General features: G+C 32.4%; 3 protein-coding genes across 5 annotated transcripts; 2 read left to right on the top strand and 1 right to left on the bottom strand.

Annotated features, from left to right (window-relative positions):
* Window positions 1–4,352: 4,352 nt before the first annotated feature.
* Window positions 4,353–14,519, top strand: LOC139512931 (uncharacterized). Of its 3 annotated transcripts, none has more exons than XM_071300914.1 (4): window positions 4,353–4,617; window positions 10,462–10,651; window positions 12,479–12,643; window positions 13,704–14,519. In XM_071300914.1, exons 2-4 carry the CDS (start codon window positions 10,597–10,599, stop codon window positions 14,075–14,077), a joined length of 594 nt encoding a protein of 197 aa, XP_071157015.1. In that variant the 5' UTR covers window positions 4,353–4,617; window positions 10,462–10,596; the 3' UTR covers window positions 14,078–14,519. The 3 variants fall into 3 exon arrangements, with proteins under 3 accessions (XP_071157015.1, XP_071157016.1, XP_071157017.1); XM_071300915.1 differs by having other exon boundaries at window positions 4,354–4,617; window positions 10,532–10,651; XM_071300916.1 differs by lacking the exon at window positions 4,353–4,617 and adding an exon at window positions 8,614–8,701 and having other exon boundaries at window positions 10,532–10,651.
* Window positions 14,520–15,875: 1,356 nt separating this feature from the next.
* LOC139512930 (aspartate aminotransferase-like) lies at window positions 15,876–28,711 on the bottom strand. Its single transcript, XM_071300913.1, has 12 exons — window positions 28,342–28,711; window positions 27,197–27,331; window positions 26,564–26,691; window positions 26,156–26,219; window positions 24,952–24,991; window positions 21,899–21,989; window positions 21,572–21,637; window positions 20,961–21,074; window positions 19,781–19,863; window positions 17,510–17,663; window positions 16,797–16,973; window positions 15,876–16,203 (listed from the first exon to the last, which is right to left on the bottom strand). The coding sequence occupies exons 1-12, from the start codon at window positions 28,541–28,543 to the stop codon at window positions 16,147–16,149; spliced, it is 1,311 nt and encodes a 436-aa protein (XP_071157014.1). The 5' UTR covers window positions 28,544–28,711; the 3' UTR covers window positions 15,876–16,146.
* On the top strand, window positions 21,318–37,704 carry LOC139512932 (uncharacterized). Its single transcript, XM_071300917.1, has 4 exons — window positions 21,318–21,390; window positions 34,814–34,933; window positions 35,813–35,956; window positions 37,399–37,704. Exons 2-4 carry the CDS (start codon window positions 34,894–34,896, stop codon window positions 37,638–37,640), a joined length of 426 nt encoding a protein of 141 aa, XP_071157018.1. The 5' UTR covers window positions 21,318–21,390; window positions 34,814–34,893; the 3' UTR covers window positions 37,641–37,704.
* Window positions 37,705–60,948: the final 23,244 nt, after the last annotated feature.

Raw genomic sequence — 60,948 nt, 5'->3', positions numbered from 1 at the left:
GTCAGGAATTACTCTGAAATTTACATTTGCCCAAAAAAGTCACCCTAGTTCAGTTTAACAGTATTTATTAATGAAAAATTACAAAAATAAAGTATTTCAATGTTACATGAAGATCAAATATGAGATTCGAAAACAAGTTTGGATTTTTTTTATAATTCTGTCTCCGTAACCCTAGTAATCAATACTGTAATGTTAGAACTTCATTACTATATAGTCTAAGTATGGTTATATAACATCTCAAATGTAATGTAAACTGAAGGTTACAATAAAGTTAATATTTTAACAATGGCGACAATGGTAGCCTTTTTGGTTCCTGCGTTTTCACTATAAAGAGCCGTTGATAAAACCTTTATAATTCTGGATTATCAACACCTTATTATAAAACTGCAAAACACATATGGTGCCGCAGCTTTTTTATATAGATAGATGGCATTTTAAGGGTGCTCAACGGTTATGGAATTTTCGAAATAGTATGAATGAAGAACACAACTTTCTTTATTTAGCACAGACAATATTTCTCGTCACAAAGAGTTTCCATCAAATTTATCGCTTTTTCTAAACCAAAGGCCAACACTTTCCCTAATTCAGTTTTGTTTTCTAATTACCAAGGCAGCCACAAATAAATTTACGTCTACCTAATATCTTGGGCGTAAAATCTAGGTGGCGCCAGTCATCTATATTTACTTCATTTTAACCATGACCATGTTCTAGAAAGAATTAAAACAACAAAAATACCGAACTTCAAGGATATTTAAATCTAAAAGTCAAAACAAAACAAAACAAAACAGACAGACAGACAGACATAAAAAATAAACATGACAAAATAGGGGTTAAGTAGCAAACAGTATGTTATAATCCTAATATCATAAAACAAACAAATATAAAATCAAAGAAAAAGAAAAAGGCATATAGACAAAGCACATAAAAAAATGAAAGACAAGAAATTATACTAGGTCAGGCTTGTCAACATAACTTTCTCTTGATAAAGACAATTCTAAGAAATTGATCATCTATTGAAAGCAAACATGCATGAATAGTCTAAACCTAAATTTTGAATATTTCGTTTATACATAGATATAGGAAGATGTGGTGTGAGTGCCAATGAGACAACTCTCCATACAAATAACAATTTAAAAAGTAAACCATTATAGGTTAAAGTACGGCCTTCAACACGGAGCCTTAGCTCACACCGAACAACAAGCTATAAAGGGCCCCAAAATTACTAGTGTAAAACCATTCAAACGGGAAAACCAACGGTCTAATCTATATAAACAAAACGAGAAACGAGAAACACGTATATATTACATAAACAAACGACAACTACTGTACATCAGATTCCTGACTTAGGACAGGTGCAAACATTTGCAGCGGGATTAAACGTTTTAATGGATCCAAACCTTCTCCCTTTTTCTGAAACAATAGCATAACATCACAACAAAGAAAAACATACGATAAAATATCAATTGGCAGACTTAACTCAATACGTATGAATTTGATAGAAGTCATTTGTTTTTAGCCGAAGATCCTCATAAAACTAATTCAAGTTAATTGCTTGTATGCAATTATAAGCATGTAGGTTCTATGTGAACCATTTTGCCGCAGTGATTCGTTAGAGATAATGACAAATATAATTTATTAATGTACCCCGCAAACGGAATACACGTGATGATGCATTTGTACGTTATTGCACTGGCACATGATGATTGAAGCTAGAGCAATTAGATGATAAGACAAATAGTTGTATAAGTTAACGGTTTGGTCTGGCAATAATGATATCATATCTTAAAGGAGAATAGAAATAAAAGGTATATTCAACAGCAATAAGTCAAAAATGAATTAACAACGCCGTGGCAAAAACAAATAGCAACAAACAACAAACAACAGTCTACAAATTACAACATAGAAAACTATAAACTAATACACAAATGAGTTATATCAATAGATTAAATATTAATTGTTACTTAAATCTTATCTTACCCGAGATAAATCGTAGACCGTCAACGTTCATAACCTTTGAACTTGACCGACTAAATTTTTGTTTAAATGAAAAAACATGTTTCATGATAAAGAATGGACAATACTAGTAGCGGTGTCACATAGATATTGTAACATTACAAAGCACTATGAACAACACTTAAAACCAACACAGGTTCCGCAGGAATAACAAAACCTCTTTCAAACAAAACTTGTGATGATCTCGGGTACTTAGGAGATGTATACTCAATGTGCAGCAGCTGCTTGAAAGTTGCTGCATAGAAATGTAAAGTTGTACAATTGGGAAGCCAAAATCATCTCTTTTGTCATTAATTAACGTACAAAGGGAGGAAACTCAACATCTCTTCTTTCCACACCAAATATAAAAGTAAAACCATGCACTAGTTCAGGACATACCTAAAAATATAACTACTATTTAGAATGGAATATGTCAATATACAACAACCTGAACAAAGAGAAAAAAAACAACCCAAGGTCAACAATGGCGAGTTAATATTCTGGGAGACATGGTTTGTTATGAAAACTAAACTGCTTGGATACTTTAACCTTAATGTTTAGTATTTCGTTATACTTATTTAGTCGATGGAATTCATCTGTTTTTAGTCGAAGATCCTCCTATCTTTCAAGTTATGTTCTCCCACCTTCTGATAACCAAAAGTAAATTCAATTTTATTAATCAATAATAAGCTATGTGAACCAGTTTGCGACGAATGAAGTTAGTCACTAAATATAGCTACATGTACATTGTAATTCATTCATGTTCCGCTGTTGGACTGTTGCTTCATAGATTTGAAAGTTTTTAAATCATCTGTTTTGTCGTAATATTATGTTTTCAAAGTCCAATATCTAGATGGGAGTCAATGGAGGAGGCAGCCTTAACCACATTATTTGTAAAAATGAAATGTTATAATTTACAAAGATAAATAGAAGAACACTATAACACTATATACACTTATGACGATAAACAACGTCAGTACCTATAATCTACACTTCAAAAACAGCGTGTATTATTTGTAAAATTGATACAGAATAGTTATCAAGGAAGGACTTGGTATCTTTCAATGAATTTATTTTAGAAAATAGACGAGATATTCTGTGACTTCACCCGGGTTCATTAATTTTATGCTAAGACATTAGAGATGTTTGATAAAGTCTGAGTAGCAGCTGTAGGCTTATGAAAACTGAACGAATTCGGAAATGTATATTCCATATGCAGGTGAAGTTGGTGTATGGTTACTAAGGTGTGGAGAATTTGTAATTTCAGAATTAAAATCGTATCGTTTGTCATTGATTCCCGTACTGAGATGACCGCTCGTATCACATTCAAGGTATAAGTCTAAAAATTACGGGGAGGAAAACGTGTCCTTTGTTTCTTTGTCCGAGGGTTGGGGAGGGGGTTATATTGATGGAAACTAATCAGAAATGTGTGTAATGCAAATGAAGGAACAACATCAGTGAATCTGAATATGAAAATAATTCATCAGTGTTCTATGATTTTCTTGTATTTTGACAAGTGTCTGAAGGAACTCTGATTGATATGAAAATAAGAAGAGGCCAGCAGGTAGGAAATGTTTTAATACGTCAGTGGAAAGATACCAAGATGCTGTGCGCGCTCACGGATAGTTTCATAATAACCGTGAATCCAGTTTTTGATTGCCGATAATTTTAAAGGTGTATTTGGAAGACCGATTAATATAACGTTTGTCAAACGTGACTTATGTTACTGAGGTTTACAACAAGGTTAAGATCTGGCCTTTGTTAGTCTTGTATTATTTTAATTTTAGTTTCTTGTGTACAATTTGGAAATTAGTATGGCGTTCATTATCACTGAACTAGTATATATTTGTTTAGGGGCCAGTTGAAGGACGCCTCCGGGTGCGGGAATTTCTCGCTACATTGAAGACCTGTTGGTGACCTTCTGCTGTTGTTTTTTTCTATGGTCGGGTTGTTGTCTCTTTGGCACATTCCCCATTTCCATTCTCAATTTTATTACAATGTTTCTTACCATTTCCCCTTCTGTCCAAAAAGTATCATTCAATTGTACATGTTTTATGTTGTATAGGTCATCCAGTGGTTTATCATAGTATGAAAACTTAATGCAATATCTGTACCTCTCACTATATCATTTAGGATACATATAGATATAAGATAAAGATAGAAAAATGAAAAAAAAAAAGAAAAAAAAGAACAGCCACATTTTCTTCTTTTGTCAAATACTGTACTAATGTAAAATATCTGTATGTCATAATAACCTAATTCCTTCATAATATTTTTTGTGCGTTAGTGTTTACACAATAAGCAATGTATAGTTATCAAAGGTACCAGGATTATAATTTAGTACGCCAATATACTCGTAAACAAAATATCATATACCTTTATTGTAAACGCTTAAAACATACAGTTTACCTGTAGAGGGAAATGATAGGAATTAGAACGTCGAAAATACATAATCTGACACAGATACAAAGGGTACGTCACCCTTTTTATTTTGAACTATTAAGTGTGCGTCATTAGTTTTATATTGGTCATTCATTTGTGTACACCCTTTCAATAACCGATACGGTGGATGGATAGCTAATAGAGCTACACAGTATGTATTGGCCGACTTAATTTTCAATCAAGGTAGGTATCTGTTTTGTTGATTGCAATATCATATGAAATATGTAGTGACCTATTTATATATGATCATATATGTTTTACTATATATATGACACTTTATACGAGTGTGTATTGCTTGTTGATATTTAGTTGTCGTCGCTGTAAACGGCTTTACATTGATAAATATGTTCTTAAAACACATGTATATGTTTAATTGCATTATTATTTATACAGTATGATGTATACACATTACAGTGTGTACTGTGATACACATCTCGGTTTGTTTGTTTGTCATGTTGAGGTAAACAAATGATGACGCAATGGAGATGTGGTGTAAATCTTATATAGCCTAAATGCAGTACAGGAAAGCACCAGACTAAGGTTCGGCTTCCAGTATGATTTATATCTTAAGAAGGACAGTTTATACTTAATAGTTTGTTCTACCCCCGTTTTCCCATTTCATTTTTTTTTAATTTCAAATTTATCTAGCCCTATTAACGTCATGACAAGTAGCATCACATTTCTTTCATTCATAAAACTTTTATTACGAAAGAGATTAATATTTATTGGAAACTTTAATGCATTACTTTATAATAGTCTTTCCTTGTTATTTCCTCTAATTATGTGACCACTTCTGAAAATTATTACTCTTCAGGTGTACATGACAATGTCCATATTTCCACTTACTATGTTGGCATGACACGGGTTATGTTCTTCTCATATATGTTATGATGGTATGATACTAAACGCCTAACGGGAAGGATTGTGCCTGATGTACATATGATGAAATCATAATCTTTCAGTCAGTTTAATTGAAGTTTGGAGCTGGCATGTCAGTTAACTGCTAGTAGTCTGTTGTTGTTTATGTATTATTGTCATTTTGTTTATTTTCTTTGGTTACATCTTCTGACATCAGACTCGGACTTCTCTTGAACTGAATTTTAATGTACGTATTGTTATGCGTTTACTTTTCTACATTGGTTAGAGGTATAGGGGGAGGGTTGAGATCTCACAAACATGTTTAACCCCGCCGCATTTTTGCGCCTGTCCCAAGTCAGGAGCCTCTGGCCTTTGTTAGTCTTGTATTATTTTAATTTTAGTTTCTTGTGTACAATTTGGAAATTAGTATGGCGTTCATTATCACTGAACTAGTATATATTTGTTTAGGGGCCAGCTGAAGGACGCCTCCGGGTGCGGGAATTACTCGCTACATTGAAGACCTGTTGGTGACCTTCTGCTGTTGTTTTTTATTTGGTCGGGTTGTTGTCTCTTTGACACATTCCCCAATTCAATTCTCAATTTTAAGTTCAAGTTCAAAAATGTTATTGTCAATCACAGACGTATTTTCCAACAATTATTTATATCAAGATAGATTTGTGCAAATGATTATAATGGCTTGATTGCTATTACATCTCTGGATAAAACGAAAAGAAAAGAAAAGGATGTATTTGATAATTATATGTTTTACATTGACAAATACATGAAATACAGTGATCCAAAACATTTAGAAAACTAGATTCAAATATTCTATTTGCTGGTGTTGTAATAAGCACCTAATAACAAGCACAATTTGACATTGAAGGTTGCATGACAACCACCTTTATTATAAAAGAATGATTAAAATGTTCTTATCTTGAACTTTATATTTTTATGAATCATCATTCAACAGCATACATAACAGAGTTAATAAGGGGTAAGAGTATGTTTTACATAACAGAGTTAATAAGGGGTAAGAGTATGTTTTACATAACAGAGTTAATAAGGGGTAAGAGTATGTTTTATCGATGTTTGAATTTCATAAAAATCATTTACGAAGATACAAATCATGGTTAAACACAGAAACTTTGGAATTACAAGTATTTCTAAAGGTGTGACACTGGGTTTATTGAAGGGACAAATTTATGTTTGCATCACGTGTCATGCAACTCTACAACAGGGGTGCGCTCAGTTGGCGAGTTCCAGACGATCGGAATACACGGAATCAACCGGAAACTCAATAAAACAAGACAGAACTGTGTTCTGAACGAGTTCCAAGTGTGCCGAACAAATAGTAGGTGCAGACAGAATTCAAAATGGCGGAGAAGGGAATTATAAGATAAAATACAAAATCTTTAGCTTTCCGTGATATAAAAACTGCAAATTAATAATCTGTTCAATCAAGAATTTGTTTAGTAGGACTATACAAATCATTGGTTCAATGTATTTCAACGAACTTGATCATAAAAGCATTATTTTTAGGGAAATATGCAATAAAGCTATCTTTTTCTGTAGGTATAACACTTTAAAGTGGCCGTCTTATGTCTTTATCTTATAAATGATAATCCTGACAACTTTGAAATCAGTCTTATTTATTTGGACACTAAAAAATGTAATGTTTTGTTCGGAAAGGCCAAAAGATTCAGCCTGCGGAAAAAGGGAAGCAAGTTGCAATTATGTCTTGCCACTCCAAAATTAAAAAAATATTTATTATCATTTCCAGAGACATGTCTCCGTCATTTCTTATTTTTTGTTATATTGTTATAAATAATAATCTACGCAATCTACAATGCTAACTTATTCACTTCATTTTTTTTTTATAATACATAGATACTAGCAGGTCGAGTTTAGTTTTCGATATGCCGAGTTTGTTCCTTTAGGCCAAGGTAGCAATACACAGTTAGGAGTTTAGTTTCGCATGTTGGCCCCTTTGGATTTTTCAAATAGGAAAGTTATTGTGTTATACAATTCATTTTGAGACAGTTAAGTACTAATTTAGCCTTCAAAGATGGTTTATAAGAGCATCAATATTGTTTTCAACATCTTTCATGGGCTATTTTCAGTTTGACAATCCGTATTTTTATAGCTTGACCGGCCATCGGTCCAGAAATTAATGTAATGTTTATAAACACTTTTTTTCTACACGAAGTTTTTGACGCAATTTTACAAAAAAATGAGACGAAAGACATATGATTTTCATTGGATTTACTGAATGATATATGTACACAGTTTCAGAAAAGGTATTACTTCAAGCGATTGAAATTCTACTTTTAGCCAAATTTTGGGGAAATATGTGACATCTTTTCCCCCCTTTTTGCAATATTTATAGCAAATAAGTGCAGATTGTTGCCATGGATACACACAAAAGAAATTATATTTTACCATTTTATATACTTGATATAAAATCTATGGATGATTCTGATTACATACATATGCACATATATGACATAAACAGTAAGCTTAGTATTGCAAGAAAGCAATGAAAAGGGGATGGTAAAATTTATGAGTGCAAATTTTAATATTTTTTCCTAACTGTTTATTGCTACCCAAGTTAATAGCAGTGAGGTACATCCTGTTTCAATTCGTTCGATTGACGTCTGGATTCAGGACAGACGGGACCTGTTCAGAACATGCCAACCGAGCGAACCCTAAGTCAAACTATATCAATTATCCCAATTGGGAATAAGACACGAATGGTACCTTAACAGGCTACAAGCAATGTTTTGATACAGATCGATAATATTGGTCAATTCGTCCGAGGTGGTAATATATGTACATGTGTAGTGCAATTGATGTAGTGTCCTCGTGACTTTGTTGTTGCAGTTTGTTTTTTTGCTCAGGAAACACTTACACATCACCATGTCAATGAAGCTCGTATAAAGTGATATATGCATACATTTAGAAACCAGATTAGTAGCCTTGTCTTTAATTTTGCTTATTGTTTCTATTATCGATTTTGATATTTTGACGCAGTGTGAATTTGCATTGCGGGTAATGCATGTATACACGGTATACTAGGAGACTCTTACTGTCTTCGCACATATTCTTGCTCCATTTGTAGTTTATACTGATTCCTCTGACATTTGAGTTCTCCATTGATTTATATTTATTCAAAATACTTGTGAACTTTCAACAAATATAACTTTTTATAGATATTTAGGAAAAACGACACTTTCCTTGATTGCGAAGTTGTGCATACCACAAAGAACAATTTTTCCATTCGATAGGAATATAATCAAAACAAAACGTCATTTCCGGTGTTAAGTACAACAAATAACTGCTAAATATATACATTGTGTGGTAAATTAGAGCTTTTATTCTAATGAAAAGTAACATTGTTACGTTTAAAAAAGTAATTATATTTCACACATAGAAAATACATAATTCTTTTTCATATTTATTTTTTTCTTAAACAATTATTAATATGTGAAGTGAATCAATAACGTCAGCAAAAGGAAAAATTACATTTCGTATATTGTACTTCCGGGTAAGTTGCTTTTCTAATGTGCGACGTATTATGAAATTTAAATGTGTGAATCATGATCGAATTTTATTTGAAATATTAGGTGGTTAAGTTTTGAAACTGTTTTATTTAACATTTAATAATACGTAAAAATATAGTAGTTGTATGCACCAAAACGATTTTATCAACATTCCTGCAAAACCTAACTTCAAAGACCAAAATGATACTAAAAAAATATTTCCATGTCCAGTATGTTGTCACCATAGACCAATTTCCAAACAATAATGTTTTTGAGAATTTAATTGGTAAAACCAAAATTTTGAGAACGTTAATGCTACTTATTAGTCCTTTAAGTTTTAAACTCTCTTAGTCAGTAGTCAGCACTTCGGTGTTGACATGAATATCAATTATGTGGTCATTTTTATAAATTTCCTGTTGACAAAACATTAAATTTACCAAAAACTAAGGATTTTCTTATCCCACGAATAGATAACCTTAGCCGTATTTGGCACAATTTTTTGGAATTTTGAATCCTCAATGCTCTTCAACTTCGTACTTGTCTGGCTTTATAAATATTTTGATGTGAGCGTCACTGATGAGTCTTATGTAGACGAAACGCGCATCTGGCGTACTAAATTATAATCCTGGTACCTTTGATAACTATTTAAACCACTGGGGTGATGCCACTGCTGGTGGACGTATCGACCCCGAGGGTATCACCAGCCCAGTAGTCGACACTTCGGTGTTGACATGAATATCAATTATGTGGTCATTTTTATAAATTTCCTGTTGACAAAACATTGAATTTACCGAAAAACTAAGGATTTTCTTATCCCAGGAATAGATAACCTTAGCCGTATTTGGCACAATTTTTGGGAATTTTGGACCCTCAATGCTCTTCAACTTCGTACTTGTTTGGCTTTATAAATATTTTGATTTGAGCGTCACTGATGAGTCTTATGTAGACGAAACGCGCGTCTGGCGTACTAAATTATAATCCTGGTACCTTTGATAACTATTTAAACTACTGGGTCGATGCCACTGCTGGTGGACGTTTCGTCCCCGAGGGTATCACCAGCCCAGAAGTCAGCACTTCGGTGTTGACATGAATATCAATTATGTTGTCATTTTTATAAATTTCCTGTTGACAAAACATTGAATTTACCGAAAACTAAGGATTTTCTTATCCCAGGAATTGCTACCTTAGTCGTATTTGGCACCATTTTTTGGAAATTTGGACCCTCAATGCCCTTCAACTTCGTACTTTTTGGCTTTATAAATATTTTGAGATGAGCGTCACTGATGAGTCTTATGTAGACGAAACGTGCGTCTGGTGTACTAAATTATAATCCTGGTACCTTTAACTATTATATATTTGCAAAAGAGGGACGAAAGATACCAAAGGGACAGTCAAACTCATAAATCGAAAATAAACTGACGACGTCTGGCTTAAAATGAAAACAAACAGACAAACAATAGAACACATGACACAACATAGAAAACTAAAGAATATGCAACACGAACCCCAAATGAATATCTATATACAAAGTTTCTCAAAAACTGCCTATCGTTGACCAAACGTTATATACATATTCTCTTTATATGTGAATACCCCTGCCATTTTCGTAATGCAATTATATGCTTTTCAGTATTTGAAGGTCTACATGGTATAGTATTTTTTAAACAGAGAAATCAACGTTTGAAATTCTTCTTTAACAGCTATCTGAAAATGGTATAAGTGTGTCAAGTATCAGACAAAATGGTGCCTCCTGAGTTGAAAGATCATGTCAATAGAAAACACAACTGCTCAAACGACTACTGCGCACGCACCCACATCAAGTAGGTATTAAATTGTTCGAGTTAAAAATACTAGGCGATTACAAATGAAACAAACTGAGCGTAAGAAATAAAAGTCTAGAACGACACTTTGAACGAAAATTACTTCTTTCTAAGTTCTTAGTCCTCACTATTTCTATTTTTGTTAACTTTTACAATATGACATAGATTCGAACAATGTTTTTTTATGGGGGCAGCATTATTGTTTTATTTGATTAAAGTTGTCTATAAGTTCCTATGTTTTTTATTCTTACCCATTGCATGCAAAATTGCATCTAAAAATATCAAACTTTTCCCGACCATTGACAAATCAACGAAGTCAACGGAATTTCCAACCCCAATGTATTTATCAGAATTGGATAGAAACTCACCCAAATCATATTATGGACATGCAGGTGATACTTTAACTACTTTTACCTTAACTAATTTTGTTTTTGTTGCTGCTGTTAAAGTATCATGATAATGCACACAATTTAAGAGACTCGGCTATATTGTTCATAACAATAGGTATTAACTTTAGAATTTGCCGACGAATGTTTAATCAATATATCAGATAGTATAAAATATCTATATTAATATGAAAGAAACTTTTATAATTAAATATCAAGTTTCAACTCAAAAACACAACCAAAGCGCCGTCGATTTTGTGAACCAGAAGTAGAGACATCACTTAAGGATATTCACACAATTAATAATTGTTGAAATAAAATGATGGAGAGAGAAATCAATATCAATAACTCAAGAGAGAGAGAGAGAGAAATCATTACCAAAAGTACAAAAAAAATATTTATAAAACAATAAATGAAAATTAACGAGAAAAAGTAAAATCACAAAAATACTGAACTCCGAGGAAAATTCAAAACGGAAAGTCCATAATAAAATGACAAAATCAAAAGCTCAAAAATAAAGGCAACCGCTGTTCGAAATTCATAAATCGATTGAACACATTAAACGAATGGAGAACATCTGCCATATTCTTGACTCTAATGTAGAAAATAGTGGATTAAATCTGGTTTTATAGCTAGCTAAAGCTCTAACTTGTATGACAGTCGCATCATATTTCATTATATTGAAAACGATGGGTGAACAAAACAAATATGTAACAAAGAAGCAAACACAAGCATATAGATAAAGCACAGTAGAAATAACAGGCAAGAATAAACAAATTTACTATAAAACAATAACACAATGACGAGCTGTAGAAGTACACAGCCCCGTCATATGTATCAAAGAAACAAAAAAGGCAAATAGACAATGCACAAGGGCAAAAATGAAAGACAAGAATACAAAATAAAATACAATAGCCTAGTGACGGGATGTATCAGTACAGAGCAATGTCATATGTATCAAGAAAACACAAAACGGCATACAGACAAAGCATACTAGCAAAATTGAAAATCAAGAATACAAAAATTATCACAAAACAATAACACAATGACGGGATGTATGAGTACACGTCATATATATATATATATATATATATATCACTTAAAGCAGAATAAACAGTAAAAGTAATATTCATAAAGACAAATAAAAGAATACTACAACACGTTATTAAGTTGAAAAATAACGTTAGTATCCAGAATCTTTACTTCAAGACCGTCGTTTATTATTTGTGAAGTTGATACGAAATATTTATCAATAAAGTCTTAGTACCTTCCGATGAACTTTATCACATTATTTGACATATCCCTGGTTCGTCAACTTTCTCCTCAGACACTGGTGACGTTTTTCAAGCAACATGAACCTGAAAATCTGCGGATGACCGAAGGTCATGCGAAATGCTCACTCTTAAGTTCAAATGATTGAATTTATGAAATATGTTTTCAGATACCAAAGCACCAGGTTCCATTGGGATCGATAAAGCATCACAAGAAGCTATTAATTTTGTCCTGTGGGGAGCTTCTGGATTAGCTGTGATAATTTTATTCATTCGGCTGATCATATCCGTCATCCATAGATTTCGTCGACGACATAATGAAGGTGTGCCTTTCTGTAAGTCTTTTAAAGTGTCTTCTCTCGAATAAAGCGGTGATATTACAATGAACAATATTTATCTAAGAGAACATATCGCTTTATAAACTAAACAAACACTGAAAGCAGAATAGTTGTATTTCATATATGAATCAAACACGTATGAAAACTAAGACAATACAATTACAATTTGAACATTGGACTGCCATTCTCAGTTTTATCAAGAAGTTCAATCTTATTTATTATAATTCTTATGTCTTAGTTTTCATATATTTGCGTTTACAAAAGGAAGGTTAACACCTGGGATTATAATTATCCTGTCTTTTATACGACCCGAACACAACAAAAGCCTTCAACAGCCATAACCGTCTTAGTTTAATTTTGTCTGCATAACCTTATTTCATACCACCACTTAATTTTGTCAATTTTTACTTCATTCTAATATAAAAGTAAAAGATGAAGTATAATTGTAAATGAGACAAAAATCCACCACAGATCAAAGAACGAGGACATACACTGAAATAGGTCACTATATGGCACAATGCATACTGTATAGTCAGCTATAAAATGCAACGACATGACAAAATGAAAAACAATTGAAAAGAAAAACGAACGGATAATATAAGCTTTATATCACAAAAGGAAACACAAATTACAAGTCAACACCTACAATAACCGCCGAATAACATGTTCCTTACAAGAGACAAACACATAAAGTATACGGCAGTGTTTAATATGTTTATGATTGCTCAATCCTTCCTAATCATTGACGGAAGTGTAACAGAACGACATTAGAACAAACAGTAAAATCATATTGAAAAGAATGTACTCGTCTGATCGACCAAAATATATATAACAGAGTATTGTAAGAGTAACTGCAGTTACTGTACGCTAGTTTGAAAATTAATTTAACCAAATACTAGTAAATAAAATGCGTTTTCTGAGAATAAAATTAAGATTTACCTTATACAAATGTGTTATTTTCAAAAATATTTCCATGTACCAAATCACTGCATTCTCGACAGATAGTGTAATGGTGTCAACTATTGTGCATCATATTAATTATTTTGAAATATTCAAGGGGGAAATAACAGCAGGTGTACATTACAAGAAGCCCCGCCTCCAAACTATTCAGATGTATCTATTCGTACACTGCCTCCGACATACAGCCAGGGTTGTAGAATAACACATTATCACCCTTCTACAGGAAATGTGTCACAACAGACGACATCGACTGGAAATGACGTATCGGTGAACGAATCATATGCAAGTTACATTGCTGACACTGATTTTACTGTTCCACCTTCAAATGACGATAATGGGAATAACGACGATGTGTTCGATGCTCCTACAAACACAAATTTCGAAACGGAAAACTCTGTTTCTCAAACACAATTGTCCAATGACAATTATAGCGACAACAGACAGTCTCGAACACATATCGAAAACGATTGAAAAGACAAATGACGATATATGTGAAAGCAATGACTTTGATATGTGAATGAGATCGCATAGAATAGCTACTATATAGCAAAATTACTATGAACGGGTTTTGTTGTCAAAGACTCGTAACAAAAGGACGACATTGAAGAATTCATTCCATGGATATAATCCGATATTCAACCAGCTTAAGCCAACAACATAGAAACACATGCCATAGATTTCTTGCCCTAACTATTTATATGATAGGTCATGCAGCATTGACGACGTGTAGTCGTTAAATTGTGTACTTTTTGCAGATTTTTAGATTTTTAAGAGTATTTGTTTCGTGTTTATTGTGTATTTGAGTCAGCATACATTTTTATACAATTTTATGTTATTTATCAAAAGCTTGTGTACGTATAATATTATGTTTGTTTACTGTATGTAGTATTAACAAAAAACTACGTTACTTTCATTCGTGATTTTATATCTGAATGTATAGTTCATATTATGAAGAAATAACATTTTGTAATTTCATAAAATTGAGAATGGAAATGGGGAATGTGTCAAAGAGACAACAACCCGCCCAAATAAAAAACAACAGCAGAGGGTCACCAACAGGTCTTCAATGTAGCGAGAAATTCCCGCACCCGGAGGCGTCCTTCAGCTGGCCCCTAAACAAATATATACTAGTCCAGTGATAATGAACGCCATACTAATTTCCAAATTGTACACAAGAAACTAAAATTAAAATAATACAAGACTAACAAAGGCCAGAGGCTCCTGACTTGGGACAGGCGCAAAAATGTATGTTTACTTTACAACCTGTATTTTGAGCATCATTTAGAGCATTGATAATTTAAAGCTTTGAACAACATGTAACATTTATTCGTGTATTGATTGCATGATATACTCATCACACAGCTTAAGATAAATATTGGTACTTAAAATCGCTGTGCTTATTGGTTAACCGCCGTGCTATAACCTTATGTTGTTTCTGTAGAATTGATACAAACAAGACGATCAAATATGATAACATTTGTTAAAGAGAAAATAATACTGATTAAAGATAATATAAAAACAAAAAAATAACCTCTTTCTTGAATCTATACTAGTATACATCATTGGACCATAATGTGTATGGCTCATTCATGCATTGTCTGCTGCTATAAAACAAAGCCATTTCAGCATCTAATTTGTGCATTCAGTTTTGACTTTTTATTAGAATTGACTTGACTAATTTGAACATCATGATATCAATGTTTATGATATTGTCTGACCACAACTTAGACCTTTTAACTCGGATTTGGAAAAAAATATACGAGGAGTTAAAACTCTAACGGGGTCTCTTGTTTTAATTTGTTAGAGTATAAGTTTTGTCATCCACCTTCAGAATAAACCATCTTTGGAATTTCAAATTGGTTTACAGGAGACTTTAAAGTAAAAGTAAAAATACTGAACTCCGGGGAAAATTCAAAACGGAAATTCCCTAATCAAATGGCAAAATTAAATGATAAAACACATCAACCGAATGGACAACAACTGCCATATTCCTGACTTGGTACAGGCATTTTCAAATGTAGAAATGGTGGATTGAACCTTGTTTTACAGCGCTAAACCTCTTACTTGTATGATAGTCGCATCCAATTCCATTATTTTTACAACAATGCGTGAACAAAACAGACATAATAGGTGAAATTTTCAAAACAGGGGTACAGCAGACATTAGATAAATTAATTTACAAAAAAATAAACACAAACTCAGCCAAATTTTCTTTTTCAAATCAGGATTGGCTAAAAAATAAAGATTTTTTTTGTGCAAATCAGATTAATTTGAATTTTTGTCATTTAATGCAACAAGTCAGATTTATTATTCGTGCAAACAACATCAAATCATGTATAAAAGAAATGAGGAACCGCATAATTGACATTGAGACAAAAACAAAAAAAAGATCAAGTAAAGGGTGTAAATAAATACACGTCGAATATTTTTAACTAAAGCAAATGTATATATATAAACATATCGGTATTGTTATGATTAATCCTTCTTCAAGCAGAAACAATGTTTATTCGGAATAACTTAAAGGAAATACGTGTAATGGATCATCGTATATTGTTTACATGTTGTTCGGAATGTTTCATAACCCAGGTCTTCAAAGCCTACAAAGAAAAGTATTACAAAGTAAATAGCATGCGTCTTCATGGTTACCGAAACATTCATCAAAGCTTACAAGTTCTTATTAAATGAACAACACATATGAAAAAAAACCAATAGCCATTTAAAAAGTTTGGTTAATGTAAACCAAAATACTTATTAATCTTTTATAGTTAAGTCGTCAGTTTAAAAAGTTTTATATTAGAAGACATTTGTACGAAGTGACTTAATACACCAGCGTACTACCATCTAAAAGTACCTTTATCATGAACTCACCATGTTTTCCATGGAAAGAAAGACTTTTCCTCAGAAACACAAAACTGTCATGACAGTCGTTGCTTTTTTTTATTAATTTAATGCAATATTTTGTTGCCTGTTGAAAAGCGTATCCCGTGTTTTAATTTTGTTTTCATTAACTGTCTTATTGTAGCCCTATAATAAATTCTTACGGTAAAGAAGGACATTTGAGGAAAAATGAAAATCCTTTAATATCAATGTGAACATTACTACCGTAGATATTCTTTTTGGCATTGTAAATCTAAACAATTAAAAGAGATTAATACTATATTAAACAGGATGCAACCATGTTTATCCTTACTTGTATTCCATCATAAACAGGTGTGCAATACTCCTGCACAAACTTTTCCGGAAGTGGTTTTTCCAGACCTAGTTTTCTACTAGCCTGTAACGCTCCTTTTCCATCAAATGGTACATAGCAAAGTCTTGTCGTCAGCTCTTCCACCGGTCTCAGAAAAGCAGGACCGCCAGCCATTACCTAGATTAACCATTAAACAATTGCATATTGTTAAATTGTGATAATGATGTTGAAACAGATATTTCGCTTAGAATACTTCAATTCATTCTAACTCATAGAAAAGCATGATAAAAACATAAAATTTTGTGAAGAAAATGATAACATTACAGGACTTGAGTAACACTAAGGTAACCATTAGGGGCACCAGAACAATGTGCTTACAATATTGGAGAATACGAGAACATTGACAATTCTGTATAGGTGTTTGACTATTCATACTTCTTCTCTTGTGCATCATGTTTTCCGTGTTTATTTGCCTGAGTTTTTGATTGCACTTCGGTATTTTCCCAAATTGCGTCAGTATTTTATACCAAATATATAAAGTATTAATTTCAGAACACGACGTGTTGGTCACAAGTAAAACATGTATGATAATTGCAGTTGTATTCGGCAATGTTACAAGGACAGGCAAGGAGGTTGACGAGATTACATTACCTAGAAGGATTGTTTGTGTGTGCTCCACCATCATTTATGTTCATAATTTAGAATTGACTTACCACAACGGAACATTCGGCAGTCATAGCTTTACACATCTGTTCACACGTAGTAATTCCACGTTTGTTCAACAAAGGTCTCATAATTTCAAAATCAGGGAATATGTAGTATCCACTTTTAGGCACGACACATCTCACGCCAACAGATGTTAATTCCCTTGAAAAATTAGAATTTTCAATAGATGCTATAAAATCAACCAGACTATAGTTCAACAAGTGGTAAACAGTTGAAACCAAATTTACTAGTACTTAGACATTATTTTATAGGCAACGTTATTAATGCCAGTGATTACACATTAACATGGTATTTTATTTTAATAGATTACCTTGCTGTATTTGGCAAAACTTTTAGGAATTTTGGTTCTCAATGCTCTTCAACTTCGTACTTTATTTGGCCTTTTTAACTTTTTTGGATTCAAGCATAACTGCTGATTCTTTTGTAGACGAAATGCGCGTCTGACGAAAATATAAAGTTTAGTCCTGGTATCTATGATGAGTTAATTTAGATGTAAATGCATAATTTGAATCTGAATCTTCGTCCTTTCCGTTACGTTAATTTCTACCATCAGGTAATTTGTATTTTACTAGTGCTTTTCGCAGAGATTTGAAATGTCACATCCCTCCTTTATTTTGTTAACACACTGTTGCCAATATGATGAAATTCTATGCGACTGTCCTACAAATTAGAGGTTTAGCTAGCTCTAAAATCAAGTTTAATCCATCATTTTCAACATAAAGAAATGCCTGTACCAAGTTAAAATGTTGCATTTGTTTTTCATTTGTTTTCCATTCGTTTGATGTGTTTGAGCTTTTGATATTGCCATTTGACAAAGTACAGTGGAGATCACATCTAACTTCTCATTAGGACTGTCAGAATTATCTGTCATAGAACTGATCTAAACTGTCCTATACCATTGCCCTATGTGCCATAAGGCATAGCAAAGACTAAGTAAGTAAGTAAGTAAACTGTCCTAGAACAGTTCTACCCTAGAACTGTTATAAGTAGAACTGTCAAAATCAGTTCTAGGTAGAACCGATCAAATCAGTTCTAAGTAGAACTGACCAAATCAGTTCTAGGTTAAACTGTCAGGATCAGTCCTAGGCTAGAACTGTCCAAATCAGTTCTCGTCGTAGAACTATCAGCAAAACTGACTAAATCAGTTCTAATCGTAGAACTGTCAGCAGAACTGTCTAAAACTGTTCTAGGCGTAAAACTGACCAAACCAGTCAGGATTGTAGAAATATAATTTTTTAATATATATTCTATTCGTTTGACTTAACTTCTTGTAAGACGAGGAGTTTTTAAAACTGTTCTATGGATTGAACTGACTATGAATCAATTCTAGCCGTAGAACTGACCAAATCAATTCTAATCGAAGAAATGTTGTAGTCGTAGACCTGTTCTAGTCGTAGAACTGTGTAAATCAGTTCTAGGTAGAACTGACCTAATCAGGTCTAGGTCAGAACTGTTTTAGCTAGAACTGCCTGAAAGGTGTTAAGATGGCATTCTACATACTGTTCTAGAACAGTTCTCCTGACAGATTCTGACAGATTTGGTGAAAGGTTATCTCCACGGTTCTTCCGGTATTGAATTTTCCTTGGAGTTCGGTGTTTTTTTTTGTTATTTTACTTTTTGATAAGTAATGTGGTGTGCGTTAAGGTAGAAAGACTCATTGCTATACATGTACTAAATTATTCAACTGGAGGCTCGTAGTAGTTAAATGAATGTCATTCCTTTTACCGTTTCACATATGATATCGTGATTTGGTTCACCGCTATGGAATTTCACGCTATGGAGTTTCAGCATATAGCAAATCATCATGTTAAATGATCTTTTAAAACGATTAATTTGTAGTTGTCACAACCAAGTTATATATTCTCCATTTAAAAATAAATCAATGCAAATTATAAACAGACTGATATATGGACTGTTTACAATTCATAATCTTGAATTCATGACCGATGTTGTTGGGAAAGTCGGGTTGCTCAGTTTCGTTTTACTTTTGTTTTTCAGCCGTCATAGTGTTATCTTAAAATTGAAACACATCAACAGGTCAATTACCAACGCGTTTAGAGACATGGTCAATAATGTAGTTACCCTTGTCTTTACTCATTACAATTAAACTGAAAAATGATGCATCAGATTTCTGTTTTCAATATATTTTTTAAATCTTGATATTTTATTGTAATATAACTTTGATTTTCTTGTACAATTTGCTTCGATGAAATTCCGTGTCAAAATTAGCTTACGACATGTATTAATGCTTTAATTACCGTTGACAATAGTTTCCTACGGTCATCATAATCCTTGAACAATGCTTCGTGTAACTGTCTATTGCATCAAGATCTTGAAACATCTAAAATTTAAAATAAATGAAATTACTACCTTTATTGTAAAATACAATATACAAAATATCTTCAAATGTACTAGATTTCTCTTTGCGTCTCATCTAGCAGATTAATGGTACATGTCGATATCGGTTTTAGTTAACCCATATATTTAATTGTTTCAAGCCGAAATGAACGAAATGAAATACTGATAAATGACTGCAATAGTTATCAAAGGTACCAGGATTATAATTTAATATCCTAAAGTTGTGCCAAATACGGCTAAGATAATCTATGTCTGGGATAAGAAAAACCTTAAAGTTAGTTTTGTAAACAGGAAATTTATAAAATTGACCATATATAATGGTTTACTTTTATATATTGTTATGTGGATGGAGAGTTGTCTCATTGGCACTCATACAACATCTTCCTATATCTACATATAATTGATATTCATGTCAAGTGCTGACTACTCGGCTGGTGATACCCTCGGAGACGAAACATCCTCCAATCGAATATCATGATAGATGGACATTGGCAATATGTATATATTTTAATACTTATTTAAGGTTGGTTTATTCAAAAGATAATGAAAATGATACTAAATATGTTTCGTGCGTCTGACGAGCTTTTCGTATTTACGTTTGAAAAGAACTCTCAAACCTAAATATTTGGATCCCAGGGATGTTCATTGTAAAAATACGCAGATACGTTGGGAGTTATATGATTCAAGTATATTTCAAGAATAGTCAAATTCAATCAAGGTCAATTTTGACTAAGAGAATTGTAACTTTAGTTTCTATACGAACTCTTAACGGGGAATTTTAGAAATGTACGTTATAAATTAGGCCAGCATCGTTACTCTGACTGCTGAGGTAATGATACCCTATCGAACTAATTATCTTCATAATGATGGTCTATAAATCAAACCGCAAACAGTCGGAAGCATTCGAATAAAAACTATTTTTCTGCACACATTCTTATGTAAACTCTGTTCAATTTTGATTTTAATTTGTTGTAAATTATTCATTATATAACAGTTAAACTTATATGCTAGTTTACCTTAAAGTTTAATAACTATTTACGAACACTATTTAACTAAAATAACCAAAACTATAAATACTACCTTTGTTATAGCATACTGCATTGGAGCTGGACAACAGCTGTATGTGTGGCTGGCAGCACTACGTACAGCTTTCTTTAAGGATGAAAGCTCTGTAGGGAAAACATGATAACCAACCTACGAAAGACATACATTTTAATATGATATTATTCCTTGGGTTTATCTATAATCATTGACACATTATAACTTGTTCATCTAACTACATTTTTGTCTGGAATCAATGCCGTACTGAATACAAACAATGAAGGATAGTATTTCCAATGACTTCTGTGAAACATTAACGCTGCAGTTCCATTTTGTCATCGGAACAGAAACTTTTTTTTCGTGTAAGACTGTGTTTAATTTTGTATCAGCGAATCAAAAATGTAACCTCACAAGTGAATGTAAAAATAAAATAGGTCAAGCTGTCAACCTATATTACCATTACAAACAGGTATGTACAATGTATATAAACTTTATTTACAAATCATTAAATAAACTTGCATGTTGTTTAATGGTAGGAATATAAAAGATTCAGTATAATCCTTGCTTTTCGAAAATATCGACATACCATCCTAACACATATATTGAAATACGTGATTTGAATACATACTTTTATATACTGGTTAACTTACTCGCCATCCTCCAGCACTGGCCCATTTGGACAAACCAGTACTTAATATTGTACCCTCAGGATAATACTAAAAAATAAACAATATTCAATGTTAAGGTAAGATCTGAATGTGTGTTATGGTTTGAATCAAGCGGAATTATATAATGGTTTTGTGCAATAGAGATAAAGCACAGTCACCAAAAAGTGCAATTAAGTTAAACCAAAAATAGACTAGAAGTATTCTTTTGAAAGTAATAATGTATCTTAACAACATTTGACAGGGCACTGTGACATATAAATGACAACTGTGTAAGGTTATTTAACAGCACATTAGACACATCAGTCGTACCTTTAAAATGGAGGTGTGATCTTGATGATAATGAAGTCGACCGTAAATCTCATCACTCAACACAAGTATGTTATGTAGACGGAAACAATCGCTGTAATAAAAAAAAATACATGTGTCAAAATAATTAATGAAAGTTTAAATTTTACTTTTATAGTCAAATGTGTAATTCATTTTCATAGCATGTTACAGTGGCGGATCCAGAACTTTTCCTAAGGGGGGGGGGGGGGGGGGGGGGGGCTGACTGACCTAAAAGGGGGGCCGCTCCAGTCATGCTTCAATGATTCCCTATATAATTAACCAAATTTTTCCCATCAAACGGGGGGGGGGGGGCAGCCCCACCCCACCCCCCCTTGGATCCGCCTGTGTGTTAAGTTTGATATATTTATAGTAGTTATTGACTCAATAGTTGTTTACATCTACATCATTTTCGACTATAGTATATAGTTAAACTTATCCCATTTGCAATCATACCACTCCTACGTACATAAAAGCATTATGTAGATTATGATGCGAGTTTGTCTCATGCAAAATCTAGAAACAGAAAAGTTTTGAGTAAAAATGAAACAAAAATATTATTTTAACTGAAAATTTCACGAATGTGTCGCCCCCTGCAATCAAATACTCTTTAAAATTAATTATCAAAATGTCAGACCATTCAGCAGTGCTGCTAGAGTGTTTTTTGTGTACCCGTGTACAGATAAATTCATTTAACTGAAAGTTCAAACAAAGCCATCACGTCCAGCTACTAGATTTCTACTACTGCCTTACTATACAGTCAATTAACAGTGAATTGACTTTGTCACACAGATGTTGGTAAAGTTTGGTATACAACTTTGGCATGTTGAACTACAACTGAAAAAAATATCTCCCTTATTGTATCCCACATAGGGGCATAAGTTGTCCGTCCGTCCATTCGGTCGTCTGTCCGTTCGTTCGTTCGCTTGTCTTTCGCGCTCCAGGTTAAAGTTACGGTAGATTTCGGTGAAGTTGAAGTCCAATCAACTTGAAACACATGTTCTCCATGAATCGATATTTTTAATGCCCGCGTCACACTGTCCCGATTTTTACGCCGATGGCAACACGATTATGGAAATTTTCAAAATCGGGACTGATCGTATCCAGATCGGGCTATTCGTAGTGCAATCTTTAATCATCGTAGAACCATCGGCCACTTTTTCTAGCCTTCGGGGACAACTTCGGGAAGGGTTCTAAATTTTTTAACATGTTAAAAAATCCCCGAAGGTGCGTCCGATGTTGAGGGTTCGTATTGAGTTCGTATCACCATCCTCACCATCGTAATGTAACCGGGAATGCATCTTTGAACATCGTATTGCATTCGTGTTTCTATCGTTTCCATCGGGCAGTTTTGACATTACGATGTCTACACGAATGAATCATGAAGCTACCTGAAGGTCTTACGATGACAACACGACTTCGTGAAGACCTCATAATCCCGTCGTGTTGCCATCGAATAAAAGTACGAAGGCGACAAGATGGAACTACGATGGCAATATTTCAAGCTAAATGTAAGTTAATTTTCGCGCTAAAATACATTTTAAGTGCCATGCGCGATATGCACTGGTCAGTCTAATACGACAGTTCAGAAAGACGTTCACAAAACATGGAGCTCATATCATATGATTCTATGAGAACAAGAAAGGCGACAGCGTTGTTTCTATTAATTCAAATGGAACAAGAAGAGCAGCTATAACAGGCTCAGGATTTACTTTTACAAGTAAAATATTATTTTTTGTCAATTTTTCATATCAAGTAACATAATGAAAATCATAAACGCGCCTCGTACACCAACACTGCAGGTACACGTATATAGGGAAACCATCTTTTTCTTCATTATTCTGAATTTTTATGTATCGTCTGAGTTGTTGTCACACGAATGTTTACTCCATAACCATTTTGTTTTCTATATGTCATATTTTGCCGCATTTGTTGCTTTCCCCACATCCTTCCTTTTGTCTATATTATTAATATGATATTCTCCTGGAAAGAGCTCTTTTTGAATAAAAGCCATCAACGAACACCCATTACCTTACCTTTAAGATAGATCAGTAAACATGGGATGATGGGCATAATTATTGGTGATTATTCAGACTAGTGCACACATTTTACAGTTCAAACAAGGCAATGCCGAGCGTGGCATCCCCTCGTATGTAACACATTGGGGACAAATATGGACACTATATTTGTATATGACACATGCAGAAAATGGTAAACTGAATATCCATATTTGATACATAAACTATTTTTTTAGAAATCAACCAAAACATTCAGCAACTGGAAATACCTTTAATATTATCTTTAGAACCAACGTCTTTTAGACATCGTATGGCCATCGCGCCATCATCGTAATCCATCGTGTAGCCTTCATTTTTGGTATTTTAACGAGATCGGGACCAACATCGTACGAACTTACAATTTTCGCATTCGGGTTTCCATCGTATATAAAAATCGGGACAGTGTGACGCGGGCATAATGTAATGCCAAATTCGAGATTTTATCGAAAATTTCACGGTCCACTGAACATAGACAATGATAGTGCGAGTGGGGCATCCGTGTATTATGGACATATTCTTGTTTTTATTTATAATTTGACGAACCAAAGTTAAATGCAAAATGTTAACAAAATCTGTGACATTTAAAAATAAATCGATGTCGTATGATTACCAATGAGACAACTTTTCATCAGAGAGCAAATAACTCAGAAGATAAGCAATTATAGGTCACTGTACGGCTTTCAATAATGAGCAAACTCCATACCGTATACGAGATGTAAAAAGCCATTTACTATACTTTTTCCTTAAATTAACTGTGTCCCATTTCTATTGGTTATTTGCAAATTCACATAAATGTGTCGAACTTAAAAATATTGTAAATATTGACGTAGACCAAAGCTATATGTACGACTCCGTTATACGTCTGTCTTTTGATTTACATGTATCAATATAAAGAAAGTACATGTTTCAAAACAAATGATATAATGTCACATTGGTCCATTGAAATAGTTTCTTTTGTCTCTTTTTTTCCAACATACATACCTTAATTTTTTAAGTTCTTCTCTTGTATAACTGGTTCCTGCTAAAATACGAAATTGCTTATGACATGAACCCAATTAAATAATACACACTTGTTACATGTATCCGTTCAAACATACGTTATTTGGTGTATTCGTGTACTAGTATCCAGAATATGACGATGGTTTACAATACAATGTTTTCACATGCGTTATTGGTAATAAAAAAATGAATGTGCACTTTTGTTGACCCTAAAAGTATACTTGTTTGTTATTTGTGTAAAGGCATTATATCCTACAAAAAAACATAGATTTTGAAGAAAATGATATTTATAATGTGACGATGATATTCTCGGTTATCAACCAGTATTTACGAGTATTCAAGAGATATAAAGAACCAGAGGTAGAGGACGAACGTCAATGAGAAATGCATCTGTGGAAAATTTGACATCAAGAATTTAAGCATTATTATAGATGAATTTTGCAGTTTTACCAAACAGCTTTCCTTCTCAATTGAACGCAGGTTTAATCTACAATCATATTTTCTTAAAATAAAAGTGTTTTATATATTTGATAGTCGATCTGGTATTATTTAAAACAAAATGTGAATACAGGTGGTACGGTAGTATTTCCTGGTCCATAAGGGATAATGATAGCCTTTTTAGAATGTTCACCAGTTTCTAACACTGCCAAAACTTCTACAATCACAGTTATTAAACTGAAGTACTTTCATTTCTATTAAGAAATGAATTTGAATGTGTATCATGAACGATTACTTTTTTCTTCTATTTTTAAAAACCTAAGGCCACTAATGCATTTAGGTCTTTTATCGTGCAGTGAATACAAAATTTAAAAATATTCTGAAAAAGTCATTTTGATCTCTATGTAAAGTTCTTTCATATTTTTCTACATCTGATTCATCCCTCAGTTTGGGAAAATATGTTTCGTTGATACTGTACTTTTTGTCCAATTACACTGTTCAGATACATTGACTTAGGTAGGGTACACAAAGGAGTACCCTAAATTCTGGAATGCAAATACTACCGTGCTACCTATAGACTTTAAGTCATAATATGGTTGTTATTATGTGCATAGTTAAGATGTGTAATCCATTCGTTTAATGTGTTTGAGCTTTTGATTTTGTCATTGGATTAGGGACTTTCCGTTTTGAATTTTACTCAGAGTTCAGTATTTTTGTGACTTTACCTTCTACTAAGATGCTAACTTACATGGATTATCTGGATTGTTCATAATGATTATTCTGTTTTTATGAATTTCATTTTCTCTAACGACCTAAAAATGAAAAAGAATGTAACAGTTCAGTTCACGATCACTTGTACTGGCTTCTAAATATTAAATATTAAAAACAATCGGCAAACTTCACAATTTACATTTTTTTAAATTGCAGTGCCGAGAGTTGAAAAATCGTATCTGATAAGTTAACATTGTATTTTTTTTATGTTTAAGATTTCTTACTATTTGCGGTATTTTATCCAAACTGTTTTTAAAAAAGCGAAGCGAGGAAACATGATCTGTATTTTAATCAGTTTTCATTTATTGGCATAATATTTCAACGATTTCATGTAACACGAGGAGGGAAATCAATATGTTCATGAAATATATCTAATAATTGATACCTTTTCGATATCCTCTGGTGTTATCTTCCATTCTTTGTCTAAAGTTGTGTTCACAATGATTGGTTTATGGTAAGACAGTTTTGCTTGGGGATGGTATGTTGTCCAAGACGGCGATATTATCAATACGTCTACAAATTCATTCTATATTAATGACATTAATATTAAAAATTAATGATTTGCACATTTATGTTGGTTACACAATATTTTTAAAATACTTCCTTAAACTAAGTCTTGCGTAATCAAGAATCATAAAATTTACTAGGTTTGCCATTTTTCTTGAATTTGGTGTTTGAACGATAATAAAAAATAATAAAAGAGTCTTCTTCAAAAAAATTCTTCAACGCGAGATCTAGTTTCGATACAATTTGTTATTTTAACTTCATTTGTTGGGAATTAATGATTCATGTGAGAAATGTTATCAATTATTTAAATGAAAGAGATCTGCATATTAACAAATTGTCATGCTTCATGTTGACAGTCACCCAATCTCTTCATTTCACTGTGATGCATTTGAGAAAAAAAAATCCGTCAGAAAAAGACCAGTCTCCACTTTTAACGTGAAATAGTCCTTTTTTCCATTACTTAAACATGGTAAACAACTTAATGATATGCAGCGAGTTATTACTACCCTACCTCCGTTAAATATTTGTAGCAGGAGAAATATTAGTTCTTTACTTCCAGGCGCAACGATAATATTGTCTGGGTCAATATCTAAATCTTCGAAGTGTTTATGGAATTTTGCTATCGATTGACGGAGTTCCAATGTTCCTGAAATTAAAAATCATAAAACCTACCAGTCATGTTCGTTTTGTTATGTTTCAACAAAATGGACTATAAATGACATACGAATTCAGGATGCCCATTCGAGGTCCTTTTTTTTTGTTTTATCTTAACTGTAAACATACTAGTTATATGTACCATAGCGGGTTATATGGACCATGTTTTGTTTCTTGTCTTTGTTACATGTATTACGTATCTATTTTTCCGAAGCAGAGCAGTACAGTGAAACCTGTTTAAACCGAACCTGTTCGGGACTTAATTTTTTGTTCGATTTTTGCCGATGTTCGGTTTTATCAGGTTCCACAACGTATACAATTTGATATGACGGGGCTTAAGAATATGTTTGGTACACAGTTTTCTTGTTTATGCAGGATTTGGTTAGCCAGGTTTCACTGTTATACTTTTTTTTGTTAGTGTGGTCTGTTGTACAGTCAAAATGTTCTGGCAAATACCTTGTGTTCATATTTTATCATGTTTTCGCGCCATGCACATAAACAACATTCTATTTCGCAAGCGTACAGTATACATGTATGTTAGTAACTCATCTTTCTTTCAAATCATCTACACGTATTTACTTTCTTATGGATACCAGTTGATAACTATTTCTTAAACCTGTCTTTGTTTGATTTAGTATGTGTACCCGATTAACGGCAAGGACGTAATAAACCTAAACGTGATAAAGTTATATATTGACTTTTGTATAAAGGACAAAGATAAGTGAATTGATATGTATACGGTATAAAAACCTGATAAACTGTATGTATTGGTAACTAAGTTGGCTATTCAGTTCAGAAGTACTCGACGTTCACTAGATACAATGATAGTAGAAGCTCACATACTTATTGAATAAACAACAGACAAGTTATGTAATGTATATACCGGTATACCGGCTAAAATAATGCCTCTCAATGTATGAAAGTAATTTTTTCATATGAGTTTGAAGTAAAATTTAAAAAAAAATAATATATTAAGTTATAACAAAAGTGTGTTATGTTTACCTGCAACTGGTAAATAAGCATTTTCTCCTGCATACTCCTTTAGGGCCTCAACAGCTGTTTCAATGACAGGAAATGGTGACTGACCGAAAGCAAAGTGATATATGGTTTCTCCTGCAGCTAATCTTTTCCGAATTTCTTCATTTAAAGACAGATTTGACGCTGGAGAATAATTCTGTAGGTCGGGTCGTACAAGATCGTCCATTGTTGTCACTTTCGCCTCCGTGGTCACTATATTGATTGTAAAGTGTGCTATGTATTCACACAAATCTTTATCTGACACTTGAAGTTGAACTGTTTAAATCTTAGTTAAGAAAAGATTTGTAATTTGAGCTTTAACTATCTATTGAAAAGTACATGAAGTACACACACTATACAATTCTATTTTTAACATAAAAACCTTTTGCATGATACGATGCATATTGTCATCGTATTAACATGATTAATGCGTAATCATGGTAATGCAGAATAAGCTACATTCAGGTCTAAAGAACATATAGTGCATAACTAATGAAAGGAAATCGATTTGTTTGCAGCTCGATTTAATACATCATGACTATTTCCATGCGGCAATGTTTTAATGATCTTCAATTCCAGACAAGTAATAAGCATGTGGTTTTTTTTGTGTCGGTTTCGAACATTGTGAGAGGATCTGAGAGAATATTTATATAAACATTGATAAATAAATTGACACTATATTATCAAAACGATGTATTGAACTAGTTCACTTTTGGTTAAGTATTGTATAGTTTTGAATATTACAGACACAAATTATGTACTTACACGGTACATGTACTACAATCTAACGATAATTATAGTTTGCACAAGGTCATGTATTTTTCTGACTGTCTATAACACCTTTCACTAAATCCATTGGACGTTGGATGAATACTGATTGAGATTTTGGTCTCAGATACATGATTTTTTATTAGTTGTTCATGGCTTTGCACTAGCTGTCAGTAACTGCGAGTACTTCCAGATCTGTACCTATAGTGTCTTCTTGTTTTTGGGATGTACAAGTACCAGTCCACTTTGTGTTAACGTTAGACGTATTTTTTTTTTTTTTTTGTATCCATCTGATGAGTTTAGCCTTTTTGAACTGATTTCTATAGTTTGTTCTTATGTTGTACTGAAACACAACTTTCACAGGTTAAGGGGAAGGTTGAGCGCTCACACAACATATTAAACGCCGCCACACTCTGTATGTACCTGTCCCAAGTGTCAGGACCCAATAGTTCGTTGGTTGTTGTTGGTTCATGTCTGTCATAATTGTTTTTCGTAAACTGTTTTGTTATGATTTATGCCGTTAGTTTTCTCAATTGAATTGTTTCACTTTTTCATGTCGGGGCTTTTTATAGTGACCACACAGTTTGTCTTTTTCTTGTTATTGACGGCCTTACGGTTTGCCTTTAATTGCTTACATCCACATCATTTGCACTGTGTAGGATATTTGTCTCATTGGCAATTATACTACATCCCCTTATTTTTTAAACTTCTTACCAGGCCTTATCCTATAGAAGCAACGAAATATGTTCATTTCACCGAAGACCGTTAGGTCATTTTAGATACTTGTTTGGTTTTATTTAGAAGTTCTATGGACGTTAACCCACATTCTGTTTTTTTTCTGTCAGAAGATGATTAGATGATAGAAGAAATATTAAAGAAAGTGTAGTGTTTTCGAAAAGAAAGTATCTATCAGGATTTTTAGGAATAAACAAGAATGATTGTGTCCATAGTACTCGGATGACCAACTCGCACTATCTTGTTCAGTGGATCGTGATATTGAGGTAAAACTCTAATTTGGCATTAAAATTAGAAAGATCATATCACAGGGAACATGTGTACTGACGTCGCGTACGGTGTTGGTGATAATACGGGTTTTGCTTTCAAGTTCGCCTTTATTGCATTTGTTAGAAGTTTCGGAATTGATAACTATATAAATGTATATATCAAAATGTGCGTAATTAAAAGTAGAAATGGAATATTCCTTAAAATCAATACTTTTATTCATTTTGTTACTCGAATGATCCCTAATAACACTGATTTTGAGCGTGTAGACAAGTAACACCGCGACATATGATCAGCGTTGCTTTGAAGTTATTCTTGTCATTTTTTAAACTTATTAAAAAAAAGTTGTACACCTAGCAAGAGTAGTCTTTGGTGTTAATGGTGTATGTTTTATTTATGACGTCATCGTTAACTGGACGAGTCTGACCAGGACGAAAAGTTCACTTTGTTTTGTGGCCAAGCCGAAAATTGAAAAAAATATGGATAGGGGTGAAGTTAAGAGTGATTTTTAAAGGTAATTCAAATAGATTATTCCGAAAACGATATATCTTTTTATTCCGTATATTAATAAGGAAAAAAAAATAAAAAGTTGTGTTACAATATTTCAAAAGATCGTGGCAGAATTAATGATTTTTTGAAATTTGTATTTCTGTCACAAAACCCAAATCTCGCATATTTTTTAGAGCTCTTCAAAATTCGAACGAATGCTGCAGGTCCAAACCACAATTTACATATCCACCCTTCCTGTGTCAAAATTATACAATAAATATACAACTTTCTATGTCTTCAATAAGTAAGTATTGTTTAAATTATGTCCTAAATTGTTCATTTTATTAAATCCGTTGAAATGTCTCACTCGCCGTTTTCTGACGTTTTGGTGTATTTGTTAAGTGTCTTATGAAAAGTAATAGGCAGTTGCAGTCTTTTCTACGATATGAAATTTTATTCAAACGAGAAAACTTTTTTTCTAAGTGTATGAAAAAAAATATTGTGTCGAAGTTTCAAGAGAAAATATTGAAAAAAAAATAAACGCGATCTTTTTGTTTTTGTCTAGTCAAATTGTCACAAAACGCCGTTTTTTAAATTTTTGTTACAAGTATGATAAGTCCTATTATACAGTTTTGGTGGGAAGAAAATTTGAAATTATAATAGTACAAAAAATACTATATAACATTAAAATCTACTGTTCAGGTTTTTGTTTTTTTAACCCATTTTCGATCACATGTCGGAAGTATTAACGACACAGTCAGCGACTACTTTTGTCTAGTAATAATGTCACACCGTGCTTTTTTTACTTGTTTTCAACGTCATCAAAAACTACTTTGACCAAAAACTTTAACCTGAAGCGGGACAGACGGAAAAATGGACGCACAAACTGAAAATATAAGGAGTTTTGATAGAGAATCAGAGTACATAGGTGAACAACCTAAGCCCCACTGTTAAGTTATACAATAACATTGAGAATGGAAATGGGGAATATGTCAAAGAGACAACAACCCGACTATAGAACAGACAACAGCAGAAGGTCACCGATAGGTCTTCATTGCACAAGTATGCAACATTTAACTGCTCTAACCATGAAATTAACATTTAATTGCTCTTACCATGAAATAAGTATTTTTTATTTTTAACTTTAAAGACAGATTAAAATCATTAGATCCAACGCTTTTCATAAAAAAATGACCGGTGAAAAGAGATATTATTCTTTGTATAAAAACACCCCATGAAACTGACATTATAACTTATGCAGGCATCAATACGTAGATATTATTTGTACTTTACATTGCCTGTTACAATTTCATAATAGTTATGAAATCTTCACTGTTCAAATCCGATTGAAATATTTTGAGAAATTTCAATAAAATTTGATTGATGTCAACAATACGCATTTTAATTTTTGATTTTCTGTGTGCTTTACTATTTGTTGTTTTCTTGTCTTTCATTTGGAAATAGCGTTTTCTGTTTTTCATTGACTTTTGTTTCTTTAACCCCCTAGTTTCCAATCACCACCTCATTTTTAGTCAACTTACTCGGAAAAAAGAGTTGCAATTGCTACTGAGACAGTTCAAAGAGAATTCGAAGACTTAGTCTAGTCAGTAGACTTTTTCTTCCATTTATTAACTTTCATGGTTAATGAATCCTGTTATGATTGTTTATTTTCAGACAAAAAAAAAATATTTTCTGCAAAATTACAACTAAAGAGTTAGTGTATACAGTAATAATCACATTTGATGTATGTTTCCTTATAATACGTTATATCTGATTGGCTATACTGCAATCTCACATTATTCCTTAATCAATTGCATTACACAATAAAATGTACCATTCACGATGACACGAGGTCCCACAATAAAGTGCATATGTAAATTAAATTAAAACTTTGTTTTCATGATCCAAGCTAAAATAAAATGTAATTATAAGTATTAAATGCTTCTTTTTGTAACTTCATAGAGTTGTAAAAGCGTTGACCATGCGCACATTTTTAGAATGAAGCGCTTCCTCGCTTCATACAAAATGTACTTCGGTCAACGCTTTTACACCCCAATGAAGTTACAGAAAGAAGCATTCAATTCTTATATAAAACTATACCATCGTGGGCACAAGGTCGAGATCCATTGTCATAGAAAGCTATAGCTTGAGTAATTTAAAACAAAGTAACGTATTATGACGAACATTTAGTAATGAAAATATTTGGAGTTAGATTTTTCATAAAATTTCTTTTTGAGGACATTCATGATGTAAAATTAATGAGTTGCCTCCCATTGTCCACAACATGCACATGTTATTGTATAACGGCTTACCATAACGGCTTTTTTATTTACATTCAGGGTAAAGCCGATTGTTTAAGGTATATAAATAAAAGGAGATTTGCGTTATTTATGTGTGCCAATAAACCTATACCAACTCTTACATATATTTTGGCGAACTTGTCACTTATTTATTATCGCTTAAAGTCACTCGGGCTTACTTTTCTTATATGTCCTACGTGTGCATGTGTTATTATAAACATTGACCTGTTGAGTGGAGCCACTTTATAAAGATTAATTTGTACATGGTGCAATGCATGATAAATAATCTTGAACTAGTGCACTGTGATAATTTGTCAAAGATTTTAAGAACGACCGATGATAATTTCCTTGATCGCTTTTGAAAAGTCAAAATCAAAAACTTATTAAACCAATATTATATATATATTGCCTAGACTATTTCTCCCTTATTGGTGAATCTGCTTTAGAATGATTGAATGCATTATATAGAAAAAGAAATCCAAAACAACGAAAAAGTATAATAACTTACCAACGGCCATGTTTTTTTTTCGATGCACAGTTTTATTTACGTTTTTTTTTTTAAGTTTATGCATGCTACACATGTCATACCTGAAGAGATTTTTTAAAAGGATAAATGGTTGTTGAAAATAAACTTATTTTTAGCTTAACCATAACGGCTTTTTTATTTACATTCAGGGTAAAGCCGATTGTTTAAGGTATATAAATAAAAGGAGATTTGCGTTATTTATGTATGCCAATAAACCTAGGCAACCGTAGTTCACAAATGCTTAAATCACAGATAAATTTGTGTATCTTTAGCGTGTACTTTTCGTTTAATATAAGAACATCTGACATTCTGGCCAGGCCCACCCACCAAAGAAAATAAAAATACCTGTATGAAGAGCGAAAAAAAGAAAGGATAAAATAAATAAATTAAATGATGCATAGCTGTTACCTCAACGGATTTCCGTGGTATTCATTTTACTCGCAAGATCGAAATCTTAATCATGAAATTAGAAAGATGAAAATTGAAATAGAAATTGAAAGACTCTTCGAAAACTGCCAAGTTGTGAATTAGCACCAGTATATTCGAGCTGGAACACAACAGTTAGTCTACATGGAGATTTCACTGTAAATATCAGCAGAAAATTTTTATCACCTTCTTTTCAGCTTCTCACATCCAAAGTTAGTGTTTGTCAAACTGCTATTATATTTTTGCCCAAAGGGTCATGTATAAAAAAAGATGTGGTGTGATTGACAATGAGACAACTCTCCACAAGAGACAAAATGACACAGAAATTAACAACTATAGATCTATTTTTTTTCAAAAAATTATGGAGAATTAAAAGAGCCAAATAAATTTTAATCAAGGTGTTTAGTAACAACTTGATATAGATGTGTTGCTTTATGTTTAGAAATAATAAGATGTAATAATTATGATAGATTACTTCCACCACGTCGATATCGGTTGATTTTTTTTGCTAATGGTACCATCTATATCGAAAGCATAAGACGGCTTTTTGAAAGTATTTATTTGACTATAATGTATCTCTCATTTTATAATTTATCATTCAAGCCTTTACCCCAAATTTACAATTATAGTTACATTTCCCTTGGTTTTTTTTCTTTGTTGACGCCAATTATTGAATTTGAATGGTACTAAAAAAACAGAGTCTTGTGTTGATAGTATAAGTTGACCAATACCAACGCTATGATGCATTGTTGGTCGTCGTTGGTTCATCCATAGTTTTAATATTCTCCTAATATCCAGTGTTGTGGTATTTACATGAGTAAAACTGCTCTGCTTAGAGTTTTTCAAATTATTAAAGTATATTATTCTCAAGAAAAGTTCCTTTAGTCTATGCAAAATATCTACTCTCAGATTTATGTGTTACTTTCATTCCTAATTATACTTTTAGAAATTGTGAACTACATTGTACGGGTTATCAGTCAGGACTATCTAACAGTAATCTACAAGAAAGTAGAACAATGGTCTATAATGACAAACAGAACAAATGGCGTAACAGTGACAGCTTCAGGTAAAACAGTAAATCTAAAACGGACAAAAGTGACAAAAGTGTCATTAATAGTGTAAAGTAAAATCACAAAAATACTGAACTCCGAGGAAAATTTACAAAGGAAAGTCCTTAATTAATTGGCAAAATCAAAAGCTCAAGCAAATGGATAACAACTGTCATATTCCTGACTTGTTAAAGGCATTTCTTATGTAGAAAATGGGGGTTTGAACCTGGTTTTATAAAGCTAAATCTCTCACTTGTATCAAAGTCGCCTCTAATTCCATTATATTGGTATACGAGTTTGAGAAAATCAGTACTGAATAACTACAGTTTTCAAAAGTTGCAAAACAACCAGAAGGATAAAGACCTTGACTATACGGTTTGAGTTTAAACTACCGTACTGTTATGTGACACATTGTTGCATAAATTCCCGTCATTTGGACGCTCCTGAATAGTTATCTTCTTCCAGTTAAGGGGCCACAATCTAATGTATAATTATTCTGACACTGTCTCGTGTATATTACATAATTTCACAATGAAAGCATGTTACAAACGAAAACATTACAAAATCTTTCATTTGAAGTTCCATTTCAATGACATTCACATTTGAATAGATTATACTAAGGAGCACATTTTTACATTCGATTTGAAACTAAAATGAGGATTTGACGAATAACAGTATAATTATGAAGAAAGGCAATGTTGACCGTGTTTAAAACTCTACACTGCAACATCATGGTTAATTATGCTATACTCTTATACATTTTACCAATAGACTTTTTGTGTTGTATGGAGGCCGTCTAATTGATGTTTGCTGTACTTTTCTTTTATTTTATATGAATGGATTTGTGTGTATTACTGTTATGTAATTGAGTTATTCAAATCTTTTCTCTTTTCTAGAACATTATGAAGGAGTAAATATACAAGGCCTTATTACTAATGCTGTTTTTGGAGTTTTTGGAGTAGCTATTTCTATTATGATCGTAAGGGTACTTTATGGTGTCATCAAACGACGTGTGAGAGGTTGTCGTACAGGCTCTGAATGTGAGTATGATACATTTAGTCTTCGTACACAATATGTTGTATAAGGAACAGTCCAACATTCTGACAATAATTAAAAGGCGTAGTTGTAGTGAATACAGTGAAGAAATGCCACACCGATATAGGATTTGTTTGATGTTTTTGAAATATCAATCATAAATTGCTATTTTTAACAGAAAAGGAAAATAATTATGATCACCTCCAGAAAGTTATAAAGTCTAAAACTAATTAACTCTAGATGTAAATAGAGAAGTGCTTCTTAGTCATGTATACATGTGAACATAAACTAACACGAATAAGTATGATCAGATGTGAAGTAAAACGTGTTTGAGAATGTGTGGGTATTTTATCATTAAGTAAAATAACAAAAATACTAGAAACCGAGGAAAGTTCAAAACGGAAAGCCCTAAAGTAAATGGCAAAATCAAAAGACCAAACACATCAGCGAATGGATATCAACTGTCATACATGTACATCTGAATTGATACAGGCATTTTTTTATGTAGAATACGGTGGCTTAAACCTGTGTTTTTAGCTAGCTGTACTGCTCACTTGTATGGCAGTCGCATTAAATGAAATTATATTGACACTAATGTGGGGACAAAACAAACAGACATATAATAGGTAAAAAATACAAACTTAAGAATTTATTAATTCATTTTTTCACATTGTCCATTAATAAAATTGAAAGGAAATGGGGAATGTGTCAAAGCGACAACAACCCGACCATAAAGCAGACAACAACCGAAGGCTACCAATTGTCTCAGTGCAGCGAGAAACTCCCGCACCCGGAGGCGTCCTTCAGCTGGCCTCTTAAAAATAGGTATACTAGTTCAGTGATAATGGACGTCATACTTAACTCCGAATTATACACAAAAAAATTAAAATAAAAAATCATACAAGACTAACAAAGGCCAGAGGCTCCTGACTTGGGACAGGCGCAAAATTACGGCGGGATTAAACAATATATGAGATTATACCTCTAGCCAATGTAGAAAATTAAACGCATAACAATACGCACATTAAAATTCACTTCAAGAGAATTCCGAGTCCGCTGTCAGAAGATGCAACAAAAGAAGATAAACAAAATGACAATAATACATAAATAACAACAGATTATAGCAGTTAACTGATATGCCAGTGTTCTTAATTATAAAAAAGAAGATGTGGTATGATTGCCAATGAGACAACTATCCACAAAAGACCAAAATGACACAGACATTAACAACTATAGGTCACCGTAGTGCCTTCAACAATGAGCAAAGCCCATACCGCATAGTGAGCTAAAAGGCCTCGATAAGACAATGTAAAACAATTCAAACGAGAAAACTAACGGCCTTATTTATGTAAAAAAATGAACGAAAAACAAATATGAAAGTAAGTATGGTTTACATGGTATTCCTCATTAGACAACATAATTACTATTTGTATGAATTTTTATTTAGATAGAAGAGGAAGCGCACTAACCGTACACAATGGTCCACCACCAACTTATTCTCTACTATCAATAGAAACAATTCCGCCGACATACAGCCAAGCTTGTATGATTATTGGTTATCATCCATCTATAGGAAACATTACTCAATCTGAAACAAGTAGGAATGGTTCGTTTTTGAATGTGGAGTATTCAAATGAAAGCTTTGATGTCGATTTTACAGCCACCCCATCATCCAATGGAGATATTTAACACTGTATTTAAAAATCTACATTAAGAATGATCACACAATGTGACATATAAATGAATGTTTTGATTGGTGTATGAATTTAATTATCTTCCCTCTCAAGTACAATAATTGTCCGCGTTTGCTCTCATCTTCCGTTTACAATAATTGTCAATTGAATAGAATGTTTGTTCTATTAAAAATAGTTATGCATCTAATACATTTAATTAGGTTGTCGGCACGGGACATTTGCGCTTTTTTACCTGTAAAACGATAGGACATTTGCGCTTCAAATACTATGGACGTTTGCGCTTTAAATTTTGATTCACCTGTATTAATTTGACCGGACATTTGCGCTTTAATTCCTATAGTCTTCTACCTGTAATTTCAATGCGGAGTAATCATTGGGATTACGTTAATAAATTTATATTTGTCATTAGTACGACAAATGGTCAAGAATTCGTCATTTTTACAAATTTCCTGTTAACAAAACTTTGAATTTTTCGAAAACTAAGGATTTTCTTATCCCAGGCATAGATTACCTTAGCCGTATTTGGCACAACTTTTTGGAATTTTGGATCCTCAATGCTCTTCAACTTTTTACTTGTTTGGCTTAATAAATATTTTGATATGAGCGTCACTGATGAGTCTTATGTAGACGAAACGCGCGTCTGGCGTACTAAATTATAATCCTGGTACCTTTGATAACTACTTCCATGCCCACTATTATGAAAAGTTCTACTCGACTCATCCTGCTATATTTTTTTTTATCTTTTTGAAAAGTATCCTTGAACAACAGTCGGTGAATTACACTAAGATTCGTTACATTGAAGAACACGCACCTTAGTTCAGAATTGAGAATGATAAACTTAATGTTCACTCCTTTTAGGCTTCAGTTATGAAGCTAAACTGACCTGTAATGACTTTACTTGTTTTTAAGTCTTTATAATGTATACTTTTAGCTGTATATAAACTTTAAAACATATATGATTGTGCTATGAAATGTGCTATATACAGTATATGAAACGATTTTTAATCATGAAAAACAATATGACTTTAATTCTTGAAGGTCAAACAAGCCGGTCCCAAGCCCGTATAAAAGGGGAGAATAGAGATAAAAATCAATAATTGCAAAAGCGCAAATTTGTAAAAAGCGAAAATGTCCATTTTTAAAAAGCGCAAATGTTTTATGATTTGAAGCGCAAGTGTCCAAAATAAAAAGCGCAAATGTCCTATGAAAAAGCGCAAACGTTCCGCGCCGGTCGGATCAGCATAGTCTTTCAACAAAAACAAAAGGCATGTATTCAACAGAATATTTTAGTACGTATCTTGTTCCGGAGTGGCTACATATTGAAAAAGTTAAAACTTCGTACAAATCCTTATTTTCAGCTGTATTGATCTTTTCGAAGGTAATACACTTCAATATGAATAAAAACCAACTATCCATAGAACTATTGAAGGTATTTCCACTTCACATTCTGATAATCAAGGTTTAAATAAACTTTCAAACTAAATAAATAACCTTAGTTCAAACAAAAACGGTATCAGAAGATATATAATATCGAACTAATTCCACAAATATGTAGTCGATTGTTCAGGTGTACGAAGTCCTAGGATAATCAGCTACTTTTGAAGTTTGAAATAGTCACTTACGGTGTCAACTTGCAGTTTCGCTTTTTTCCCGAAATTAATGGATTATGTATTTCCTTTTGAAATATAAAAGTTAATTAGCTATTCCCGGTGTACAAAAGGCCACTTCGGGTCTCCTATGATAACTTTTATTACTCTGATGTGAAGTATTTTTTTGTACAATTTTGCTTAAAATTATAGGCAACTTGACACTAATTCACTAATATAAAAAGAAGGTGAGGTATAATTGCCAATGATACAACTCTCCACAAGAGATCAAATGACACAGAAATCATGTGCGTTTGCTAGAAGTAGATAATTTGTTACCTCCAGTTTACAAAATGTCACAACCGATTTCAGACAAAAGATTTTTCCGTACGGATTTAAAAACTTTATGGCTTGTATGTGCTTTTACATGAAATAAATGCAAACATATCTACTCCCGGTGTACACAAGTTTATTGTCGTTGATCTCTTCTGTCATTTGCTGTCGAGCATAAAAGACTTTTTATTATTATTATGTGTCCCGAATAATAGTGTATGAAGTAGACCAAAAGGTCAAAATATAGAAAGACCTATGTCTTAAAATTCTCGGTCAATGGTCATGAAACCGAGACCATAAAGACCACAGGTTTGATTTTTTCGAAAAACTAAGGATTTTCTTATCCCAGGAATATATTACCGTAGCCGTATTTGGCAATACTTTTTGGAATTTTGGGTCTTCAATACTCTTCAAATCTGTAATTGTTTGGCTTTATAACTATTTTGATCTGAGCGTCATTGATGAGTCTTATGCAGACGAAACACGCGTCTGGCGTATTAAATGAGAAGCCTGGTACCTTTGATAATCATTTGTACTACTTAACATCATATTTTAAATTAGGAGATAATTTGTTTTTTAAATAAAGGCAACAGTAGTATACCGATATTCGAAAGTCATAAATCGATTGAGAGAAAACAAATCTGGGTTAAAAACTAAAACCGAGGGAAACACATCAACTATAAGAGGAAAACAACGAAACAACAGAAACACTGAAGTGCAACAAAAAACAAACGACAATGCAATACACACAAAAACGAACTATAAGATAGTAACTGCAATTTTCCTGACTTGGTACAGGACATTTTAAGAAAAAAAGGTGGGTTGAACCTTGTTGTGTGGCTAGCCAAACCTCGCGCTTTTACGGCAATGTTTTAATATAACACTAAAATGACAACATTATTTGACAGGAATACAGTAAAAATAAATGCAAGAACATTCAGGACAGAGAAATACACAAATAAGCAATAGAATAGTTCATTTCGACATGCTAACCACTGGATAAAAATGAATACGTAAAAAAACCTACGACAGCACACAAAAACATCACAACACAACCATGAACCTTTTTCTCACGACTGGATCAACGCCACTAAAGGTGGCACAGTAGTATTTGCATTCCAGAATTTAGGTTGCTCTTTTGTGTACCCTACCTAAGTAAGTGTATCTGAACAGTGTGATTGGACAAACAATACAGTATCAACTGAACACACTTTCCCAAACTGAGGAATGGATCAGGTGTAGAAAAATATGAAATAATTTTACAAACAGATGAAAATGAATTTTTGAGAATTTTTTTAAATTGTGTATTCACTGCATGATAAAAGACCTAAAAACACTAGTGGCCTTAGGTTTTTAAAAATAGCAAAAAAAGTAAAAGGTCATGATCGATACACATTAAAATTCATTTCTGAATAGTAAAATGAAAGTACTTCAGTTAACTGTGAATGTAGAATTTTTTGCAGTGTTAGAAAGTGGTGAAAATTCTAAAAAGGCTATCATTATCCTTTATGGGCCAGCAAATACTACCGCGCCACCTTAATCACAGGTAAATTTCTAAAAGTTTGATACAATTCAAGATCAGGTTTGTAACTATGTCATTTGAAGTATTTTATAACAATTACAAGAAAATTAATATAGAACTGTGTAAGTAATGATAATTAATTGTATTATCTAACTTTGTCGGTATTTCTTCTAAATGTAACTGTAAAACAACTAAATCGTGTACATATAGTTGCTAGAAACTAAAATCTTATAAATGAACTGGTTGATAATTATCTTTACTTTTACTTAATAATTGAAAAATATAGAATTACAACTACAAACGATAAGACATTTAACAAAAGCAGGTGATCTGTTCAATGTATTTGTATTACGTCATGTCTCAACTTACACATAAAGTGCACTTTGTGAAAGTTACAATATAAATAAAAATTCAAATCAAACAAATCAAAAGCTCTAGGCCAATGTAACTTATGGTTTACACCAACATACAACGGCATGTCACACACAAAAAAGTGGAATAACTCTTAATTGTTACATGTAATCGGAACGCTTTGGTCTAAATTATACATATCATCCTGAAGAAGAAACGAACCTTTTTTTTTTTTTGAAAAAATTGAACCAAATCTATTACAGTAACAAGAAAAAACAATATACGGAAAAAATAATTACCATATGGAAAACTGTTTACAAAAAGGTGAAATAAACAAAAGCCCAATAACTGTTCGCTATCATATATTAAAAATCTTATCTACATGCTGCAAAACAAAACCGAGTGAATTTGAATGGCAAGGAGGTGGAGGAATAAAAAAAAAATCAGAAAAAACGCAAAAGCTGTATTTCCCTCAAATTTTCTTCTTTTTGACATTTATTTGATTTAAAAGTAAAGAGTATTGTATTGTACGTGAAAAAAGTAATCAAATATATAACATTTGAGATTTTTTTTCATATTTTAAAAATATATTTCTTATCTATCGTGTAAATATTTATGTCAAGGAAATAATGCAATTCTAACATAAGACAGGGGATTAATTATCTAAACCTAAAGCAATGTTTTGTGTTATAATTAGGTGTGTCATATTCCACATTTATAACGACAATGTCATCCAATGTGATATAACTGGACATACCATCGCAGATTGTTATTACATTATTATTTTTTTACAGTCACATTGCAATTAATATTTAGTTATATAAAAAAAATTATACAGCATGTGATAAAGATAGTGAAATGCTTTATTAAGGTACAAATACGTGAGATAGTATATTCTAACTTCCTTAGTCATTCGTTACTGCCCCTTTACTTTTTCTGTTATAGGATAGAAAAATATTCCTGTTTTTCCAATATTATAGATATTCACCTCGCACGTACTATAAAGGGTACCACCTACCTTTAGTGTTATTGACTTTCGTTTACTATGAATTTGAACATCACGAGCAAAATACCAGGATTTTCCGATAAATTTTAAGCTAAATTTTCATGTATTTTTTCCATTTATCAGTACTAGCAGAATTATGTAAATTGTATACAATTTGTTGATTTTGGTCACTTGGGTAAATATCATTCCGTAGCATACTTTCCGTTTTTTTTCCTTCCAAACACATATTCCCTCCCAAGATAACTCGAAATGATACATGTACATTATTTATAAATAGAATAAAAATGATTGTCCAAGCAGTGAGGCTCGCCGATAACTACAAAACTACGCACAATAATAGGTCCATTGGTTTGAATTGAATTGAATGCCTAATTATGACGACAGTAGTTTACCGAGGTTTTTGTCTCTTAAATCGAGTAGGAAGAGATACACCAAGGTACAAAACCAAAGCTGAGTGAATCGGATAATCTGCATGTTCTATAGAAAGGCAACAGTAGTATACCCTTGTTCAATAGTAATAAATCGATTAAGAGAAAACAAATCTGGGTTAAAAACTAAAACCGAGGGAAACACATCAACTATAAGAGGAAAACAACGAAACAACAGAAACACTGAAGTGCAACAAAAAACAAACGACAATGCAATACACACAAAAACGAACTATAAGATAGTAACTGCAATTTTCCTGACTTGGTACAGGACATTTTAAGAAAAAAAGGTGGGTTGAACCTTGTTGTGTGGCTAGCCAAACCTCGCGCTTTTACGGCAATGTTTTAATATAACACTAGAATGACAACATTATTTGACAGGAATACAGTAAAAATAAATGCAAGAACATTCAGGACAGAGAAATACACAAATAAGCAATAGAATAGTTCATTTCGACATGCTAACCACTGGATAAAAATGAATACGTAAAAAAACCTACGACAGCACACAAAAACATCACAACACAACCATGAACCTTTTTCTCACGACTGGATCAACGCCACTAAAGGTGGCACAGTAGTATTTGCATTCCAGAATTTAGGTTGCTCTTTTGTGTACCCTACCTAAGTAAGTGTATCTGAACAGTGTGATTGGACAAACAATACAGTATCAACTGAACACACTTTCCCAAACTGAGGAATGGATCAGGTGTAGAAAAATATGAAATAATTTTACAAACAGATGAAAATGAATTTTTGAGAATTTTTTTAAATTGTGTATTCACTGCATGATAAAAGACCTAAAAACACTAGTGGCCTTAGGTTTTTAAAAATAGCAAAAAAAGTAAAAGGTCATGATCGATACACATTAAAATTCATTTCTGAATAGTAAAATGAAAGTACTTCAGTTAACTGTGAATGTAGAATTTTTTGCAGTGTTAGAAAGTGGTGAAAATTCTAAAAAGGCTATCATTATCCTTTATGGGCCAGCAAATACTACCGCGCCACCTTAATCACAGGTAAATTTCTAAAAGTTTGATACAATTCAAGATCAGGTTTGTAACTATGTCATTTGAAGTATTTTATAACAATTACAAGAAAATTAATATAGAACTGTGTAAGTAATGATAATTAATTGTATTATCTAACTTTGTCGGTATTTCTTCTAAATGTAACTGTAAAACAACTAAATCGTGTACATATAGTTGCTAGAAACTAAAATCTTATAAATGAACTGGTTGATAATTATCTTTACTTTTACTTAATAATTGAAAAATATAGAATTACAACTACAAACGATAAGACATTTAACAAAAGCAGGTGATCTGTTCAATGTATTTGTATTACGTCATGTCTCAACTTACACATAAAGTGCACTTTGTGAAAGTTACAATATAAATAAAAATTCAAATCAAACAAATCAAAAGCTCTAGGCCAATGTAACTTATGGTTTACACCAACATACAACGGCATGTCACACACAAAAAAGTGGAATAACTCTTAATTGTTACATGTAACCGGAACGCTTTGGTCTAAATTATACATATCATCCTGAAGAAGAAACGAACCTTTTTTTTTTTTGAAAAAATTGAACCAAATCTATTACAGTAACAAGAAAAAACAATATACGGAAAAAATAATTACCATATGGAAAACTGTTTACAAAAAGGTGAAATAAACAAAAGCCCAATAACTGTTCGCTATCACATATTAAAAATCTTATCTACATGCTGCAAAACAAAACCGAGTGAATTTGAATGGCAAGGAGGTGGAGGAATAAAAAAAAAATCAGAAAAAACGCAAAAGCAGTATTTCCCTCAAATTTTCTTCTTTTTGACATTTATTTGATTTAAAAGTAAAGAGTATTGTATTGTACGAGAAAAAAGTAATCAAATATATAACATTTGAGATTTTTTTTCATATTTTAAAAATATATTTCTTATCTATCGTGTAAATATATGCAATTCTAACATAAGACAGGGGATTAATTATCTAAACCTAAAGCAATGTTTTGTGTTATAATTAGGTGTGTCATATTCCACATTTATAACGACAATGTCATCCAATGTGATATAACTGGACATACCATCGCAGATTGTTATTACATTATTATTTTTTTACAGTCACATTGCAATTAATATTTAGTTATATAAAAAAAATTATACAGCATGTGATAAAGATAATGAAATGCTTTATTAAGGTACAAATACGTGAGATAGTATATTCTAACTTCCTTAGTCATTCGTTACTGCCCCTTTACTTTTTCTGTTATAGGATAGAAAAATATTCCTGTTTTTCCAATATTATAGATATTCACCTCGCACGTACTATAAAGGGTACCACCTACCTTTAGTGTTATTGACTTTCGTTTACTATGAATTTGAACATCACGAGCAAAATACCAGGATTTTCCGATAAATTTTAAGCTAAATTTTCATGTATTTTTTTCATTTATCAGTACTAGCAGAATTATGTAAATTGTATACAATTTGTTGATTTTGGTCACTTGGGTAAATATCATTCCGTAGCATACTTTCCGTTTTTTTTCCTTCCAAACACTTATTCCCTCCCAAGATAACTCGAAATGATACATGTACATTATTTATAAATAGAATAAAAATGATTGTCCAAGCAGTGAGGCTCGCCGATAACTACAAAACTACGCACAATAATAGGTCCATTGGTTTGAATTGAATTGAATGCCTAATTATGACGACAGTAGTTTACCGAGGTTTTTGTCTCTTAAATCGAGTAGGAAGAGATACACCAAGGTACAAAACCAAAGCTGAGTGAATCGGGTAATCTGCATGTTCTATAGAAAGGCAACAGTAGTATACCCTTGTTCAATAGTAATAAATCGATTAAGCTAAAACAAATCCGGGTCACAACCAAAACCGAGGGAAATACATCAACTATAAGAGGAAAACAACAGAAACACAGAACATCAACAAAACCAAACGCCAAAATACATAGAAAAGGACTATTTGGTAATAACTGCCATATTCTTTACTTGGTACAGGACACTTTAAGGAAAAAAAATGGTGGGTTGAACTTGGTTTAATGACTAGCCAATATGGCCTCAATGGCAATGCTAAATATACCAATGGCCACACTGCGTGACAGTAATACAGCACAAACAAACACAAGAATACTCTGGACAGATACATACATAAATAGACAATATACTACATCATAAAATCCCACGAATTTTCGACGATACACGACAAAACCACACACGAATGTATCAAATAAGCCATACAATTATGTGAAATGTACTGAAAATAATAAATTCAAACCACAAACGATACGATATAACACAGTAACTAACCAGACTTAAGAAAGAAAGCTCACAACCAAATACTTAAATATTGGATGTATAAATACTGAGAGAAAAAAAACGTCGTGTTGCAATTCGAATTCACACTCGGCAAAACAGTCATATTTAGGAATAGGTCACGTTCGGTACTTAGCACACCAGACGACGTAGATGGTAAACTACAATCTAAAGCGTTGTAAAAAGGTTGTTAGTTAGTTTAAACACATCACATAGATCAAAAAATTTGCACGATGGTGTCCATACAATTGAAGAAGTCTCTTTTTCTAATATTCTCTGCAAGTACTGGCAGATATATTGATGATGTCCATTACCAATACAAACCTTTCTAATTGGGTTCCATGAATGTATTCTCAAAAACTAAAAATTGAAGAAATGTCAGAAACGGTTTCCTCTGCCTCATTTTTAGAATTATACCTCGAATTTGACATCATCTCAGTAACATAATCTTTCACAAACAAGACGATTTTAGTTTTGAAATGATCAATTTCCCCCACCTTAGTTACAATATACCGACTTAACCTACATATGGGATATACATTTCGCAACTCATGCGGTATTTAAGAGCTGGAAGCTGCTAAGCAGACTTTATAAAACGTCACCAGTGTCTAAACAGAAAGTTGATGAATCAGGGTCATGTAAAAGAACGTCTCGTTTTGTTTTGAAAAATAATGCATAGATACCAAGCCCTAGTTGATTAATATTCTGTATCATCTTCACAAATAATACTTGATGGTCTTGAAATGTAGATTATAGGAACTGTCCTCATAATTACATTTTATAGTGTGCTCTAAATGGATGTTGTAAATCATAAACTTGACGTTATTCTAAGACTACTCGCAGTCAATAACAGTTTTTTTTGTAATTGGGGCGATTTAAAGCTTGACATATGTTATAGACACTTGTAAATTATTGAAGACCGTTTGTTGACATCTATGGGATGTTTTTTCTTGTTTAGTTTTTCTGAAATTGTGATGTAGTTTGTCTTGTGGCCGTAAACAATTCATCTTCTTTCATTCATACTTGTGTAATGACTTGACAGTTTTCGTACTTTTAGATGCCAAAAAATGTTACATTGTGCTATTACACGTATTGTAGAATGAAATAAGTCGATCAGATGTTAGAATGTTCGCCGATTTATTCAAAATGTATTGAAAGCTATATTGATGTTTATTGATTCAAGAAATTCTATAAAAAACTAAACAACGTTTTAATTAAATCATCCCAACTTGATGAATAAAAGACAATATTGGTTGTCAAAGGGAAATCAGGCTAACAACACAGTATCTAAAATCTTAGAATAAGTGCTGATTGAGAGTGAATAGAATCAACAAATAAAGATGTAAAAAGTTTGATTCTCTCTTAAAGTAAGAATTTCTCATTTAGATCTGCTGTAAAGGACTTATCAGAGATTGCTTAATTAAATAATATACATGATGCAAAAGTCTTTTTGCTTTGTGATTTTGCAATATGCACGATTTGCTTTGCTAAACAATGTTCCTATACTAGTGCAATGTTTACAAAAATGTATTACTGAGGATTCATTATTATTCGTTGGATACCAATTTTTGTGGATTTCGTGGGAGCAGTTGAACCACGAAATTAAGTGTTCAACGAATGACAAATTTTCTTATGGTAGTATGCAGACTTCGACAAAACCACGAAATCAAATATCCACGAACATGTAAGTTTTCCATAATCCACGAAAATTGGTATCCACGAATATAAATGAATCCACAATATCTGTACTGTGAAAGTACTTTTATTCGTGGGGTACCAATTTTCGTGGTTTTCGTGGATGACTTTATCCACGAATTTAAGTGTCCAACGAAATAAAATAACCATTGTCTAAATCAAGACCTGGAAAGATCCCAATCGGTAGGATTGACTACTGATATGACATGTATGATCTAGTCTAAGAGAAGATATTGAATAGCACCAACTCTGAGAATACTTTAGTAGCAGTCACAGAACTACAACTGCATGCAGGATTATACCCATTTAATCTTTAATAACCTAAAATGTACAACTTTTGTTTTTGATCAATGAAAGTCAGATTTCCGGTATTGATATGCTAGTATGATAAAGTGTTCATTTTATATCCTCATAGTTCTCGTACATATAAGAAATAAAAAAAATATGCTGGTCTTGATTTTGCTAAGAATTATTTGGCAATTCATAGCATTTGTTTATGTTACTGTTTTCTTTAGGTGACATGTTAATGACCTAATTAACACCTTTGATGGTCTTTAATCTGTTGATCACTTTATCATGGGTTAATTAGTGTTATCACTACGATTTACACGGGTCAATGTTTACTTTGCAATTTCCTTCAATCTAGACTATTTGTAACCCTCGTTTCTAAAGGCTTCAATTTTTCAATTTTTTTTTTTTTTAGAAAACTTAAATCCACGAATTTAAAAACCCACGAACATGTAAATATTGCTCAAACCACGAAAATTGATACCCACGAATTAAAGTACTTTCACAGTATTTTATAACTTCTGACAATCTAGACACACCTCCAGAGAGGCACACAACATTTAAACCCATGGGTGTATAACGCACACTCTTAAAGTATATCCATTTTATATCAATCAATATCTAAATTATACCACATTTCCAATACTAAATCAACAACAACCTGTACACGGATAGAGCAACGCAGTCCATAGCTTTTTAGAAAGCTCAAACTCGTTTACATAAAGGTTCCATAACATAAACGTGAAACAATTTGAAAGAGAAAATTAACGACCTCATTTATACACTATAGTTTACGACAAAATGTATGACACATATGAACCAACAACAATCACTTAATTACAGGCGTCTAACTTAATTAAGACAGGCACATAAAGAATGTTGTGTGGTTAAACATGTTTGCAAACGCTCAACCAGCCCTTGACCTGAAATTTATTTAATGGTTATTCTCACCCCTTATTATTAAATCTTTTTAAAATCATGTTTTCTTCATGAATAAAATATGGGATCATCGGTAATATGCTCGCCTAAATTTTGAGAAATCGTGATTTTGATCTATGGTCGGCATATTACACATAACATTGAGAATGGAAATGGGGAATGTGCCAAAGAGACAACAACCCGACCATAGAAAAAAACAACAGCAGAAGGTCACCAACAGGTCTCCAATGTAGCGAGAAATTCCCGCACCCGGAGGCGTCCTTCAGCTGGCCCCTAAACAAATATATACTAGTTCAGTGATAATTAACGCCATACTAATTTCCAAATTGTACACAAGAAACTAAAATTAAAATAATACAAGACTAAAAAGGCCAGAGGCTCCTGACTTGGGACAGGTGCAAACATGCGGCGGGGTTAAACATGTTTGTGAGATCTCAACCCTCCCCCTATACCTCTAGCCAATGTAGAAAAGTAAACGCATAACAATACGCACATTAAAATTCAGTCCAAGAGAAGTCCGAGTCTGATGTCAGAAGATGTAACCAAAGAAAATAAACAAAATGACAATAATACATAAATAACAACAGACTACTAGCAGTTAACTGACATGCCAGCTCCAGACTTCAATTAAACTGACCGAAAGATTATGATTTCATCATATGAACATCAGGCACAATCCTTCCCGTTAGGGGTTTAGTATCATACCATCATAACATATATGAGAAGAACATAACCCATGTCATGCCAACAACTGGTTTTTGAATAAATGTGTTTAGTTCCGATGCAAAGACCCTATAAGTGAATCAATATTAACGTCAAAATATGCAATCTTTAATGACCTGACAACATTATCGTAACTGTATCCCTTCTTAATAGGTCTATTCAAAGGTTTTGTTAGTTTTTTAGGTGAATACTGACATCTTTGTGCTTTATAAAGAATATTTCCATAAAAAAATGGATGTGAAATACCTGAACGTATAAGAAGTCTGCATGTTGAGCTATATTTACGAATGATGTCCTTATACCGATGATAAAATTTAGTAAATGTTTTGACTAGTTTGTGATATCGAAAACCCTGGTGTAATAATTTTTCAGTAATCCATAAATTTCTCTCGTTAAAATCTTAAACATTGTTACATACACGAGCGAATCGTACAAGTTGAGATATATAAACACCGTAAGATGGTGACAAGGGAACGTCACCATCTAAAAATGGATAATTAACGATAGGAAATGAAAAATCATTTCTTTTATCATAAATTTTAGTATTCAGCTTTCTGTTAGTGACATACATACATGCTGCTTCCAAGCTAAGCTAAAATTGGGCAGTGCCTATAAATGTATAACTATTCCCTCATTGTATTTTCAAAATTATAGTTTGAATATTGAAGGTGAATCTATCAATATATTTTCCTTTTAAGTTCAAACAAAGAGGTCATCAGATTCACTATACATAATAACTGATCACGATTGTGCTATAAAATAACATTTTAATTATATTTTACCTTTATATACTACTAACGATTTAACACTTGAATAATTAATTTGCAAAATTGTCTCCACAGATATAGTTGATAACTGTTGCTGATAAACTTAAAGTACATCATTTTCAAATGCAAAAGAGGGACGAAAAATACCAAAGGGACAGTCAAACTCATAAATCTAAAACTAACTGACAACGCCATGGCTAAAAATGAAAAAGACAAACAAACAACAGCACACATGACACAACATAGAAAACTAAAGAATAAACAACACGAACCCCTACAACCGATATATGGCGTGTGTGTTTCTTCTTTTCTTTTTCTGGACGACTATCTTTTATTCATAAGAATTAAAGAAAGGATATATACGACCCTGAAAATGATTACAACTGTTCAATACGCATATTTTGGATAATAGATATAGGAAGATGTGGTGTGAGTGCCAATGAGACAACTCTCAATCCAAATAACAATTTAAAATATGTAAACCATTATAGGTCAATGTACGGCCTTCAAAACGGAGCCTTGGTTCACACCGAACAAAAAGCTATAAAGGGCCCCAAAATTACAAGTGTAAAACTATTTAAACGGGAAATACACACCAAGATTAAAAAAATCGAAAACGGACTGAAAATGCCATTGCAAAAAACGATCAAACAACAGTGTATACATGTTAAACACAACATATAAAACTAGCATCATGAACATTACCGAACACTTGTTCTATTCATGTGATCTAGAATGATAAGCTGATCCTACTCCACATGTGACACCCGTTGCGTTATTCATGTAGGTACATACCTTGTGATGAGTCTTACTCAGTATGTCAAATTCTTAATTCTTTATTTACACTCAAACACATATGTGTTACATGAGGACAAAAAACAGAAGAGACAGGAAACTAATATCAAAAGTGTAATTTCTAAAGATTAGATACATAAAATTGAGAAAGGAAATGGTGAATATGTCAAAGCGACAACCACCCGACCATAGAGCAAACAACACAACAAAATGCATCTTTCTAAATGAAGGTAGATTGTTTCTTGATAAATATAGCTTAATTATACAGTAACTGACAGTGACACAACGACAGCATATTTTGCATTTTCAGTACAGATAGGTATGTTTAATATATTTCGGTACATAAAAAAACAAAGGCTAAACAACAGTATATACATGTAAAACACAACATAGAAAACTAGCATCGCGAACATTACCGAACACTTGTTCTATTCATGTGATCTAGAATGATAAACTGATACTACTCCACATGTGACACCCGTTGCGTTATTCATGTTAGTACATGCCTTGCCATAAGTCTTACTTGGTTTGTCACATTCGAGGAACAAACGACGGGATTGTGGTCAATATAATTGGAAGATATCCCTCGTCATCTTTGAAATATATACTCCATACGGCCACCAGCTAAATATGGTGTTCGTAAAGTTTTCCAAGTGTTGATTTCAACTTCACCACCTTAAACTCTTGGTTCAAACGATTAGTTATATACCAATATATTTGTGAAAAACTAAACAAAAATGTCCAGCTTAACACTTGATATAATGCGAAGGGCTTCATTGGATCATTTGATTTTAGACGAAGGGGTATTTTTTGCCATGTACGTCTTATTAATCTAGTGTGAAATTTGTTTCATATTTTGTACACAGCAATTTCTGGCCGAACGGTCTCTAGCTATAGTACAAGAACCTATCCATTGTGTTTATTGTGAATTTGGTCTCGTCTTGACCTTGTATGATATATTGGCAAATGTACGTTCAGCAACCATTAACCAATCAACCTCCTATTCTGATGCTGCTTTAATGTGCATAAAACGTGACATCTTTATATATTTGGTTACTGAAACATAGAGTAGATTCGATACAACAATTTTATAAACAGATGATAATAATAGAATTATCTGCATTTAACGGGATATTGCAATACCCCAAACAGATTGTATTCAGAACTTAAATGCTTTTAAAACATCAAAAGTTTAAATTTTAAATTACCGAATGTATGTGCATTACCCCCCAAAATCATCATTAAACAAGAAAATATAAAATTGTGTAAATCAGAAAATATTTGATAAAATATAATATATGTGCATACACACACAACAAAATGACATTTAAAAATAATTCAATTTGAGATATGATAAAAATCTGTTTCCCGTTGAGAATCAAGAATTTCATGTAAGTGTATGTTATGTTTTTACTAAAATACTTTCATGTCATGGTTTGTACGTTATTTAGTCCTACTTTACCCGACAATCCTTTATTGTAACATTTACCCGACATTTCCCTATTGTAACACATACACGACTTTCAATTTCATAAATAAAAAGCTATATGAATGTAATATAATGGAGAAAATAGTTTTATGCAAATTCAGACATAATTTAAAAAAAAAATTATTCTGAAGGTAAGAATATTGACTATTATCTTATCAAAAGTCTCTAGGAGTTTTGAGAGCATCAACCTTATATTAATTATTCTTTTCTTCATATAACTGCTTACATACATGTTGACTTTCAGCGTTTCAATTATAAAGAAATTGTTGTGGAAGTAATATGAAGAACTAACGATTTTCATTCATGTTTGCACTTGGAAACTCATGTTGGATTTTTTCTCACATAGTGATGCGATATTCTACCAAAGCATACAACTATTTAAAAAAAAAACATTTGATAAATAGGATAACATCATGAAGAGGCAGAAAGAGGTTAAGATTAAACGTATTATTCCTAGCTTATTTGTATTATTTGGTAGTTTATTCTTCACGAATTTGAGTTTGTTTAAAACAGCATATTCAACTGGAGAAACATTATATTCACCACGGTGAACGTCACGTGCTTTAACGTGCATAATGAAAATGTCCAATCGGTTTTAGTAATTACTTGTCATTACTTACATGCACAATTATGACAGACAGCAGATATCCTCTGAATTGGGGTTGGGACAAACATCTTAATAATTTGGCGAGGTTAAGCATGTTCTACGCGATCTTGACACAGTTCACGGTGTAAATTTCAATCTGAGAACAATTATTTTATTTAGCTGGAAAGGGCTTGACTTATCATATCAGTTCTCTATACAAAACAGAAAAAAACAAAGAACAAAGCTTGATATTTATCAATAAAGAGGAAAGATATTTTTTTTTCAATATTTGGATGTGTATTCGTTATGGTCATAGACGTTGCTAGGAACGTAGGCCTAACATGTTATATGTTCCTACAATTGAGCTATATCTTCCTTTTCACAATTATTGACAAAGTCCAAGACCTGCATTGTCATCTCCTGCATCTGATGTAGTAATATTAGTATCGTCAATGTTACTAAATTCAATTGTGCATTGTGATTAAATGTTCGCAGATAAAATATTAAATATCATGTTTATTGTCTCTTGATGTGAAACCCTATTGTTTTCACATTATTATTAGATATGTATTGGCAGGTAAAATGTATTTTCAGCTAATTTGATTGAACATACAATAATTTTGGATATTAAATCCCATTATATATGAGGCAAGTTTTCTGAACTTTGTTTCAAAGCAGTTTTAATCGATTCAAATAATGCATTGCTAACATTAAATTTCTAAATAACACAACTTTATTCTACAATCGATCTGTTTTGCTATACAAATACTGTTGTATGTATCCAGTAAACCGTTACCGGTCTCCTGGTAACCTGTTTCTGGAGCGAGTGGACGGTGATGTTTGAATTCCTTACGTCAGTTCAATTGGGCCAATCGTAGGTCATGTCTCTTTCATTTGAAAACAAATTAAAGGGTTTGGTGTAAAAAGTTAATTAACAAAAATACCGAACTCCGAGGAAAATTCAAAACGGAATGTCTGTAATCAAATGGCCAAATCAAAAGCTCAAACACATCAAACGAATGAATAACAACTGTCGTATACCTGACTTGGACCAGACATATTTTTATGTATACCCTTCATCAATAAGTTTGTTAACTAAATCAGGAAAAGCTGAGGGGCAATTATTAGTTAATTTGTTTCCTAATTCAAAAAATTAACAAGAAACACTGACGCTTTAAAACTGAAAGACAGGTTAAAAGATTAAGATCTACTTTGGTAATAAATAAGAATGCCAACAACGAACTTAGCCGTCGTTATTTCTATAGTTGTCTAACTTGTCACGCAGCTGTATACATATCTTGTTTTAGGAAGAGATAAACATATATTATTTTTAATATTCTTGATTTCTTGATTGAAAACATATTTATCACGTTTGGAAGACGTCTTTTTCAACAATCAATCTCATTGGAAACTAAATGTGTTCGTTATCTTGATGACATATTCCTTTATTCATATGACACTGACTTTATAAAGAAGCTATAAAGATGATGTTCTCTAACTAAATAATTCAAAGTTTGATGACTCACCTATCCCAACAAACATGAGATAACGGATACATTATATAAGTCAAGTTTGCCTTCTATCTTGAGTTACATCTAGAAATTGACAATGAAGGTCGGTAGTTAACAAAACTTCACGACGGAAGGGATGATTCCAGCGTTCAAATTGTAAATTTCTCATTTCTATGTAGTATCATTTCATCAGCGCCTACATATAGTGTTGACTTGTATTTCATAACATGATAAGGAAGCTATTACAACAAGATTTCCAGGTTCTGAAGTTGAAATCATCTCTTCGTAAAGTTTACGACGCCATAACGAGTTGGTTGATCGTTATGGAATATCTGCTTCAAAGATGACGACGAATATGTTCTAATTGTCGGCACCACAACCCCAACATCTTTCCCTTGCATGTGATTACCGAATAAAAATCACCGGGTTTACTTACATGATCACCACGTTGGATACCTCATGTTGAGTTTTATTTGTCTTTTTTCACAATGGCGTTGTAAGTTAATTTTCACAAAATGAGTCTGTATCTTTCGTTGACCGTTATGAAATATCCGTTTCACAAATGAAATTCGTAACTACGATGCCGGTCTCTTTTCCCGAAAAAGACCTAGCGAAAAAGACTTATTATCGGGTGTGTAGTAATTTATGATCTATACGACGGGTGCCAGGTGACTGGAGCAGGATCTGCTTAAACCTTCCGGAGCATCTAAAATCGTCCCCAGTTTTTGATGAGGTTCTAGTTGCTTAGTCATCAATTTTCTATTTTTTATTTTCCTATGGTATCTTTAGCCTCTCTATATTTCTTATATGTAATCCTTTATGTGATCATATTATTTAAAACTCAAAATAGGAAAAAGACAAAAAAAAAAGAATAAAAAAGAAAAGAAAAGAAAAGAAAGGAAGACAATATTTGTTATAGTAAATCTAGACTGTCGATATTCGCTGGTTCTCAATTTCATTTATTTTCTGGCAACCTGTAAGTTGTATTTTGAAGTTTTTCAGTTCTCATATACGTAGTTGTTTGTTGTTTGTCTCGATGATGCTAGAGAAGTATTTTGGAAGTTAAATGTAGTCTATAGTTTTAATTTTTAGATTAATCATTGTGCTTCGAATTTTATCCTTCGATCCATAGTAACATATGGTATATATCACTATCCTTTAAAAACATCTCACGTGCATGTTTATCCTCTTTCTTCGCTGCATTAACAAAATCATTTGTTGTTGAAAACATATGTTCTCTTTTCAGTTCAATTATACCCTCTTCTCACAATTCATATTGTACCCTCAATCACTTATCAATCAGTATTATTTTCATTCAATTGTTTGTTTTTAAAAGACTAAAGTTTTTTTTATGAATAATGATATGTGGTAAGAATTAAAAAGCATTCTTGTTTAAACAATCCCAAAAATCATTCAAATTTAGATTTGTAATTTTTTATTTCTCAATTGTTACAACTTCAAAGTATCAACTAGTAGAAATCAATGAACAATCTTAAGATTTGGAACACAATACCAATTGTAAAACTGTTCAAACACTTCAGTGTAAAAGGTTTTATCATATAATGTTTATATTGTAATCGTTAGGATTGCTAAGTTTTAATTTAACCATCATTTTTTTAAGAAGAGTAGGCAGTAAGGGTAGTTTGATTTAAGACAAAATGTTTTAACTGTTTCAAAAAAATTTAGTATATGTATCAGACTATCTACTATACCAAACCGAGCTTTACAGTCAGACCTTTAACAGGTGTGAAAGATTTACATGGTATAATACCCCAGTAGTCAGCACTACTATGTTGACATGACATACCTTTGATATGGTAATATTTATAAAGTAACGGTTTGTCCTTATAAACTTTGAATTCTAATCAGTATCTACCCGTAAATGATTACTTACGCAAAACCATTCATGAAAACAAAAGTATAACAAAAATACCAAACTCCGATGTAATTAAAACAAAGGCCATACAAATTGACAAAACCAAACGTAAGACTCTATCAACCAATAAAGCGTTTGGAAAAATACTAGTGACTTGGTTCAGACATTTTCGAAGAGAATGATGGCTTAAACTTGGGTTTATAGATAGCTAAATCTTCGTCCTCCTTTTGTGCCCCCAACGCTTTTAAACATTGTTCCTAACTTTGGCCTTTCAGGTGTTTTTGCGTGGCAATGATGAATTTTGCATAGACGAAGCTCGCGTCTGTGGTACAAAATGATGATCTTTGCTCAGGTTTTTTCCTTAAAAGCGGCAAGTTCAATGATTTTTTTCTTACGTAGAACCGATTGTGATGTATTATAATTCGATGGCATTACAAATATAAAAGACATTAATGTTTACAAAATTTGAATGAGATGCTCCCTTCTGCGAAATTTTTTTACTTTCATATATTAAAATATGTAGTTGATATTGTATTTTGAGAAGAATTTATGCGAAAAAGTCAATATCACGCCGCATCATGATAAAAAACTATGTAGACCAATACATTATTTAATAGTCATCTCGTCTGCTAAACAGCTATATATATATATAACAAACATTTAGAGATGACTATCACTACTACAATCCTCTTCCCTTTTCATGAATTTGACTACCGAATTAGACTATTTACTGGATTTGTAATAACATGAGCAACACGACGGATGCCACACGTGGAGCAGGATCTGCTTACACTTACGGAGCACCTAAGATTACCCCCAGTTTTTGTTGGGGCTCGTGTTGCTCGGTATTTAGCTTTCTATGTTGTTTTTTATGTACTATTATTTGTCTGTTTGTCTTTTTCATTTTTAGTCATGGCGCTGTCAGTTATTTTCGATTTATGAGTTTTACAGTTCCTCTGGAATCTTTTGTCCCTCTTTTATTGGAGTATTCAAGTTTAAATTTAAAACCCTATATTATGAAAATTTGTTAACTCTATGTAGGATTCAATTCGTTTTTACATAAAGTCCCGTGGCGTCCTAGAAAGGGACAAATGGTTCCATTGTTTGGTGGATATCTGGTTGCTAGGTCGTTAAAACCCGTTTATTAACTAACTTTTGTTTATTTCTTAAAGAACTACTCAGGACAAATGGTTCTTTTGTATTTCTGTAGAAAAACAGGTAGAAAGGGTTAAAACGTACGCCCCAAAACATTAGACATCATGATAGCTCTGCATACTAATACGGCACTTAATTCACATAAAGGCCTTTCCCCTAAAATGTGTAATTGAGGCATAATCCACTTAGAATATTCTATATTTTGAAATTGTATTGAAATGGAACGTAATTTCAAAACTTGAGAGTACACACCTGGTTAAATAGTGTGATTGTTACCACTTTTGGTTTTCACCCATTAATCGTTTTTAAATTTACATTGTTTTAAAAAAATGTGCAGAATTTACCTTTGTTTCAATTAAAAAATACGTTTTATCCTAGAATTGTTGAGTCTTAGGGATTTTGTTGTAAAATTGAAGTAATCCGTCCGTAAAATGGACACCATAATGTTTTGGGAGATCGTTTGATTCATTTAAGTGTCAGATGACCTCGAATACATTCAAAATGTAGTCAGAATCGTTTCCTTCTTTTCTTATTCTGATATTATAACCATGTTATGGCAATAAGAACACATGAGTGTTGTTCTGTACCAACTAGATGAACAGATTATGACAAATAAAGGGGGTTAGACCTCATTCAAATTTAACAGATGGAAAATGATTTTGATATACATTTTATATAAATGTAGAAATACTTTTTGGTACGAGGTGTATATTTTAAAACATTTAGACACGCGATGCATGTTGATAATCTATTAAATCATCTGTCTTTTCTAGTACAAGTTTGTATATCTAAGAAAAAGTATGGTTATTCCCTTGCAAATTGCATTGGTCAAAACCAAACATTTATGATGGATCAAATTGTACATAGTAGTGTCAGAAATTAAGGATTTTCTTGTCCCAGGAATAGATTACCTTCGCCGTATTTGGTACAACTTTGTACTTGTTAAGCTTTATAACTATTTTGATATGAGCGTCACTGCTGAGTCTTATGTAGACGAAACGCGCGTCTGGCGTACTAAATTATAATCCTGGTACTTTTGATAACTATATGAAGCGGACGATGTAAACCGTAAACATGTATTCCTTCGCAGCGATGCTCTGGCAGCGATGTACATATCTTAAATTATACGGAAACATACTGATCACGTGGCAAACAAGGCTTACCTTATGTCTTTAAGGTCAATGATCGACTGCACAAATAGCATAGTTGCAGTATAAGGACTATAAATCATGAATAAAATATATGAATGAATAAATTCTTTAAGTTGAAAGCAGACATATTATTGAAACATTGTTGTAGTTGAAATTTGACAACCAATGAAAAGTATAGAAAATCTGTAGAAATTCAGTATTGGTATTTGTAAAAGCTCATGTTTGTTTATACGGAAGTACAAAATTTTGATATTCATGAAGAATAAATACAAACAGTGTTGAAGCATGCATATTTACTTAAGCTCACAGAAACTTAAGAATTAAAAGGACATCAGACTAAATTCTATTCGTCAGAGACTGTTCAATCACATGCTACTTTAAATTCATTTCCTGATATGAGATTTCTGTCCGAGAATAGAAACTTTCAAATCAAAAAAGACGCAAAATCAAGATAAAACGTAGTTTCAAAAACAGAAATTGTTTTAAGATTAAGCAATGCAAGAAGGACAAACATCAATGCAAAGAAATACAAAAGAAGAAAACGGATAAAGACAATGAACTATATATTGAAAGAATGCATTCATTTAGATTAAGTTTAAAGACCCCTTTCTAATCCTTTGCAACCGGGACTCATCTTTATAAATATTGCAAAATGTTAAGGTAGATGACACATTATGTTTGTTACAATGTGTTCGAGAATAAAAAGCAAGATATGTGAAAAAAAAACGGAAAAAAACTAATTAAAATTGATTTCATTTAGTGTACGTATATATGTTATCTAAAGACTTGCATTGATGTTCAAATAATATGAGCAAAAAAGAAAGTTTATTTTTGATTTTATTCTTATTTCTTATTGTTGACATGATGATTTATATAGAGGTTCATATACATGTGTTTCAACTATTTGGAATAGGTTTCATTATCATTAGTAAAAACACTTTAACTTGTAACAGTTAATTAAATTTGCACCTTTATCGTAATAATGAAAACAATAAGGAAAACAATGGTTAAAGACCACTACCTCCGTCTCCTCTTTGATAATCAACTTTGGACAATGAATAAGAACTTGGTTTCTTGTTGTTTCCATGGTGTTAGTGTCACTGAAAGGAATCTCTTCTTATAACGACAGTCGTATATTTAGGAGTTAATTTTATTTAACCCATCGTGTGCTAAGTACTTTAAAATCAGTGTAATAACCGCAGTCATTCTTTTGAATTATATATTTGGTATTATTTAACTTTAATCTGTATTTTTGTTATCTTTTTATACTTGAAGCAAAATTCTTTGAACATTCACCTACCGTATTCAATTGATCAAGAAAAATAGGAGTGCGATTAAGTGCTAAAATATTGTTTTAAAAAAAATGTTCAATTGTTATTTTTAGTTTTAGCCTCAAACACTTTTTCTTCCTAACTTTTTGCGTTTAGAAATGTGGTATGGTATCGATGGTTCACATGTTTTAGTCTTGTGGTTTAAAGCTTAGCATATTGCAAGACGAATCTGTCTGTTGAGTGTTATGTGTCGTTTTGAATTTTGTCTCATTGCTGCATAACCAAGATTCGAATTTATTTATATTTGTTATGTAATGAATTGGTTTCCCATTTGTTTTGTATGTATATGTACTGCACAAGCATAGATGATGTTCCCGGATCAGTGCCAGATATTTTCTTATATAAGAGTTATAATTCAGATAATATCAGGCATACAATTGTTATGAATTCATTCCGGAGATGTACAAAATCTTTACTTGGTGCTACTGAACTAATTA

This window comes from Mytilus edulis, chromosome 2, assembly GCF_963676685.1.
Source record: "Mytilus edulis chromosome 2, xbMytEdul2.2, whole genome shotgun sequence".
NCBI classification, from domain to species: domain Eukaryota; kingdom Metazoa; phylum Mollusca; class Bivalvia; order Mytilida; family Mytilidae; genus Mytilus; species Mytilus edulis.
Note: the sequence above shows the minus strand (reverse complement) of the source record. Positions and strands in the feature narration are given on the sequence as shown.

Bases quoted from the DNA above. Each gene is read 5' to 3' on its own strand.
- LOC139512931 (XM_071300914.1), top strand. From the start codon at position 10,597: ATGTCAATAGAAAACACAACTGCTCAAACGACTACTGCGCACGCACCC. The intron at 10,652-12,478 runs GTAGGTATTAAA...ATATGTTTTCAG, and splicing joins TGCGCACGCACCCACATCAA to ATACCAAAGCACCAGGTTCC. The intron at 12,644-13,703 runs GTAAGTCTTTTA...GAAATATTCAAG, and splicing joins TAATGAAGGTGTGCCTTTCT to GGGGAAATAACAGCAGGTGT.
- LOC139512930 (XM_071300913.1), bottom strand. From the start codon at position 28,543: ATGGACGATCTTGTACGACCCGACCTACAGAATTATTCTCCAGCGTCA. The intron at 19,864-20,960 runs GTAGTATTTATA...TTTAAATTTTAG, and splicing joins TGCAGTATGCTATAACAAAG to ATGTTTCAAGATCTTGATGC. The intron at 16,974-17,509 runs GTAAGTCAATTC...TGGTTAATCTAG, and splicing joins CTGCCGAATGTTCCGTTGTG to GTAATGGCTGGCGGTCCTGC.
- LOC139512932 (XM_071300917.1), top strand. From the start codon at position 34,894: ATGACAAACAGAACAAATGGCGTAACAGTGACAGCTTCAG. The intron at 34,934-35,812 runs GTAAAACAGTAA...TCTCTTTTCTAG, and splicing joins CGTAACAGTGACAGCTTCAG to AACATTATGAAGGAGTAAAT. The intron at 35,957-37,398 runs GTGAGTATGATA...ATTTTTATTTAG, and splicing joins TTGTCGTACAGGCTCTGAAT to ATAGAAGAGGAAGCGCACTA.